We start from the raw sequence: 61013 nt of genomic DNA on the forward strand, positions 1-61013 counted from the left end.
TCCTGCCCTTGCCGTCCTTCTCGCGCGCCTTGACGTCCTGCACCTTGCCGCCCGTGGCGTCCCACTCCACGCTGAGCTCCTCCACCCGCAGGTTCTGGTGGCACGTGCTGGCGTCCAGCCGGAACATGAATGCTGGGGACGGCCACCGTCAGCGTGCCCCCCCAGGAGCCCTCCCGCCTGGCCCCAGGGGGCCGCAGAGCCCGGCACAACGGGGCAGAGGCAGCGCTGGGCGGGGGGCACAGAGGAGCGAGGGCACCCCCGCGCTCGGTGCCGCCGCCCAGCACCCACCTCTCGTCTCCAAAGTGACCGGCTCCGAGAACTCGCCCGCCACGGCCTTGTTACACGCCCGCACGCGGAAATTCATGTACTTCATGTCAAACTTCAGCCCTGCGGGCACGGCGGGCTTACAAACGGGGCACGGCGGCGGGCGACGCCGCGACCCCGTCCTCGGCACCGCCACCCAAACCTCCGGGACAGCCCCAGGCGCCTGCCACCCCCAGCACCCACCCAAGGACACCTTTGGGGCTGGATTTGGCCCCGTGCCCTCACCGGACAGGGTGTACTCGGTGCCCTTGATGCCCTCGACCACCATCCAGGGCTGGTCCTCCTTGGCGCGGGGCGGCCCCTCGAAGTTGGTCCTGCGGTACTCCAGCACGTAGTGGTCGATCTTGCTGTCCTCGTCGGGCATCCTCCAGGCCAGCGTCACGCAGTTGTCGGCCACCAGCGACTCCGCCAGGTCGATTTCGGGGGTGCTGGGCACTGCCCACGGGAGCAGCCGTGCCAGTTCCCCCCAGTGCAGCCCCGCTGCCAGCCGGGCTGTCCCCGGCGCCACCGGCACCGCGCCCGCGGGGCACCCGGCCAGGGCACCCCAGAGCCCCCCAGCAGGGCACGTATGGGGGGGGCTGGCACCCACCGGGTCCCTGGGAAAGCACCCCGAGACCTGTAAGCGCTGCGTCTGGGGGTTCCCAGGCACAGCACCTACAGAGATCCTATGGGAACGGCACCCCGAGGACCCCAGGCATGCACGCACACGGCCCTGGGGCACAGCACCCTCGGAGCCCCCAGAGACCCCGAGCGATGCACCCCAAGCCCCCAAACAGCACCCAGCACCCAGAGGTGCGGCATCCGGAGCTCCCTCCCCAAGCCCTCCCTCCCTAGCTCTTTCTCGCCTCGCTGGCTGGGACACCCCGGGCTCCCCAACCTCTCCCCCACCCCCTGGCACCCCGAAGCCCCCTAAATAAACCCTGCTCCACCATCCCTGCGCTCGCTCTGTCCCCCTGCCAGCCTGGCACAGTCCTCGGTGCCCCGTACACCCTGGCACTGCCCTCGCTTCGTCCCGGCCGTGCGCTGGGAGGAAAAAAAAAACCAAGCTGGCTGGCTGGCCGCCATGCCCTGTGTCCCCGCAGCCCCAGCACCTCCCTCGTGGCCCTGCACCCGCCGCCGGCGGGCGATACCTGGCAGGAAGGCGAGGGCCTGGAGCAGGCGGCGCTCCTGGGCAAATCCACCATCAGATGGCTCATGTTGTCGCTCACCTTGGCCTTGAGCGAGAGGCGGAAGGCGGGGGCCATCGTCACGCTGCACGGGGACATGGGGACACGGGTGTCAGCAGGGCCGGGAGCGGGACAAAACCCCAGCCCCGAGCGGCCTCCCCTACCCTGCGCGTCTGCGGGGAGAGGGGCGGGTGGGGGGTGGCCCCGGGACCACCTCCTGGGGCGAGGCGGTGGGGGTGACACCAATGTTATGGGTTAGTGGGGTCGGTGCGGCCGCGGGGGGGTTCCGTACCTATCCTTGATCTGTTTGGCAGCCTTGAGAGCGCAGAGGAAAAGAGGAGGAAAAAGAAGAGCAGGATGAAACAGCAGCGCCAGGAGCCGGCGAGGCGCGGCGTGCGCGAGTCCCTGCTGGCACCACCGCACGGCGTCCCCGCGGCCCCGCACGGCACCCCACGGCACGGCGTCCCACGTCCTGCCACGGCGCTCCTACGCCCCTCTGGCTCAGCAGAAAGGAGGCACCAAGCAGCACCCACGGCTCTGGGCAGGCGGGGGACGCAGGGGACCCAAGGGACGCAGGGGACCCAGCGCCCCGGTCCCCGCCGGGTGCCCGGCCCTAACCTAACCCCGCAGCGGGCGAAGCCAGCCCAGCGTTATCAAAGTGCCCAGCGCAGAAAAGAGAGGAGCGTGCCCCAAGCGCAGGCACGGGGAGGCGGCAGCTGGCAGGCAGGGGGGGGGGACGGGATGGCCCCTGTCCCCGGGGCAGCCGGGTGGAGACAGAGCCCGGCGCCCGCGGGTGCTGTGGGGCTCACCTGGGTGAAGTCGTGGTTGTTGGCTGTCTCCAGGGTCTGGTTGGCCGTCTCCAGCAGCTCCTCCGAGCTCTCCAGCGCCTTGGCGCAAGCCGCCAGCTGTGCCTGAAGGGGGACAGAGTGGCAGCGGGGTGACGGCGGCCCCGCTCGGCGGGCGCGGGGTGGGGGGGTGGGGACGGGGGCTCACCTGCAGCTCGTAGGTGCGGCTGGCGCGGTCCTGCTTGATCTTGGTCAGCATGCCGTCCTTCAGCTCGTCCAGCAGCGCGTACAGCGACTGGAACTCCCCCTCCAGGTCCTCCTGCACCCGCGCCGAGTTGTCCTGGGGGCAGCACCGGGTGTCAGCGGGTGACGGAGGTGACCGGGAGCACCCCCCCCCGCCGGACAGGACCCCCGCCGAGGCGGGCGCAGGGTCCCCGGGGAGCGCGGGGGCAGGGGGAGCGCTGTCGGTACCTCCACATTCTGCAGCATCTGCTTGAGGGAGTAGATGAAGTTCTGGATCTCCTCATTCTTCACGGCCAGCGTGGTGATGATCTTCCGCAGCGCCTCCTGCCCAGGCGCCAGCGCCGTCAGTGCCCAGCCCCCCCCCCTCGTTGGTGTCCCCCCCCCGTCCCCGTGCGGGTGGCCCTGCGGGTGGCCTTGTGGGCATGGCGGAGCTGCGCGATGACTTGGCGAGAGTGAGCACGGCGCGCGTGTGAGCACCGTGTGCGTGAGCATGGGGTGTGTGTGAGCACCGTGTGTGAGCACCCAGCTGGAGGGGCTCGGGGGGGGGCACCAGGACCCCCCCAGGCACAGCCCAGCGCTGCCCGGGAGGGGGCAGCCCCCGGCAGCCCCGGCTGGCTGCGTCCTCCCTCCCTCCCTCCTTCCCTCCCTCTCCCTCCGTCCTCCATCTCTCCGCTCCCTGCCCTTAACCCTTTCGTCCTGCTCCTTCCTCCCTGCCTCCTCTCTCCGGTTTCTGTTCCTCCACGCCGGTCCTTCCTTCCTCCAGACCTTTATTCCCTCCTCCCCTCCTTCCTCCTGCCCCTCTTCCTCCAGCCCTCCATCTCTCCTTCCTCCATCCCTCCTTCTCCTCTTCCTCCATCCCTCCTTCCCCCAGCCCTCCTTCCCATCTTCCCCCATCCCCCTATCCCCTCCCTCCTCCTTCTATCCCCTCTTCCTCCATCCTTCCTCCCTCCATCCCTCCACCACTCTTCCTCCGTCCCACCGCCCCTCCTCCCCCCATCCCTTCTTCTCCTCTTCCTCCCTCCCTCCCTCCCTCCCTCCCTCCCTCCCCCCTCCCTCTATCCCCCCCTCCCTCCACCACCCCTCCCCCCTCCCCTCTCCCCCCCCCGGTCCCGGTCCCGGTGCCCCCCCGCACCTGGTCGCCCATCCCGGGCCGGCCCCGCCGCTCGGCCCCGCCGCCGCCAACAAAGGGGGAGCGGCGCCCCCGCCCGGCCCCGCCCGCGGGGCACGACGGGAGCCGTAGTCCTGGGGGGGGCCGCGGGGCGTGCCGGGAAATGTAGTCCGGGGGGGGCCGCGGGGCATGCCGGGAAATGTAGTCCTGCGGGGGGGGGCGGTCCCCGGGTTTTGGGGGGGGGGGGCACCGCGGTAACGACCCCTCCCCCCGCAGCCTCCTCGACCCCCCCTTGGCGCCTCCAAGCCCCCAGGCGGGGGGGGTCCGGCAGGGTCCCGGGCTGGGAGACCCCCGGGGGTCCCCTCTGTGCTGGGAGGGGTGCTGAGACCCCCCCCAAAATGCTGAGACCCCCCCCCACGGCTCCCCCAGGGCAAGGGGGGGCCCTGAGCCCCCCCAGCAGGGCCCGCTGACATCCCCTGGGTGTCCCAAGGGTCCTCCTAGAGCCAGTGCTGAGACCCCCCCCCCCCCAGGAAAATGGGGACCCCCCTGGTCCCCTGGGGGAGGGCAGCCCCCCAAAGCCATCCCAAGCCAGCACCCCGACTGCCTTGGGGCAAGGGGGGGGCGTTGGGGTGGCCATGAGACCCCCCCACCCAGGGTCTGGGCACCCCCAGCACCCCCAGGGCAGGGGGACCCCGCAGGAGGGGGCTCAGGAACTCAGGATGTGGGTGCCAGGGGTGAGGGGGACAGGGGGCGTCCCCCAGGCTTTGGGGGGGAACACACCACAGGAGAGCAGCACGCGTTGGGGTGGGGGCGTTCTCCCAGTACGGGACCCCCCTGCCCTCCCGCTTCTCCCAGTGACCCACATGGCCCCCACAGCCACCTGCTCTGGGTCACGATGTGCCCCCCCACCGAGGGGGGGGTTAAAACAGGGGTCCCGGGTGGCACGTCCCCAAACGTGGGTCCGGGGGGGGGGGGTCACCCGGTCCCCAGGTGCCAGGTGCTGCCCCCGGGCCTGGTTCCTGTCGGCGTCCCCATCCCCGTCCCCGTCGCGGTGACAGGAAGCCGTGGCGTCACGGCGGGGCGATGGCAGGCCGGGACACCTCGGGGACAGCCGCGCGGCGGTGACAGGGACCCCGTGGGGACAGGGGCAGCCCCTCAGAGCCCCTCAGAGCCCCAGGGGCAGCCCGGCACCAGCACGGGGATGTGGGGGCTTGGGGTCCTCGTCCCCCTCCTCGGTGGTGAGTGGTGGGGACACGGTGGGGGGGGACAGGGACAGAGGGACGGCGTCTGGGTCCCTATGGCTTGGTGGCTTGGGGTGGGGGGCACTGAGGGGCTGTGGGGCTCGGCCTGGCCCCTGGGTGACACCTGGGGACAGGGGGGGACAGAAGGGGGACGGGGGGGACAGAAGGGGACGGGGGGGACAGAAGGGGGACGGGGGGGACAGAGGGTGCCACTAGGGACATCTTTCCTGAGGGGGAGCCGGGTGGGTTTGGGGCACAGACGTGGGGACGCGCTGGGGAGGGGGGACAGGGGTGGGTGACACGGCTGTGGCTGGGGGACAAGGTGGGGGGACAGGTGGAGGGGGGGGGCAGAACATGGTCAGCTAGAGCTGGTGGGGACAGGAAGGGGACAGCGGCAAGAGGACAGGCACATACAGAGTGGCGTGTGGTCACCGGCCACAAGCAGGACGCTGGGGCCCTGTGCCCGCCGTGCCTCAGCGTCCCCATCCGGCCATGGTGGCACCGGGGGGGACACCCCGGGAGCAGCCAGACCCCCCTGCTCCCGTCCCCGGGGGCCACCGCGCCGTGACCCGAGCGCCGTTCCCCGCAGTGGGCGCCCTGTGGGTGATCCAGGACCCGTCGGAGGTGCAGGTGACGGCGGGCGAAGGGGTGGCCCTGGGGTGCTGGGTGGTGGCGGCGGAGCCTCTGCAGCTGCTCCGCGTCGAGTGGCTGAAGGCCGCGGGGCACGGGGTGCTCTGCAGCGCCCGCATGGGCCCCGCCGCCACCCCGGCCCCCTGCAGCCCCGCCTGCGCCTCGCCTGGCAGCCCCCTCCCCCCACCCTCAGCATCCTGCGGGCACGGCCGGGCGACGCGGGGTGCTACGTCTGCCGGGTCACCCTCGAGATCCCCCGCTACGCCACCGCCACCGGCAACGGCACCGTGCTCACAGTCAGCGCAGGTACCCCCGGGGGGGGGGGGGACACACATGGGGACGGGGGGGTGCTGCCACCCTGCCGCGCGGCACGGGCGCCCCTTGCTCTGTGCCCTTCCTGGGCAGCCCCAGTGGTTTTTAATGGGGTGGCTGGGATGGGGCATCCCCAGGGGCTTTACTGGGGGATCTGGGACGTGGTGTGGTGGGGGGGGGTTAGTGGGGGTCCCTGGGATGTAGTGCTGTGGTGGAGGGTTACTGGGGGTCCCTGGGAGGTGGTGCTGTGGTTGGGGGTTACTGGGGGGTCCCTGGGAGGTGGCTTGTCCCCCAGTGTTAGCAGCTCTCTGGGTCACAGGCAGGGGAATTGCCCAGTCCGGTGCGGCCACGGTGCAGGAGGGACGGGGACAGGACGGGGACAGGGACGGGGACAGGGACAGCGCACAATGGGGCTGGCACAGCCCTGATTCTGCTTTCCCCCCGCCGGCAGCAGCTGACGCAGGACATGGGGCAGGTAAGTGCGTCCCCGCTGGCCCCCCCCCGGCCCAGCACCAGCGGTGCTGCGGTGGTGGCCCAGCTGCCGTGTGCTTGCAGGGCTGGCAGGGGGGCTGGCGGGGGCCCTGGGGGGCGCCTTCCTGCTCCTCGGGCTGGCCGTCCTTGGCTACCGGCACTGGCACAGGAGAACAGGTAACCCCCTGCCCACCCACCCTGTCCCCAAATACCCCCACGCCCGCCTGCTCCATCCGACCCCGTGCCCAAACACCCGCTGCCCACCTATCCCTGTCTCCGTCCCCACCCGTTCCCAAATGCCCCTGTGCCCAAATCCCCTGTGCCCCCATCGTCCCGTGCCCAAATACCCCGCACCCATCTCCCCCAGGGCATTTGCCCCGTTCTCGGACACCCCTGTCCCTGCCTGCCCCGCTCCCCTTCCCCTGCTGAACCCGGGCTGCTCCATCGGGGCTCACCCCATGCACCTCCGGGGACCGGGGGCACCCAAGGGACCCCCTGGGTGTCCTCAGGAGGTCCCCTGGCTGTGCCAGCCCCCGGTGGGCCGTGTTTTGGGGGCCAGGGCTGGCGGTGCCTGGCCCTGCTCCCCCAACGCCTGCCGCCCCTCAGACACAGCCATCTACCTGAACGTGCTGCCCCGCTCGGCGCGGACCCCCAAGAAGTGATTGCCCCCCGCCCCGGAAGGTGACAAAGAGCAGCGCGTACCAGGGGTGGGGGCACCCCACTGGCCCTGAGGGTGCCCCCCCCCGGAGAGGACCCCCAAACGCCCCACGCCCTGCCCCAGGGGCCCCGGTTGTCTGCGCTGGCCGGGGAGTGGAGGCGCCTGGGGCTGCTTTACACAGGAAAAGCCCCCAAAAAAGCTGTTGTGCAGCACCCTGCAACCCCGCTTCCTGTCTTCTGTGCAGCACCTGCGGCACCCACCCCTGGGGGGGGGCAACCGGTGCCAAATTCAGGGTGCCCCCGGCGCGGCCTCCCCAGCACGGGGGGGCTCAGGCCACACGGGGCAGGGGACGCACGTGGCTGGGGCTGGGGAGGGGGCACAGCGCGAGGCCAGCAGGCTCTGCAGCCCCCTGGCCCCCCCCTCCCCATTTCAGGGAAGCTGCTCTGCGGTCCCGCGGCCTCGTTTCAGTTCGCCGTCGGCACACAGGCACGCGGCGGCCGCAGCCACCGCTCCGGAAGCGCTCGCTCCATTCCTGGCACGGCCCCGCCGGGGTTGGGGGGGGCACCGCCGGCAGCTCCCCCCTTGCAGAGGGCACTTCTGCAGCCGGGGACCCCGGGCAGCCCTCCTGGGGGACCCCGGGCAGCCCTTTCCCGGGACGGGAAGGGTGCCAGGAGCCCGTCTCGTCCCCCGTGGGGGTGTCACCCCGCGCCCCCCACACCGTAGCCCCCGGCGCGTCTCATGCCTACGTGCCACGGAGCACACGGCCGGCAGCAGCTCGGGCACACGTCAGCCTTTAATGGGAACAACGGCTCGGCTGCGGGAGCCGCGGGGCTCACAGGGGCTGCGCGGCCACTGGGTAGAGCAGGGAGAGGTGGCGGGCGCCGCGGATGGGCAGCGCCCGCGCTGTGTAGTGCCTCACGGCCTCGGGCACCGAGGGGAAGGCGGCCCCCGCGCGCCCCAGCACGAAGTGTCGCTCCCGCGTCCTCGTGAGCTTCACGTGCACGAAGCCGTGGCTGCTCCTGTGGGGGGGCGGGGGGAAACTGAGGCACGCGGGGCACGGCCTCGGCGTAACCTCAGCGTAACACGCATGCACACGCCGAGCACAGGGATGCAAGCACGAAAACCGCCCCACGCGCACAGCCCCGTCCCGAAACAACCCCCCCAAGGCGCTCGGGTTCTCCCCGGGGGCGTTCCGGCCCCGCACTCACCTGAGCGAGAGCGAGTAGTCCTCGGGGCTGGTCTCGCAGTCCCGCACCAAGAAGCTGCCCTCGCGGCACAGCGCCAGCAGCGTCTCCGCGCCCGCCCGCCCGATGGGGCCGTGGTACCACCTGCACGGAGCCGCGGGTCACCCCGGCGGCCAGCACGTGGCACCTCGGCGTGTGGCACCCCCCCCGCACCCCGAAACGCAGCACCCGTGACCCCAGGACCCGTCTGTATCCCTCTGTCCTGTCCCTGCCACGGGGACCCACCCGTGCCACGGGGACACGTCCATGCCATGGGGACACCCTCTCCACCCAGGGCACCCTTCTGTGCCATGGGGACCCCCCCCACGCCGCAGGGGCCCATCTGTGGGGCACCCTCACTCGGTGCCTCCAACCGGGACGTTGGTGCCACCCCACAGAGGAGGGGACCCCCTCGGGGTGGGGGGTCTGCGTGTGTCCCCCCCCTGCCCCGACTCACGTCTGCTTCTCCAGCGGCAGCGAGGTGTCCACGTGCCCCGGGCTGGGCGGGCAGCCCGGTCTGCTGCCTGGGGGGGGCCGGGGGGGCCGCGGCGGCTGCCGGGACAGGCTGGGGGAGCGCTCGGGGCTCTCAAACTGCACTGCAGGGACAAAGGGGGCCGTCACCCACCGCGGGGGCCCGGCACCCCCACCTGATCCACGGGGACACCAGCAGCCGGGCCACCCCCCCCAGTGCCGGAGCATGAAGGGATGTCAGCGGGTGTCCACCCCCGAGGGCGTCCCCCCCCCCTTGGCTCTGCCTTGCCACGATGTCCCATTGCACCCCCCTGGGGGGAACCCATCGGTGTCGGGGCGCAGCGGGGCCAGGGGACCCCTGGGGTTGCTGGGGACAGCAGTGGTGTGGGGCGATTCCCGTGGGTGCCAAGGGATGCCGCGGCGGCACCTGTATTTAGCAGGGTCCCAAGGGTGCTACGCAGGAGCGCTGGAGGATGCCGGGGTGGGGAGTGGGGTTCCCAGAGGGGCTGGGGGACGTGGGGCCAGGGGACCCCCAGGCGGCACCCGCGGGTACGGGGGGGGGCCGGGGCAGGAGGGTGCTGGGGGCCGCGGGGTGGCGGCACCTGCGAACGCCCGCGAGATGTGGTCCTTCTTCCACTCCCAGGGCTGGTCGTACTCGTCGGCTGGGCGCTCGTCGTCGCGGGGCAGGCGGCTGTCCCGGGCTGCGCCCCCTCCCGCGCCCTCGGCCGCCTTCTCCCACCCCTCGTAGGGGGTGTCGTAGAGCTGGGGCCCCCGCCGGGCTCTCGGCCGCTTGCCCTCCTCGCCCTGCTGCGGGCACCCTGGGGACGGGCAGGGCTGGGAGACACAGCGGGGCCCGGACGCACATGGGGGGCACCCTTGGGTGTCAGCCCCCCCCCCCCAAGGGGATGGGTGAGTAAAGGGGGGGGGGTGTGGGGGGGTGCAGGGACACGGGCACCCAGCATCACCCACCTGCAGCCTCCCCGGGGTCCTCGGTGCCCCCCTCGGGCACCACGTCCTGCTCCCCCTCGAAGGGCTCCGAGTACTCGCTCTCGTTGGGGCACTGCACGGGGGGGGCCTGGGTGGGACGGGACCCCCCCCCCCACGGGACCCCCCCGACACTCCCCACAGGTCCCCAGCCCTGGGGGTCCCCTCCTCGGGACCCCGCAGGGCCCCCCCATTCCCTGCTGCGGGTGCCCCCGGGTCCTTCCCGGGTCCTTCCCACCCGGTTCCTTTGTGCCCTCTCCCCTTCCCCCCCCCCCCGATACCTCCCCCCCCCAGCCCCCTGCCCACTTTCCTCTCCCAGTAACCCCAGTCCCCCCCCCCAGTTCCCCCCACTGTCCCCAGTCCCCCGCTCCTCCCCCAGCCCCCCCAGCCCCCCGGTCCCCCCCGTTGCCCTCGGGTCCCCCCCAGCCCCCCCAGCCCCAGCTCTGCAGCCCCCCCCCCGGCACCCCACTGCCCCCCCAGCCCCTCACCCCCACCCTGCCCCCCCCGGGCCCCCTTCCCCACTCCCCGGTCCCTCGTCCCCGGTCCCCCCGGCTCCCCCCCCAAAAAAAAAGCATCCTCCCCGGTGCCCCCCCCCCAGTCCCTCGGCCTCCCTCCCAGGTGCCCCCCCCCCCCCGTCCCCCGGTTCCTACCTGCTCCGGTCGGCGGCGGCCCCCCCCCGGCCCCGCGCCCCCCACCCGCACCAAGCGGTGCCGGGGGGAAGCGGCGGCACCGGGGGGAGCCGCGGGGGGGGTCCCGGTGCCGGTACCGCTGTAATCGGGTTGGGGCGGCCGGGGGGGGGAGCGCCGGGCCCCCCGGCCCAGGTACTCCCGGAGCCACTTGGCCATAACGGGACCGGCACCGGGAGCGGCACCGGGGCCCCCCCGCAGCCGCCGCCGCCGCCGCCGGGAGCCGCTTTGTGTCGCCGCCGCGCTCGGCGAGGACCGGAGCCCCCGGCCCCCCCCCCCCCCCCCGCCCCCGCCTCGCCGGTAGGGAGGGGGGGGGGACACCGGCACCGGGGGGGAACCGGCACCGGGTGGGGGAACTGGAACCGGGGAGGGGAACCGGTACCGGGGGGGCAACGGGCACCAGGGGGGGCAGCGGCACCAGGGGGGAACCGGCACCGGGGGGGCAGCGGCACCGGGAGGGGGGGGTTAGGAGGGGAGGGGAAGGGGGTATGACCCGAGGGGGGGGGCACGGGGAACGGGGGGGACACCGAGACCCCCGCGGGGGAGGTGGTGGCAGGACGCCCCCCCCCCCCCCCGCGACCTGGGGGTAAGGGGGAGGTTAACAGGGACCCCCCCGGCAGGCAGCGGGAGCCCCCCCCCGGTCCCCTCCGCCCCCGTTCGTGGGTTGGGGGCACAGGGATGGGGTCGGGGGGCACAGGGGTGGGGGTGGGGGCACCTGAACCCCAGGGGACCCCCGCCTTGTGCCCCCCCCCCCCAGCTCCGGGAAGGATCTGTGGGGCAGCACCGGCATCTGCGGGGCTGCCTCAGCCTTGGGGGGGGGTGACAGGACCCCCCCCACCCCCCCATAGCAGCCTGGGGGGGAGACAGGAGCCCCCCCCCGTGCCACAAGGCCACCCGCAGCCCTCCAGCTTCATCAGCAGGGGCAGGAGGCCGCGCCTCCCCCCGTGCCCCTGGGGATTTGGAGGGGGGGGGGGGGCTAAGGCCTGTATGGGGTGGGGGTAAAGGGTCAGGGCCCCCCCCAGGCTGCCCCCCCCCCACCTCGGCCCTTCCCAGAACAAAGGTTTCCCTTCCTGGAAGCGCGGCGGGGCGTTGGGGGGGCACACACAGGAGCTGGGACGGGGGGGGTGCCGGGGGGGGGCTTCGGTGGTCCCCCAGAGCCCCCGCTGCCAGACCCCATCGAACAGAGCCCGGGGCTGGAGCCCCAAATCCGGCATTAATATTTGAGCAGGCTAATTACCGCGCGTGTGCGCGGAATGCTAATCAGCCCCGGCACCGCGGCTCGGGGGGGGGGGGGGGGGGGGGCTGCCTCTTCTCCCCGGCTCCCAGAACCACCCCACAAAGCCCCAGATCCCAAAACCACCCCACAAAGCCCCCCCCCCCCAGCCCAGCAGCCCACACCAGAGACCATTTGCGGGGCTCTAAGAGGCGGTTAATTAGCGAAGAGCAGCTCATCAATTAGAGGTGGGGGCCTTGACAAGGAGGAAATTAACACCGGGGTTAGGACAAGAGGAAGAACAGCCCCAGCCCAGCTCCTGGGGGGGGGGGCAGACACGGCTCAGGGTCCCCCCTTTTCGCACGGCAGCCCCCGGGACAGACGCGGGGACCCGAACACGCGCGCGCCTTGTGGATAAAGCTGCCCCCCCCCCGGTGAAGACGAAGGAACGAGCGGCTCTGACACATCCCATTTATTACCCGGCCGTGAGCAGAGCCCGCGAGAGAGGCACCTCCTCCACGGCAAGACAGCGGGGGGACCACAGCCACCCCCCCACGGAAGGATCCGAGCCCCCCCGTTGTGGGAGGGGGGGGCAGGAGAAACTCAGTGCTTGAGACGGGGGAGGTTGGGGGGGGGCCACAAAGGAGGGTGCTGAGCCCCCGCCTCCCCCTGCAGGGCCGTGGGGCAGGAGGGAGGCCCCGGGGCCCCTCCGTGGCAGTGGCGGGGCGCGGAGCTGGGCACCGGAGCAGCCGGAGGGGGGGGGCTGAGGACAGGGGGTGCCAGCAGGACGGAGAAACTCCCCCGGCCCTGGCGCCCTGGGGAAGCGAAGACGCCGGGACCCCAGGCAGGCTGGAAACCCCCCGGGGCCCCGCGGTCGCGGTGCCAGCTCTGCGCGGGGTGCTGGGGGGGCAGCAGCCCGCACTGCCCCGCTCCCCGGCCTGGCTCCGCTTCGTCAGTCACCGGCGCTGTCCTCGCTGTCCGAATACGCCCCCAACAAGCCAAGGGAGGACGACGTGGACGTGGTGCCCGTCGCTGGGGGAAACGAGCCTGGAAGGCGAAGGGAGAGGAGAGCAGGAGGCATCGGGTACAGCCCGCCGGCTCGGCACAGCCCGGCCGCGCAGAAACACGAGGCTGCCTCGCCGCCCCAGCCGCAGGCAGGAGCAGGAGCCAGAGCCCGAGCAGTGCCTTGGCCCCCGGCCTGAATATCGAACGAGGCCAAGGTTAAATCGGGCGGACGAGGAGCCCCCCCTGCTCCGTCAGCCGGGCTCCTGCCTCTGCCCCGCGGGAGCTGGAGGAAGCAGCGAGGTTGGCTCGGGGTCCGCGGAGCCCCCCCTCTGCCAGCTCCCAAGTGGTGCCGGGAGATGGGGGTGCTGGGCTGCCCGAGCGCCCGCCGTGCCCCCGGGGGGGCTTCAGGCACTGGGAGGGAGGAGAGGAGCCGGCCCCTGGCTCTGACCGCACGAGCTGCCAGCGCGAGGCAGCGTCACGGGCACAGAGCCCGCGGCAGCTCGGAGCCGGGTCCTCGGAGGGCGGCAGCCCCTCCACCCGGCCAGCAGCCACGGACTGGAGAAAGCGAATGAAAAAGGGGCAAATACGGGCCCCAAAAACCCCCTGAGGGCGCAGGGGCTTGCTCAGCCCGAAGCGTAGGAACAAGCAGCCCAGAACCGATCACCTCGCCCGCTCCTCCCCAAATCTACTTGGCGCCTGGGGCGGCGAACCACGAGCCCGACTGTTCTCAGCGCTTCTTTAACAGCTCCGAATTCCCAAACTTCGGGAGGCTTTGTAATCAGGCCCCAAACCGAAGCGACCTTCTCGCTACCGTGTCCCTATCTCGCTGTTGTGATGGTTTCCAGCGCCCTATCTGAGCACCGCGGCGCCGTTTGGAAGCTGCTGACCCTGCCCGTCTGCCTCCAAGGTCCCGGCTCGCTGCCAGGAAGGAATCTCTCCTCCCCGAGCGCATCGGGTACCAGAAACATCCCCTGGAAGCAGGGGCAACCCCCCCTGTCCTTACCCCATCGCAGTCCCATCTGTCTCCCAACAAAGACTCGACCTGGGAGCGTTCAGGCTCCAAAGACAGCAGAGTTGTTTTAGATAGCAGAGCTAAAACAATCACTCGGTGCTGCCACAACCCCCCCCCGGTCGTTCAGCTCCGAGGAGCCAGCCCCCGACCCCCCCACGTGCAGTTACCAGCGCTGGCCGTGGTGCTGCGGTTCTCTGTCCTGTTTGCCAGGCTGGCACTGGGCTTCTGCTTCCTCACCGTGACCAGCCCGGCCAGCTGGGACTTGCTGTTCAGTTTGCCCACGCTGCGCTCCCAGCTCTCGGTCTTCAGCTTCTTACTCTGGGGCTGGGGGTCCTGCAGAGCAAAGCTGGGGCGTTAGGGCTCTGGTCGGGGAGTGGAGGGAAAAGGAGGAGTAACACTAAAACCAGCAGCACAAAGAGCAAGAGACGTGAGGAGAGCTGCTTGGAGCAGCCGAGGGGGGCATTGGAGTGGTGTGTGCAGTTCTGGGCTCCCCGGCACAAAAAAGCCAGGGAGCTCCTGGGAAGAGGCCAGCGGAGGGCCACAGAGATGATACGGGGCCTGGAGCATCTCCCTGGGGAGGAGAGGCCGAGAGACCTGGGTCTGGTCAGCCTTGGGAAGAGAAGGCCGAGAGGGGATCTGATCGATGTCTGTAAATACCTGAGCTGTGGGAGGCAGAGGGACACGGCCGACCTCTTTTCAGTGCTCTGTGGGGACAGGACAAGGGGCAGCGGCCACAAAATGGAGCCCAGGCAGTTCCGCACCAACACGCGAAAGAACTTCTTCCCGGTGAGGGTGCCGGAGCGCTGGGACAGGCTGCCCAGGGAGGCTGTGGGGTCTCCTTCTCTGGAGATATTCGAGGCCCGTCCGGACGCCTCCCTGGGCAGCCTGCTCTAGGGAACTGCTTTGGCAGGGGGTTGGACCCGGTGCGCTCTGCAGGGCCCTGCCGACCCCTACAATGCTGTGATCCTCCCCGCAGAGCGGCTGGCACAAGCAGGACAAACAAGAACAGCCGACCCGGACCTGGACAGCTGCAGTACAGCCCTCAGACACGAGCACCCTGCTGCCCGTGGCTGTTAAACCAGCCTCGCGCATCCCCAGGCTGGCTGAGGGGCCAGATGCGTGCCGCGGGGCTGCGCGACCTCCGCCAGCCGGGCGCTGCGTGCCTGCAGGTGGTCCGGGCGCTGAATCCGACTCCCCCGGGCCCGCGGATTAGCGCTGGGCCAGGGCACACGGCTCGGATTAACCCCAGCAGGCTCAGAGGCGCGGCAGCTTCGATTCGCCCAAACGGGCAGAGGTCCCCGCGGGCACGGATCGACAGCAGGGAGCAGCGGCGCAGGGGGGCCTGTCTGCGGGGATAATCCCTCCCCTGCAAGCCGAGCACTGGAAAAGCCCTTTTGTCCCGCACGTCTCCGACACGGAGAGCAGAGAGGCAAAGGGGAGGCTGTCCCCGGCCGTTGTTTCGCTCCCGCTAACCTTCGGGGTCCTGGAATCGTAGCTGAGGTGGGCTCGAGGCACGGGGGAGCCTGTCCTTTTAGGGCTGAAAGGGAAGGGGAGCCACGTCCTGAGCGAGGACGGGGGCGGCCCCCCCCCCCAGCTGAGGGCATCCCCTTTGTCAGCAGGCAGGCCGAAATCCCCTCTGATCCCTGCCTCCGTTCAGCCCAGCGCACAGGGACACACGCTTTCTGAGCTGCTCGCGCGTGACGGACATCGGGGCTTGTGCTGGGTCTGCCCCTGAGTAAAACCGCCACAGGGCTCCGCCGTCTGCGCAGAGCAGGGCCAGGAAGAGAACTGCAGAGCCCCGGGCCAGCAGCTCTGGGCAGGGGGAGGAGGCACGGCGGGTGGAAGAGGCTCTGCCTCCTGCTCACCTCCTGCAGGATGTCCGTAGGTTTCGTTTTTGCCACGGGCTTTGCGGATGGCTTCGCAGCTTCTTCGTCAGAGTCCGAGTCGACCAGCAGGCGCCGGTTCTGCACCTCCTCCAGCATGGCCCTGCGCCGAGAGCGGGCACTCAGGGGGCCGCCGCTGGCTCTGCTCCGCCACCAGCAGCTGCGGCAGCGCCCGAGCTGCGAGGGGAGCTGGAACCCAGCAGCGACCCCGCCGCCCTGCCGCAGCACGAGCTGCCTCCCGTAGGTGTTTTATTTCTTTATTTATTTTGAAGAAGTCTCGTTAAAGCGGTGCCCGAGGGTTGAGAGCTCCGCAAGAGGCAGCCTGAGCACAGGGGCTCTCCCCCCACGCGAGGACCGTCCTCAGAGGGGGGCGAGGTCCTGGCAGCAGCCCAGCCCCCCCATCAGATCCGCCACCGGTGCCAAAGCCCCACCACCCCCAGCACACGCGGCTCCCTCCCCTCCCCAAGCACCTTCCCAAGCCAAATCAGCTCCCGTCTCCTCGCAGCCCGCTCTGGAATACGTCCCCCCCCCACGGCTCCCACAAACCCCTCGTTCCAGGGCCATCGGGGTGTAACTGCACACACGGGGCAACGCCTCCAGCCCACTCACTTCATCTCCTGCTCATCCTCCTCTTGCTCCCTGCGTTTCTGCTCCTCCTCGTACTCCTTGTACTGCCGCAGCATGGCCTCGAAGTCAACGTTGGCCTGGCGCTGGTTGAGCTCCTTCAGCTCCTGCAGGTTCTCCAGGACCTCCATCTCCAGCTTGGAGTCCTTGGTTCGGTTCTCCAGGACCTGGGGGGCCGGGAGGAAGCCGGGCTTAGACGAGGTACGGGGAAGGGCAAGCACGGCCTCCCCACCCGGTACGAGGACCAAGAAGCTCATCTTCATTTCTGAGCCTTAGGCACAGCAGGAAAAAATGGGGCAGGTCACAGCCTGCCACGAGTTCCAGCACGGGAGAAAACCTCCCGAGAGCAGAGGTGGCTCCAGCCTGGCCACGCCAGCCCCAAGGGCTGCTCTAGGGGGCAGCAGCATCTCAGGAGCCCGCAGAACCAAGGCAGCGGCTGCTAAAAGCCACCTGGGCTGCAGGGCAGAGCCAGACACGGCAGGAGAGGCGCGCTCTCCGCAGGGAAGGGCACAGGGCAGCACCTTCATGGGATTGTTCAGCTCTTCCTCTTCCCTCTCCTTCTGCAACCTCTTCTCCTCTTCCTCCAAGAGCTTCTCCGCCTGGAAGTTCCGCGTGGCGCCGTGCTCCATGGTGTAGTCGGTGTTCTCGGGGTCTGTCTAAGGAAGAAGCAAGGCAGCAGAATCATTACACCGGGACAATTCCATGGCCACTTCCAGAGCCGCAGGCAAAAAACTCCCGACTTCGTGCCCCCCAGGGGCAGCCAGCCGGCCTCAGCCCCTCGTCCTGCTCCCGAGGCCGTGCCCCTGCGCCCTGCTACGGGCGGCTGAGGCGCTGCACAGCCACCGACTGACACGAGGAGGGGAGAGACCAGCAGCATGCGCGCTGATTCGGCCTCTGCCGGATTTGGCAGCCCTTTCCCCAGGCCCCGAGCCCCCCGACCGCGTGGCCTCCCCAGACCGCCCGCAGGACACTTCACCTTGAAAGTGATCTCCGCCAGGCACCGCGTGCACTTGATGTAGAAGCGGAATATGGGGAGCCCCAGGTACACCTCGTTCTGAACGGTCTCCTTACGGGCGTTAAACTTCTTCCCCTTGTAGATGTATTCACCGCACGTCTTGCAACTAAAAAAAAAAAAAGAGCAAGAGAAGCCCGTAAAGTGTCGTTAGAAGAGAAGAAAAAGACCAAGGAAAGCCCAAGCGCCTGTCAGGCCATGCCAGCCCGGATCCTGAGCAAGTTTTCTGCTCTGGAAATTCAGTCCAAGCCCCGGATCCCCCCCAGCATCTCTTCCCTCTCCCTCCCTCACCCTTTTTATTCTGGTCCACCGGCAGCAGCTCCCCTGCAGCGAGTTAAAGGCTTCCCGTGCCGCCTCCCCCCTTCGCCCCCCGGTTCCTCCTGGGGCCCAGCCGCTCTCACCGCATGTTGAAGGGAGCCATGAGGCGCACCACATACTGCCGGTCCTTCGGGAGCTTGAGCTTTGGGATCTTAGCGGGGTCAAAGTCGGGCGGGTAGTATTTCTGCGGGGACAGAGCGGAGGTGGGCACAGGCCGGGCGCGGGCACCCCGTGGGGTACAGAGGGGGGTGGGCGGGCTGCAGCTGGTCAGGCACGGCTGGGCCATCTGTCTGTCTGTCTGTCCATCTGTCTGATTCCGAGCCCTCGCCCTCCGCACCCCCAATCCTTGGGGGATTTGGGGGCCTCCTGCCCTAAGCGGCCCCCCCAGGCGCAGCCAGGACTCCCACCTCACCCTGCCTGGGACTCCCCCTACACACACACCGGGGGCCAGCTGGTGACCCCACGAGGAAGCCCCCAAGCCCCCACCTCGGTCCCTAAACTCCCCCCTCAGCCCCCAAGCCCCCCCCAAGACCCTCCCTCAGCCCCTAACCCCCCACCTCTGCCCTTAATCCCCTGCCCTCAGCTCTTAAGCCCCCCGTCAGCCCCCAGGCCCCCTCCTCAGCCCCTAAGCCCTCCTCTAAGCCCCCCCCCAGCCCCTCAGCCCCCCCCAAGGCCCCCAAGCCCCTCGTCCAGCCCCTCAGCCCCCCTAAGGCCACTCCCCAACCCCTAAGCCCCCTCATAGTCCCCCCATAGCCCCTAAACCCCCCTGAGGCCTCCCCCTCAGCCTCCCCATGGCTCCTAAACCCCCCTAAGGCCCCCCCCTCAGTCCCTAAATCCCCCCTAAGGCCCCCCCGAGCCCTTAACCCCCCCCTCGGCCCCTAAGCCCCCCCTAAGACCCCCCCCCCAACCCCTAAGACCCCCCCCCAACCCCTATGGCCCCCCCTCGGCCCCTAAACCCCTCTGAGGTCCCCAAGCCCCCCCTAAGGCCCCTCCTCAGTCCCTAAGCCCCCCCCCAGCACGGGGCGCCCCCCACCATTGGGAGCCCCATTTCCCCCCCCTCCAGCCCGAGGAGCCCCCTAGCGACCGGGGACACCCCGGAGAACCCGGGGACCCCCCCCGCCCCCTCCTCACGTTCAAGACTTTCCGTTCCGACATGGCTGCGCTGAGTCCCCGGCTCCCCCCGCCCACCGGCAGCCGCCGCCGGGCCGACCACCGCTTCCTGGAAACAGCGCCCGCCCCCTCCCGCCGCTCATTGGCGCAGAGGGCTCCGCCTCAGAGCTCCGCGCCTGCCATTGGCTGGTTCCACTGCCCGTCAGCGAGCCGAAGCCTCGCGTGCAACCGCCTAAAGGGTCCGCCCGGCGCGGCGTCCCGGACACAAAGGTTCCGGGGGAGAAATGGTCCCTCGGTGGGGTGGGCGTTGGGGAAGGGCGAGGGGGGTTGGAACCTTCGGTCCTGCCCGGGTCAGGCCTCACCTGGAGCTGTGGGCCCAGTGCTGGACAGAAAGGACAGGGAGCGCCTGGGAAGAGGCCAGCGGAGGGCCACAAAGATGATACGGGGCCTGGAGCATCTCCCCTGGGAGGAGAGGCCGAGAGACCTGGGTCTGGTCAGCCTTGGGAAGAGAAGGCCGAGAGGGGATCTGATCGATGTCTGTAAATACCTGAGCTGTGGGAGACAGAGGGACACGGCCGACCTCTTTTCAGTGCTCTGTGGGGACAGGACAAGGGGCAGCAGCCACAAAATGGAGCCCAGGCAGTTCCGCACCAACACGCGAAAGAACTTCTTCCCGGTGAGGGTGACGGAGCGCTGGGACAGGCTGCCCAGGGAGGTTGTGGGGTCTCCTTCTCTGGAGATATTCGAGGCCTGTCCGGACGCCTCCCTGGGCAGCCTGCTCTAGGGAACTGCCCGCCTGGCAGCGTGGGTTCTGCCTGCAGCCCTCTCACGCAGCGGGGCCGTCCCCATCGTCCCCATCACTGCTCCTCCAGGACTCCCTCATGCCCCAGCTGCAGCCCTTTGGGCGCACGGGGCTGCCGGACAGCGCCCGGCGTGGACCCTGCTCCCCTGGACCCTACAGGAAGGGACTGCAACCACCGCCAGGAGTGCAAGGTATCAAGCAATCTCTTTATTAACTCACGCGTTTAACTCCCTCCCAGGAGGGAGGCTGCTGCAGGGCTCGGCCCCTTCCCCTGGGGCACCTCGGAGGTCAGGCCTGGAGCAGCTTTCGTTTGTGCATCCCGTGGGCAGCGGTCAGCTCCCAGGCCGCAGGAAGCAAAAAATAAGGAAAAGGGAGCGGGACACAAGCAGAGATGGGAAAGGGCAGAGCCGGCGGGACAGGGGTATAGCGGGAAACCATGGGGAAGGCAGCAGGACAGGGAGAGAAAGAGAGGGAGGAGGAGAGAGACAGCAAAAGGAAGAGCAGGGACGGGGAAGGGGAAAGAGAAAGGGGCAGAGGAGGACAGGGACCAGGACAGGGAAACAGAGACAGACGGGCAGGGAGCAGGACACCAGCAGGCCAGGCTTCGGCACCTTCACGGGATTGTTCAGCTCTTCCTCTTCCCTCTCCTTCTGCACCCTTTTCTCCTCTTCCCCCAAGAGCTTCTCAGCTCGGGAGCCGCGGGGTGTCCCTGCTCCGTGGCTGCGTTCTCAGGACCTAAGGGAACAGCAAGGCAGCAAAGTCACTGTAGCGGGGCAACTGCTCCCGTTATCCCGCGCCCTGTTCACTCGTGGCCACTTCCAGAGCCGCAGGCAAAAAACTCCCGACTTCGTCCCCCCCAAGGGCAGCCAGCCGGCCTCAGCCCCTCGTCCTGCTCCCGAGGCCGTGCCCCTGCGCCCTGCTACGGGCGGCTGAGGGGAGACCCCAGCAGCACGTGCGCTGATTCGGCCTCTGCCGGATTTGGCAGCCCTTTCCCCACGAGGCGCGGGTAGGCCCCGTGCCCCCCGACCGCGTGGCCTCCCCAGAACGCCCGCAGGACACTTCACCTTGAAAGTGATCTGCGCCAGGCCCCGCATGCATTTGACGTAGAAGAGGAATATGGGAAGTCCCGAGTACACCTCATTCTGAACGGTCTCCTTACGGGCCTCAAGCTTCTTCCCCTTAGAGATGCGCTCGCTGCACGTCCCGCGACTAAAAAAAGAGAAAGAGAAGTCCACGACGCATCATTAGCAGAGAACAAAAAGACCGAGAAAAGTCCAAGCGATTTTCAGGCTGTGTCAACCCCGATTCTGAGCAATGGTTATTTTCTCCGTTGGAAATTTAGTGCCTACCCTGCAAACAACCCCAGACTCACCCAGGGCCTCTCTTCCCCTCGTCCCCTTCCTCCCGGGCTGCGTCACCGCCCAGCAGCCGCCAGCAGCAGATCCCCTGCAGCGAGCGGAGGATAAGCGACCCCTGTGCACGCTCCTCTCTCGTCGCCGGCTGTTTCCTCCTCGCCGCACGCAGCACCACGTCCTGCTGGTCCTGCGGGGCTTCGAGCTGGGGGACGTTTAGGACGAAGCCCCCCGGGTGCCATCGTACGGGGACAGAGCAGCGCCCTGCGCACAACCACAGGAACGTGAACGCCCACCCGTCTGTCCCTCTGCTCGCCCTGCTGACCCCAAACACCCCGGCCCGGCACTCCCCGCACCCACCAGCCCCTGACCGAGCCCCCCAGGAACCCCCCGGCCCCCCAGACACCCCCGAGACCTCCCTGACCCCGCTGGGACCTTCCCCGGGCCCCCCAAACCCCCCTGAAACCTCCCCAAGACCCCCGGGACCCTCCTCAGGAACGCGCTGGGACCCCCAGAACACCCCAAGACCACCGAGGCCGCCCCAACCCCCCCCCAGGACCCCCAAACCCCCCCGAGGCCCCCCCCAAGACCTCCCCAACCTCCCTGGGACCCTCCCCTGGAACTCCCCGAGGCCCCCCAACCCCCCCGGGATTCCCTAGAACCCCCCCGGGACCCTCCCCAGGGCCCCCAGGAACCCCAAACCCCCCCGGGACCCCCCTGAGGCCCGCCCAAACCCCCCGGACCCACCTCAGGGCCCCCCAACCCCCCCGGTCTCCGCCGCCGCCCCCTCCGCGCCCGGTGCGCCGCCGCACTCGGCCCCCCATCGCCTCCCGCGACTTCCGGTTTTACAGCCCCGCCCCCCTCCTCGCCGCTCATTGGTTGCCGCGGCGAGATCTCGATTGTTATAGGCTGTCCCCGCCGCCTATCAGCGGGCCCCGCCCACGCCACCTCCTGGGCCCTGTGCAGCCGCTAAGAGTCCCCCCCCTGCACCCGCGGCCGTGAAAGAGGGTTCCGGGGCTGGAACGGGCCGGGCCCGGGGGCTTGCACCGGAGGGGGGGCGCTGGGGCCGGGGGGGGCGGCCTGGGGGCAGCCTGGGGCCCGGTTCAGGCCATGGAGAGCGGCCGCGGGGGCCCTCCGAGCTCTGGGGGGGGGCATACGGGCCCTGGAGGGGGGCATACGGGCCCTGGAGGGCTGTACAGACCAGTCTGGGCTATAGGGACCGGGCTCTGGGGGCCTGGGGACCAGTACAGGCCCTCCACAGGGACCAGTTCAGGCTCTACGGGGGGGCTGGGGACCAGTCTGGGCCCTCCACTGGGACCAGTCCGGGCTCTGGGGACCCATCCAGACCCTCCATAGGGACCAGTCCGGGCTCTGGGGACCCATCCAGACCCTCCATAGGGACCATTCCCTGCCATAGGAGCTCCTTGGAGCCCCCCCGGCCCCAGCAGATGCCCCCCTTTCTCCATGTGGTGCCAGCCCAGCCCAGCGCTCCACAGCGTTTGTCCCCTGTGGTTGGCACAAGGACCAGCAAAGAATGTCACGGGGCCGAGGCCAGAGCCTCAAGATGGTTTATTGCCTCTTCACGGCCAGCCAGGGGGCTCTGGTGGCTTCTGGGGGGCACGGGGAGAGAGCGAACGGGGTGTGTGGGGTCCCTGAGGAGGAGCAGGGGGGGACCCGACGCCGGCCCCGCTCTGCCTCTCACGGCTCCGTCCAGGGTGTCCCCGAGGCCGGCAGGCTCCAGGCGCTGAACTCCCCGTAGTCCGTGAAGTCCTTGGCAGCCACCTGGACACGGTGCAGGGTGCCGGGCCGCACCCCCGTCAGGGTGTAGGACGTCTGCTCGTAGGGCCCGATCTGGAAGCAGAGCAGAGTTAGGGGCAGCCACGTCCCGGCCCCGGGGAGGGCAGCACGGGACGCAGCCTTGCTCAGGGATCCGTCCCTGGGCTTTGCCGCGGTTTATCGCGGTTTGTGGAGGTACCGTTTTGGTGACAGAGCCCTCCTCCCGCGCGTAGCGGATGCGGTACTTGAGCGGGAAGTACTCCGGGAAGGGCCAAGACCCCGGCGGGCTCCACTCCAGCAGCAATTTCTTGGTCTCCCCGGGGATGGGCGAGACCCGCAGGTCCTCGGGAGGGTCCGGCTTTACTGAGGGTGCGGGGAGACAACAAATGGGTGAGATGCAGGCTGGGGGGGGACAGGGGACCAGCATGGGGCCACTGGGGTCAGGGACATGCATTCACCAGCCCAGAGAGGTAGCCTGAGCCCCAGCAACTTGTTGCACGGATGTTTTTGCATCAAATTCAAAGGAAAAGCCCCGAGACCCACAACCAAAGCAATCCCCGGGGCTGGATTGGCCCCAGCGGTGCTACTTGGGCAGCGGGGTTAAGCACGGGGGGCTGCAGGGGGCTGCGGGGGGGGCTGAGGTTTTGGGGTCGGCGCCGGCAGCACTCACTGATGTTCTCCACCAGGAAAGGCAGGAGGCTCGAGGCGGTGCCCAGCGCGTTGGTGGCCGTCACGTTCAGCACGTAGGGGGTGAGGGAGAACATCTGCAGGTCCCCGAAGGAGCAGCTCCGCGGCCCCGTGCGGACGCACTCGTTGCTCCCCGCGGCCCCCCACACGCCGTGCCTGGGGGGGGGGATGAAGGGGGCAGCTGGGCGAGGGGCTCTTGCCCTGCCTCGTAGCCCCCCCTCGGGGCTCCGGCACGGGTTTGGGGGGGTCTCAGCCGGGGCTTGGGGCTCACCTGTAGGTGGCCACGAAGTCGGTGTCCAGCAGCGGCTCGGGGGCAAGGAGCCAGGAGCAGTTGACAGCCTGCGGGTAGCTGATGGCCCAGCACTCCACAGTGGGCAGCGCGGGGGGATCTGGGGGGGGGGGGGGGCGGGGAGCCGGTGGTCACCCCGCTGCCGGTCTCCCCACCCTTGGGGTGGGGGTCCCCAGCCGGCAGCGGGGGTCCCAGGGGGTTGGGGTCACTCACGGCCCAGCCGCAGGCAGATTCTGGCCCAGGTCTCACCGGTGCCGGGGTGGTGGCAGCTGTAGTGGCCCTCGTGGGCCAGGCTGGCGTTGGGGAGGGCCAGCCCCGGGGCAGGATACGTCCCTAGGGCTGTCCCCCCCCGGCGCCACTCGGCGGGCCTCCCCGCGGCAGCCGGGCACCGCAGCAGCACCTCCGTGCCCAGGGCGCCGTACTGCAGGGCACAGGGGCCTGGGGGACATGGCAGTGGGCAGGGGCTGCGTCCCTTGTCACACCTCCCCCCCCCCCAAAAAAAATCCCCTGCCACCCCCCGTGGGCCCCAGCTGGGGCAGGGGATGGTCGGGGGGCTGTGGCATGAAGGGTCTGGAGCCCCCCAGCTCCATCCCAGCACCCCTCCTCAGTCGCTGTCCTCAGTCCCCCCTTGTCACCCCAATCCCCCCCGTGTCCCCATACCCCTGTCCCTGGCTGCCCCATAAATCTGCCCGTGGTCCCTTCTATGCCTCCACCCCGCTCGGTTCCCCTACATCTCCCCCCCACCGCTCCCAGTCTGCCCAGTCCCGCTGTCCCCGCTCCCCGCAGATCCCCCCATACTTCCAACCCCTGTCCCCCACGCCCCCAAGCCGCCGTCCCCGTCGTCCCCATCCCCTCGTACCTCCGTCCCCGGTGTCCCCTGCCGCGTAGGGAGCAGCGCAGGCGGGTGCCACAAAAGCCACCACCCAAAGCCACTTCATGTCGGGGCGCCGCAGCGAAGGGACCTGTGGGGGCAGCAGGACGGTGACCCCACGGCAGGCGGCAGCGGGGACAAACGGGGCCTGGGGTGTCCCTGGCACCCTCCCCGGGGACAGCATCCCACAGCTGGGGGTCCGAACCCGCCCGCAGGCCGCGCTATATGGCCGTGCCTCAGTTTCCCCTCCAGCCTCACCGCACGCCGGGGGGACGGGGGAAGCTTTCTCGCCGCAGTGGCCGGATCCTGCTGCCAGGAAGGAGGAGGGAGCGGAGGCGGGAGCGAAAGCGCCCTGTGTGACCGGGGTTTCCCACGGGGGCCCGCAGCCACCCCTGCGGTCCCGTGCCCGGAATCGGGGTTTCGGGCTGGGGAAGCGGACGGCGGTGCTTGGACGGCCGCCGCTTCCCGGGACGCCTGGGCAGGGGCTGTCCCCCAGAGAAACCCCAAAACCCTGCCGGGGGGGGACCAGCACCGGGCTCCCCACCTCGACCACTCACACCCACGCCACAGCACGTTGCCACCCGTGCCCCCAGCCCCACGGGGACCCCCCCAGCCCCCTGTCACGCTCACGGCCACAGGGCCAGAGGCTCCGTCAGCGCCCGGCGCGGGAAGCCGCAGCCCCGGCTGGCCTCAGCCCGCTTCCTCGCGCAGGAAACGCTGCTCCCGGGGGGGGACCCGCAGGCCAAGAGAGCCCCGCAGGCATCCCTGCCTGCCCCAGGACCTGGAGCAGTGGTTTTTTTTTTTTTGCCCTTGGCCACGAGGATTTCGACCCTTCCCACCCCACTCCTTCCTTTGCGCTGACCCGTTCCCGTTCTGGGGTGCCCACGGCATCGAATCTCCGGTGTCCCCAACTCCGCCGATGTCCCCTACATCCCGCAGCACCTGCGTCTCTGTGCCCATCCTCACCCCCCCCGAGACGAGCCATGATGTTAATGTGAATATAAATACTTTATTGCTACTGTGCTGGGGTGTGGGGGGGCTAGCACGGGGCCCCCCGGGGCCGGGTGAGTGTCGGGGTGCGTGTGCCAGCATCGGGGTGCTGCCCGGAGAAGCAAAAGGGCTGCGGGGGGTGTGAGCAGGGGCCCGGCCCCCCCGGCTGGGTCGCTGGCTGTCCCACGGGGTTTGTCGGCGGGGGCTCATCTGCCCTGCTCCTGCAGCCGCTGCATCTTCAGGATCTGGCACAGGAGCCTCTGCACGTCCTCGTCCATGTGGCCCTGGGACAGAGAGAAGGGACCTCGGGGTCCTGCCACCCGCGTGCGCGTCCCCGACCCCCCGCAGCCCCGTCCCCGACCCCCCGCAGCCCCGTCCCCGACCCCCCGCAGCCCCGTTCCCTGCCCACCTGCACGGCGTAGAGCAGGTGGCTCCGGTACAGCGCGACCACCTTGCTGTGCCGCTTCTCTGCCTCCTGCGGGAGAGGAGCGGGCGTGAGCAGGGGGCCGGGGCCGCGAGGGGCCCGCCGGACACGCGCGCCCCGCGCCCACCACCAGCTTCTCCTCCAGGGCGCGGATCCTGGACTGCATCGCCGCGGCGTCGGGGGGCGGCTGCGGCGCTCTTCGGGGCTCGGGGAGGGCGTTGAGGGCCTCCTTCAGCCTGAAGACCTCCTTGGAGAGCTCGGTGATCTGGGCAGCACGTGGGGGTTACGGGGAGGCAGGGGGCTCCCGGCCCCGTCTCCCCCGGGGTCCTCCTGTGGCCGTGCCTGCCGCCACCCCCGGGTGTCCCCCGCTGGGGCAGGGGCAGAGCCGGGGCTTTCCCACCTCGCCTCCCGCTTCTGCCCCTGGTTTCAGTCTCAGCTTTGGGAGGGGAAAAGGGGAAGAGCCAGGAGGGCAGCGAGCGTGCACCCAGCGCTGCAGTCTGCGTGTTTGCACGTCCGTGTGTCTGTGCACATCAGCGGGGGGCACGTGGGCGAGCCGCTGAGCTCAGAGCACTGCTCCCGTCCCCAGGAGACCCCCGCAACCCCCACCCCACCTCCTCCTCCCCATCCCCTACCTTCCTGTCCCTGTCCCTGACCAGCCGGGCCGAGTCCTCGGCGTGGCTGTGGAGGTCCTGCAGGCGCCGCGCCTCCTCCCGCGCCTCCGCCAGCTGCTGCTGCGCGGCCGCCAGGCGCTCCTCGGCCGCCTGCCGCTCGCTCTTCATGAACAGCGCCTGCCGCTGCACCCGGAAAACCTCCTCGCACGTCTTCTCGTGCCGCCGCGTCAGCTCGGCCAGCCGCTGGGCCAGCGCGGCCGCCTCGGCCTGCAGCTCGGCCCGCGCCGCCTCGTGCTCCCCGCGCGGCACCGCCGCCGCCAGCGCGGCCTCCAGCCTGGCCGCCTCGCGCCCCTTGGCCTCCGCCGCCGCCTCCAGCCGGGCCGCCCGCTCCCGCAGGGCTCGCGCCTGCTCCTCCAGCGCCGCCGTGGCCCGAGCGTGCTCCTCCGGCGGCACCCGGCCCTCGGCCTCCGCCTGCGCCCGCCGCAGCCTCGCCAGGACCTCCTCGTGCTCCCGGCGCCCCACGGGCCGGGCGGCCAGCTGCTCCCGCAGGGCCGTCAGCTCGGCCTCCCGGCGGCCCAGCGCCTCCCGCAGCTGCCCCAGCTGGGCCGTCACCTCCCCGTGCTGCCGCACCAGCTCCGCCACCCGCTGCTCCAGCACGCCCGGCTCCGGCTCGGGGCCGCCGGCCGCCCTCCAGTCCCGTGTCTTGGCCTCCAGCTCGCGCCGCAGGGCCTCCGCCGCCGCCTCCGCCCGGCTGCAGCGCTCCAGCAGGGCCGCCTTCTCCTGCGATGCCTCCTCCAGGGAGGCCCCCAGCGAGGCCGTGGCCTCCTCGGCTTTGGCATCGGCCTCCAGGCGGGCCTGCAGCTCCCGCAGCCGCTGCTCGCGCTCCTCCAGCGCTGCCTGCGCCTGCTGCAGGGCCGCCCGGGCCTCCGCCAGCTTGGCGCCATCCTGCTGGGCGGCAGCGGAGGGAGGCTGCTGGTGAGGCACCAGCGCCGCCTTGCACTTGCACTGGGGCTGGGGCAGCTCCTCGTTGAGCCCCTGCACCGTGCTCCCCTTGCTGCCAGGCTCCGAGGCTGGGGTTGGCCTCTCGTGCTCTGCCTCCTCCGTCCCGGCCAGGCCCTGCGGTGCCGCCGTGCCCTGCGCCCGCAGCCGCTCCAGCTCCCGTTTGAGGGAGTAGTAGAGGCTGGCGGGCACCAAGTCCCCCGGGGTGGACGGCTCGCTCTCATCCCGCTCGAAGTTCTCCAGGACCTGCCAAGGGGATGGTGAGGCCGCCAGGAGCCCGAGGGAGGCAGGGAGGCGGGGATGGGCAGGCGGCTGGGGACTTGCCTGTATTTTCTCCCTCAGCTCCTTGTTCTGCACGGTGAGGGACTGCACCTGGCCCTGCAGCGTGGCCAGCAGCTCCTCGGCCGAGGGGCTCAGGGTCTTCTTGGAGAGCAGCAGCTCTGCCCCTGCGCGGCACGCGGTGCTGGTGCCGTGCCCACCGCGTCCCCGCTCCTCCCCGCACGGGGCCACCCCCCCGGGGGGGGGTCTCAGGAGGCCACCGGGGTCCTACCTGGGAACTCGAGCAGCTCTCCCTCCTCATCCTGCAGCGTCTCGATGTCGTAGCTCGTGTTCTCCTTCTCATTCTGGGGGTGCGGAGCGGGGAGTGTCGGCTGCTGCCCACCCTGCCCCGGCCCCCCGGCGCTGCCGGCCGCTGCCCGTGCCCACCTCCAGCGAGGACAAGCGGCTCTGCAAAGCCTCCACCTCCTTGCCCAGCCGCTCCTTCTCGTTGTCCCGCGCCGCCAGCCGCTCCTCCAGCTCCTGGATCTGCAGGGCAGGACTCCCTTCGCTCCCACCAGAGTCCTAACGGCACCAGGACCCCTCGGATGAGGCCGCCCACGACCTCCGCGCTGGCCTCACCTGCTTCTCCATGGAGCGAAGGGAGCCCTTGTCCAGCTCTGCCTGCTAGCGGGACACGGAGAGACGACGGGGAGGGCTAAATGCTGCTCCCACCCCCCCCGCCCCTCCGCCCCCCAGCGATGCGGTTGCACCTACCTCCTGTCGCTGCTTCTCCTGCTGCTCCAAGCCCCGGATCTTCTGCAGGAACTGCGCCCGCTCCTGCCGCAGCCTCACGATCTCCTCGTAGGCATCCCGGTCCTCCTGCGGGCGAGCGGCAGCCAAGGCTCAGGGCACGACAGTGCCGGCCCCTTCCCCGTCACCGTCTCCCCCCCATGTCCCCGACGTGGCCCCGCTCCTGCCCATCCTCACCCCCCGGGCCTGAGACCACCTGGACGCGGTGGCAGCTCTCCGGGTGCCACCATGAGCAGACCACGCTCCGGGTCTCCTTGACCCCGGTGCTCTCCTGACCCGGTGCAGGGTGCTCCTTGTCCCCAGGGAGATAAGGAAAGGCTCCGGCAGGGCACAGGAACTCCCTCAAGGCCAGCACGGCCCCCTGGGCACGCTGCTCAGGGGTGTTTTGGGCCCCCAGGGAGCTGGTGGCCCCCGCACAGCCCCCAGGGAGGGCAAAACCAGAGGGGTTCCCCTCAATGGGCCACAGTTGAGGTGCCCTGCGCCCGCCGTGCTGGCTGCGGATGTGGAGCTAAGCCCTGCCGAGAGGGACCCGGTCTCTTACCGGGCTGGGGGTGCCCAGGGGAGGCAGGGGGGCCTTCCTCTTCCTCGGGGTGCTGCTCTTCTCTCTGCCCGCCGACTGGCTTGGCGAAGATGTCTGCAGAGACACCGTGGCGGAGGGGATGTCACTTCGAAGGTGGCCTCCCTCCTTTCTGACCCGTTGCCGTGCTGGAGAGCCCCGGGCCCCCTGGGGACCCCCGCCAGGAGCTGAGGGCCGGGGCCAGGCCAGCCAGGAGGGGGGGCAGCCCGGCGGGCCCTTACCCGCGACGTCTGCTTGGTGGTCTCCTCTTCCGCGGGGCAGAGCGGGAGGAAAGGGAAATCAGGGAGTTTTGGGGAGCGCGTAGCCACGGATACACACGAGAACAGTGTGCATGCACGGGGCACACGCAGACAGACGGGGCACACGCGTGTACAGGTACGGGGATGGGCACGGGTGTGCAGTGGCGGGGATGCACACGTGTGCAGACGGGGGACTCGTGCCCACAGGTATGCACATGCGGACACCAGGAGAAGCGCGCTTGCTGTACACACGCCCATGCTTGCACACGTGTGAACAAGCGTGCACAAACATGTGCAGACACCGCGACAGGCAACGGAGGCTCAGCACCACCTCCCAGCCTTCCGCTGGCGGCGCCATGGTCGAAACCACCCCCGGGGCATGGCAAAAAGGGGGAAAATGGGTGAAAACACCTCCGTGGGCCCATCCTCTGCGGACGTGGAGCACCAGGGCGGTACGGCAGCCTTACCGCTGGCCCAGGACCGGCGCTGAGCAGCCTCTTGCAGGAAGTGCTGGATGAGAGCATTGCCCGTGGCCAGCCCGTAGTGCGCGGCGTCGTGGCCCGTGGAGTCCACCGCAGCCACCCGCGCGCCGGCGTTGACCAGCACCTCCACCGTCTCCACGCTGCCGTTCTCGCAGGCCAGCATCAGGGCTGTCCTGAGCAGCGGGAGGAGAGGTGAGGGGCCCAGCCCCTCTTTCTCCCCTCCATTTCCACCCCCAGTCCCCCCAGCCCAGCACAGACTCACTTGCCCTGCAGGTCGCGGCTGTTGGCGGCCGCCCCGCGGTGCAGCAGGTAGCGGCACAGCTCCGAGTGGCTCATCTTGGCGGCGAGCAGCAGCGGCGTGGAGCCCTCCTGGGCAGGGCAAGGTTGGGTGAGGGGGGCTGCGGGGACAACGCCTGGATCCCCTCCAGCGTGGGGCATCCCCCTGCTGTTATCTCCTTGGTTTCTACCTCCCGCTTTTGCCGTGTGCGTGCACGGCACGCGGTTTTCCCCTGGGGACCCCGGGTGCTGCAACCCCAGGGGGCCAACCCCGGCCTGGAGTTTCGCTGCTCTGAAAAGCATCCCGGGGTGAGGAACAAGGCGATCTCACCTTGTCCTTGACGTTCAAAGGAGCCTTGAAGTCGCAGAGGATCTCTGAGCACGAGATGCAGCCGCTGACCGCTGGGGAGAAGGAAGGACGGAGGCTGAGCGCCGCCTCGCGCGGGGCCGCGAGCGGCACGGGGCTGGCACCGTCCCCGCTCACCTGCGTGGTGCAGCGCCGTCCGGCCGCTGCTGTCAGCCACGTCCACGGGGCAGGAGGCCTGAGGGAGAGAGCCTGCGTTACAGCGGGATCCGGGACAGGCAAAGGGGCTGCCCACAGGGATGCAGCTCCTTGGCGTGGTCGGAGGGCTGAGCAGGGTTGCCCCGAACCACAGGCAGAGCTGGGAACCACCACGCTGCCCAGCACCGCCACCGAGGGTGAGAGGGCAGAGAGGGCACCTCGCTGGGGCTGCCCTGGGGGCTGAGCGTGGCACGACCTCCTCCCTGCCTCCCTGCCTCCGTCGCGGCCCCGGTACCTGCAGCAGCTTGCTGACGCACTGCGGGTGGCCGTGCTTGGACGCCAGGTGCAGGGCGGTGTAACCTGGGGACGGGGGGGACGGGGGCGACGGGTCAGGAGACAGACACGGGGCGGGGGCAGAGGGGGGCGGCGGGGGGACAGACGGACAGGCACGCAGGAAGACCCACGGGGCTGGGGCTGAAGAGGAACGAGACGCCCCCGACAGCACCCGCAGTCACCGCTCGAGTCCCCGGAGAAAGCTGGGACAATTTGCACTCCGCGTGGCCGTCACCTCTGTCCCCCCGGCACCACGCAGAAGGGGGAGAAGGAGCAGAGGGCCCTGAGGGGGCCCTGGCGTTAGCCAGGGGTGCGTGGCGGCCGTGCCCTCACCCGAGCTGTCCTTGGTCATGGCATCCACGCCGTGAGCCAGCATGGCTTCGAGGCAGTCCACGTTCCCCCGCATGGCAGCCAGGTGGAACCTGCGGCAGGACCCGGGGCTGTCAGACCCCAATCGACCCAAATCCACGACCCCCGGCCCCAGCCCCCTGGTGCCCTGGGGACGCCGGCCGGCGCTTACGCAGATTTGCCCTCCGAGTCCAGCTTGGTGGGGACCAGGCCCTTGCGGACGAGGAGAGACGTCACCCTCCCGGCATCGTTGTAGTCCACGGCTTGCAGGAGCTTTTCATCGTTCTTGGTCCAGTCCTGACTCTGTAACGAAGCCGAGGCGAGGCTGTGATGCCCAGGGGCGGGCAGGACGGTGGGCTGGGGGGGTGTGTGCCTCCCCTCGCCCCCTCCCCTGCTGTCTCCCACCCCTCCCCATCCCTTGGGGTGCCTCTCTCTGGACTTCGCCGGGCGCTGCGGTGCCTGGTGTGCTGCGTGGAGGGTTTAGCTGGGAGAGCCGCCTGGGAGGGGGACCCCCTTCGGCCTCCCCAGTTTGCCGTTCACAGAATGGGGAATTAACAGAGCTGCCCCAGTTTGGCTCTGGATGGGCCAGGATTTGGGAACGACACGATGCTTCCTGATCGCCCCTGCCCCGGGGGCCATTTCTCCTGCCATCCCGCTAACCGCAGCCAGCACCCATGGGTGCCCGAGCCCCATCCCTGCCCGGGTCTCCCCGCTGGGCTCGCAGCCTCCTCCCAGCCCCGCTGTGCTCCCAGACGAAGAAGGGGGCAAGTCGGGGTGAGTGGGGCTGCCGGTGAGCGCAGGTCCCCTGGGATGGCCCCAGCTGCCGCTGCTGCCCCTGCTCCTCAGCAGAACCGGGGCAAGGTGGGGGTTTGTTGCCCCACAGGTCCTCTGTGTCTCCCCCCTGACCCAGAGAAGAGCCCACAGCGGGGCAGGACCAGCGTGGGAAGCCCCGGGCTCGCCCCGCAGCCTGTGACGACAGCCCAGGGCTCGGCTGCAGCAGGGGAGGCAGGAAATGGATGTCACCCCCGGGAGCCGCTCGCATCCTGCCCCTGGCCAGCACCAGGCAGGGACCCCGTGCCACTGCAAGCCCCCTCACCCTGTGCGGCCAGGGGACCCCGCCGTGGGGTGCGGAATAAAGCCGTCTCCCGGGGTTACTGGGCAAACTGGGAGCGTGGCGCCCTCCCCTTTGTCGTGCAAGGACAAAGCGGCTCGGAGAGGGCACAGCGGGGCCGTGGGGACGGGGCTGGGGACGGATGGGGTCCAGCTGGGGTGGGGGGGACGTGTCTTACCCCAAAGCACGGGACCGAAGGGGAGCGGGGACGGAGGGCAGGGACGTACCGCAAAGGAGGCAGCGGCACAGAGGCAGATCTGCTTCATGGTGCCGAGCAGGAGGCGGCGGGCGGCCATGCATCCCTCGCCCCCCGCCTGGGCGACGGCTGGACGGGGCTTCAGGATGGGGACCCCGGAGCCCAGCTCGGTCCAGCACCGCCGCCCGGGCGGGGGCCGGGTCCTGCCGCAGTGGGAGCCAGGGAACGCCTCCCCTCCGTCCCTCCTTCCCTCCTTCCTCCCTTCCCTCCTTCCCTCCCTCCTTCCCTCCCTCCGCAGCGCTCAGAGCTCGCAGCATCCCCGCATCCCTGCCAGGGAGCAGGTCCCAAGGTCCCACACCAGGGACCAGCACCCAGACTGGTCCCGGTTAGACGGGGAAGGTTGGGGGGGTTTGGGAGAGGGCAGTTCTCCCACCCTGTGCCCAAAGTGAGCCAAGGGTGCACCCCAAACCCAAGGGGTGAGCGTCCTCCCACTGCCCTAATCCTGCTCCCCAAGGACGTAGGACCCTCTCCCTGCCCTGGGGGGCACAGATTGACCTCCCAGCTCTGGGGCCAAGAGGGGTGGGCAGAACCCCCCCGTCTGCATCTCAGCGGACCCCCCCGCAAGGAGGGAACCCCAAAATACAAAGGGTTCCCAGGCACCTGTCCCAGAAAAGCCCTTTGGACGGCAGGACCGAAGGAGCCCCTCACCCCCCAACAGCAGCGCCCAGGGCAGCGTGGGGAAACTGAGGCACGGAGCACCCAGAGCACAGCACCGCCACCCCGGCACGGAGGACGGTGCCAGCCTGGTGCTGAATAATTCAGGGGCATCGGCTCGCTGCCTCCAAGGTGGGAACCCAATCCGTCCGTGGCAGCCACCCCCACATCCCTGGGGACAGGAACGGGGACAGGACCCGGGACCCGCTTCCCTCTCCCTGGTGCTGTCCCCATCCCCTCCTCTGCTCCGTGGGTGCTGGGGGCACCCGTGGGTGCAGCGGGACACCGGCTTCACCAGCCACGGTGGCGCTGCTGACCTCCGTGGGGCTGCTGTCCCCGTGTCTCAGGGCAGGTCTCCGTGTTCCCCGACCCCCTGGAGACTTGGAATACCCCGGGGCAGGTCCCTGTTTCCTTCCCCTCGGACATCCCGGGGCAAGTCCTCATTTCCCCATGAAATTTGGGACATCCCGGGGCAGGTCCCTGTCTGTGTGCCCCATGAAATTTGGGACATCCCAGGGCAGACCCCTCTGTGCCCGTGTCCCCATGAAATTTGGGACATCCCGGGGCAGGTCCCCACGTCCCTGTGGATGTCCCGGGGCGGGTCCCCACGTCCCCTCGCCCCTCGGGGACAGCACTTACGTCTGCCTTCTTGAACTTGGCCTTCAGGCTCTTCATGGCAGCTCCACCCTCAGCCCCGTGGCAGCGTCCGGGGGCTTCGGCTGCCCCTCGGGGACAAGCCTTGGGGACGTGCCCGTCACGGAGGGCAGTGGCAGCTTTTGGGGGCCTTTTCCCAGCAAGTTCTGGCCCTGAAGCCCCAGCTCCCGGTGACTCCTGCCCGTCCCCTGCCTCCCCGCAGGCCCACAGCGCGGCACGGGGGGGCCACGGGGCGGCATTGGGTTACGGCTGCGGTTACAGCCGGCGGCTGGGGGGGGCCTGGCAGTGCCCAGCCCCAGGCGGGTTGGGGGGCACGGCCATCCCCAAATCCCCGTGCATGGGCACGGGGTGGCTGCAGAAGGGATTGTGGCAGGGATGGGCCGGCCCTGGGGTGCGGGGCTGAGGGGCTGGGACCACCGGGGCCTTGGCCCCCCGGGGTCTCTCTGGGGGGGTCTGTGGGTGCAGGCAGAGGGGGGCATGGCTGGGCCCAGCAGGGCTGGCACCCCCTGACCTTGTGTGGCACCCCCTTGTGTGACACCCACCTTGTGTGACACCCCCTTCATGGCACCCGCTGCCCTTGTCTGGCACCCCCTTGCCTGGCAGCCCTTGTGTGACACCCTGATGTGTGACACCCTGATGTGTGACACCCCCTTTGCATGGCACTGCTTGTGTGACACCCCCTGCCCTTGCCTGACACCCCCTTGTCTGGCACCCCCTTCATGGCACCCCCTTGTGTGACACCCCCTTGTGTGACACCCCCTTGGGTGACACCCCCTCCATGGCACCCCCCGCCTGCCCCCCCCCCGCCCTTCCCCCTGTGATTTGGGGCCCAAGAGCAGGACCGAGTGAGGGCAGCCGCGCCCCGCTGCCAGGCACCAAGATGGCGGCGACGCCTTCCCCCTGGCGGCTGCCCGCGCATATGCACCCGCCCCGCGGCCTCCCTCCGCGCTTCCGCCCGCCCGGGGACCGACAACAATGAGCGCTCCGGTGCCCGGGGCGGGCCATGGCGGTGAACTACGCGGCCGGGCTCTCGCCCTACTCGGATAAAGGCAAATGCGGCCTCCCCGAGGTGAGCGCGGCCTAGCGGGGGCGGCCCGCTGCGGCCTAGCGGGTCTCCATGGCAACCGAGCCTGTGCGCGCCCCCCCCTCCCCCCGTCGGGGCCTTTCGTGTCCCCCCCCCCCGTGGGGTCTTTGGGGACCCCCCTCGGGGCTCCCCCTTTTTGCCCAGACCCCCCCTCAGCGTGTCCTGCCCCTTGGGGTCCCCCTTGGTTCTTGGGGTGGCTGCAGGGGTGTGAGGGGCCTGGCCCTGGGGGGGTTTGGGGTGACCCCGTCCCCACGTCCCTAGGGATGCTCGGGAAGCTTAAGAAAGCCTGGAAGGGAGAAAAGTGAGGGGAAAGCTCGTTAATGTGTGAATATCAGAGGGGAGGGTGCAAGGGGATGGAGCTGGTGGCTTTTCGGCCGTGCCCAGCGACAGGACGAGAGGCAGCGGGCACAAACCGAGCCCAGGAGGAGTTTGAGGAATATGAGGGGGCACTTCTGTGCTGGGGGGTGACAGAGCACTGGGACAGGCTGCCCGGAGAGGCTGTGGGGTCTCCTGCTCTGGAGATACCCAAAACCCGCCTGGATGTGACCCTGCACAATGCGCTCTGGGTGATCCTGCTCGGCAGGGGGTTGGACCAGGTGATTTCCAGAAGTCCCCTCCAACCCCGGCCATTCTGGGGTTCTGTGAAGGGCTCTGGGGAGAGGGGATGGGGTCATGCAGGGGCCTGTCCCCAGCCCTGGTCCCCAGGAGGCTGGCCTGGAGAAACAGCCCACAGAAAAGAAATTCTGTGCCTGCACCAAAAAGCAGGGTGTGCCCAGGACTCCGTCCGCCAGTGCCCACCGTCCTGCTTTTGTTAATCCCTTATCCTCTGTGGGGATGAGCATATAAAGTGCTGTTCCTCTCCAGTTACATGTGTTTGTTGTTCAGCAATGCAAAATCTCCTGCCTGGAGTTTTCGTCGCGGCTTTGTGGTGCGCTGGGTCTCTGTGCCTGCTGGGAGGCACGCGGGGCCTGTCGCTGCGTCCCTCCATTCCCCTCGTGGTTTCTCTCCCGCTCAGATCTTTGACCCACCGGAGGAGCTGGAGAGGAAGGTGCGCGAGCTGGCCGACTTGATACGGAGCTCCTCCAACGTGGTGTTCCACACCGGGGCCGGGATCAGCACCGCCTCGGGGATCCCCGACTTCAGGTAACGACGGTGGGCAGCAGGCGCGGGCCGGGAGGGCAGCACCACTGCCGAGTCCAGCTCACACCTCGTAAAGCTCTGCCCGGTGCTTCCCGCCCCCCATCCCGCCTGCAGGGCGACCTGCTCCATCCCTCCCGTCCGGTCCCGTATCCGGCTGAAACCTTTTACGTCTTGCATGCTGGTTTGGTGTTAAATTGTGCCCACGGAAGCCCCGCGCATGCCCTGCTTGCATCAAGGACGTTAATCGGTAACGCACGACCCTCGTTTAGCAGTGCCTTGCTCGTCCTCCGCTGATAGGGCCTGTGATGCGTTTGCAAGCGTCCTCCTAGAGCCCGAGACCTCAGCTGTTGCTTCTTCTGTCCCCGCTGCTGCAGGGGGCCCAATGGCGTCTGGACTATGGAAGAGAAGGGGCTCTCCCCAAAATTCGACACCACCTTTGAGAACGCCAGGCCCTCCAAGACTCACATGGCGCTGCTGGGGCTGCAGAGGGTCGGCATCCTGAAATTCCTGGTCAGCCAGAACGTGGACGGCCTTCACGTGCGCTCGGGATTCCCACGGTACTGCCTCCTCCGCCCTGCCTCCAGGTCCCTCGTGTCTGTCCCCGCTGCGCGCGGTTCGTGCTGCCTGGTTAGCACGGCCTCACGTGCGAACCTTTGCAACCGAAAAGCGCCAGCTATTTGTTAATTCCCTCCCTGTGCTGGGGCTTAAGTTTCGAAGCTGGTTTGGGAGCTGGCTGCTCGCTGACGGTGGGAGCAGAAATTGGAACGCACCGGTGAGGGAAGAGGTAGAGAAAGCAGCCTGAATTTAGAGAAGAGACGTGATGGTCGCAATGTGGAGGGTGCTGAAACGAAGTCAGCCTCAGCTGATGCTCTCAGAAGCGCACCCAGAAGCTGCTGAGGGTGCTGGCAGGTGGAACGGGCCGCGGCGCTGGGCTGTCGCGTGTTGTCCCCTGTCGGCTGAGCGGCTGCAGCATGCGACCGGCCGGGGGACGCGAGGCGTCGGCTTCGAGGAGAGCAGGCAGGGCTCAGAGCCCAGCTCAGGGCACGCGATCCTTTCCTGCACCCAGCCGCAGGGCTGAGCGGGCGGGAGGGAGGGCGAGAGCGCCCGAACCTGCCGCTGCTGCTCGCGGAGACGCAGCTGTTTTACCGGCACTGCCGGGGCAATCCGGAGCACCAGGCATTGTGCTGCTCTGGGGTCTGCTTAAGCCAAATTTCTCAAGAGCAAACAGTTCATGGCAGTGCTGCCCCATTGAGGAGACGATGCCTGGGCCCAGGATTGCCTCCGAAGGTTACTTTGCTTCTCAGTAACTGTGTGGAAGTGCAGGAGGGGCAGGGCAGGGAGAGTTCTGCGGCTGGAACTGGTCTGGCTTACCGGCTGCGGTCTCTGATTTCTTCAGCAGCTGCGGCGGGGCCGGGGATAGCGGCGTTCCCTCTGCGGGGAGCTGCGACGTGCAGGAGCTGAGGGGGAGAGCTCTCCGCTCCCCGCCTGGGCGGGGGCCGAGGCACAGCTCAGCTCCGTGCCTGTTTCAAAGTTGTCCTCAGATGAACCCGCTGCTCCGTGAGCGCTTGCAGCAACTAGAAACTTCGGCCTGTGACTGAAAAAACAAAACGTTTCCAGCACTTAAGAGACCACCAGGCGATTATTATCTTGTGAGCCAAGCTGCTCAGAGCTGCCTGGAGGAGGAGCAGCTGCATTCGAGTAAGGGAATAAAGTGAAGGAAGTTGGGGTGAGAATAAGGAGCAGGAGGGGGACCTCGGTAAAGACGCGTCTCACAAATGGCCTCAGCCGTCGTTGGTGGGGCGGAGAGCTGCCTCGGGGGGCTGTTCCCTATTATTGAAGGCCCCGAGTCCTGGTTCCTGCTCCTGGCACCGCGTTTGCCTTTTTAAATCAAACAGCCACGGGGAAAAAAGGATAGGAAATAATCACCGGGGCTCAGCTGGGCTCCCCCCAGCCCGGTGCCACCGGCTCGCCTTCTGGTTTAGCGCCGCTCTTCCCCTCGAGCGCAGCACGTGCTTGAGAAAGGGTTGCCGAGCTGGCGCCAGGTGGCTCGGCGCTGTGGAAATCAGGTCGGTCCCGTCTCCGTCCTCCCTGGAGGAGGTTTCCAGCCGTTGTGGGGCTCGCGGGAACGCGGGGAGAGCGTGGCTTCGTTTGCCACTAGCTTCAGCACTTCGAGGCTGGTGCTGAGCTCGCGGGGAGTTTTGGTCAAAAGGAGCGGAAAGGGTTGGGACCGTGCGAGGCCGGGGAGAAAACCGCGGAGTGCTGAGGAGGGCAAAGACCTGGGTGGTCGCAGGGCGACAGAGGTGGTGTGAGACTAGGTCGGAGCAGGTGGAGAACTGGTGCCGTGGCTGGAAGCTTTCGAAATCGAAAAGCGTTTCAAATCAAAAAGCTTTTAAAATGGAAAAGCTTTTAAAATGGAAAAGCCAGGGCGCGCGGCCCTTCCCCTCAGCCCCAGCTGTGGCGGACGCAGCACGGTGCTCTCGTGCTGGAAGTGAAGCCGCGCAGCAGGAGCTCTCTTCCCGGGCCCTGAACACGTCCCCTGGGTCCTCCCTGCCCGGCAAGCGGCGCGGCTCTGCCCGGATTGCCTTTGCGAAGTTATTTCTTGAGCTAAACGCACAAGCGCTGCTCCGTGTGCTGCAGTCCTGCCAGCTCCTGCCTGCCCCGCGTGCTCCGGCCGCCCTCGGGGCAGGGACCCCCCCCCCCCCCCCCCCCCGTGCCCAGCCAGCTGTCCTTTCTGTCAGACCCGCTGCAGCGAGGTGGGCGGCCTCGTGGCACCCGGAGCCTTGCTCTGACGCTGCCACCTCTTTCTTAGCGTGTAACTAGAGCAATTCCCCTCGGTGCTGACCTCGTGGAAGGTGGGGGAGCCCTTGAGGTGCAGGTCCCTAAAAGGGCGTGGGGGGGGTCGGGCAGCTTTTCCTGGGCTTTCACCTCTGCCATTTCTCCTGCAGGGACAAGCTGGCCGAGCTCCACGGGAACATGTTTGTGGAGGAGTGCGTGAAATGCGGCAAGTACGTGAGCTGCGAGCCCGGGGGGGGGGCGGCAGCGGGTGGGGGCTTCGTCGCTGTCCCCAGGGGACGGCGGAGGCCCTGCACGTGCTGGGGGGACTCTGTCTGGCAGGCCCCCAGCACGGCGTGCGGGGCTTCGTGTGCAGATCTGTCCTGTCCCAGTCCTAAACCCCACCAAACAGCGGGGGCTGAACGTTTTGAGACACCTCCGCGGGGGGTTGCGAGAGGAGGTTGCTCCACGCTAGGTTTTCCGCCCCGGTTGGCAGCAAACCTCTGTGGCTCTGGAGCTGTTGGGGGAGCCGTGGCTCTAGGGGGGTCTACAGAATCAATGGGGGGGTCAATAGAATCAATTGTAGGGTCAATAGAGGCTCTGTGGGGTCTGTAGGGCTGGGGGGGCTTCCCCTGAAAGGGAAGGAGCTGTCGGCAGCACCTGGGGGAAGGTGCGGGCTGAGGTTTGGTGCTCAGCTCATCGCTCCCAGCCGCCACCTCCCTTCGGTCCCGGCTGTGCCGTGAGATGCGCCGCGCCGCGGGGACGCCTCGCGGCGGTGCCACCACCTCGCCTGAGCAGCACCCTGCGTGTCGTGTGTGCAGGCAGTACGTGCGGGACGCCGTCGTGGGCAGCATGGGGCTGAAGCCAACGGGCAGGCTGTGCAGCGTCACCAAAGCCCGAGGGCTGCGGGCCTGCAGGTAACGGCGGGGGGTGGGGGGGCTCCGGGAGGGGACAGCGTGCTGGGGAGGGGGCACAGCCCGGCACCGGGGTGGCAGGAGGTGATCGTGGTGCTTGGATTTGGCGTGGAGGGCTGTGCCGGCAATCCCTCCAGGTCAGGGAGGAGATCTGAGCTCTCTGAGCTGAATGGGGCAGGACCCAGGGCAGCTGCTTCTCCCTTTCTGCAGCCAGAGAGGGAGCTGGCGCAGGAGGGCGGGGGGCTCCAGGCCAGCTCTGAGGCTGGGGAGCTAAATAAAGGCACGTCCCGGCTCCGAATAAGAACAGTGATTGTGACTTTTGGTGGCGTCTCAGCGCCAGCCACAAAATAACCTCGTGCAGGTGAATTCTCGATGTGCCCTTCCTCGCTGGGGAGTCCTCGGAGCTGCTCAGAGACCTGTCGCTCTGCAGCGCTGGGCCGAGCGGGGTGTAACGGGTCTGCGTCACCGGGGCTGTCCCCGCTGTCCCAGGGCAGCTCTGCCGGCCGGTCCTGCCTGGCAGGGGTAACCCCGGTCCCCGCGTGTCTTCTAGGGGGAAGTTACGAGACACTATTCTGGACTGGGAGGATTCCCTTCCTGACCGGGACCTCACGCTGGCGGACGAAGCCTGCAGGTACGTGTTACTGCGCTCAGGCTTTTGAAGCCGCCGCAGCTGCTGACACCCGCAGCTCGCAGCGCCCGGGGAGGCTGCCCCAGCCCCTGCCCTCCGCCAGCCCCGCAGCCGCCCCCCCTCAGGCTGCCCCTGCCTGGCTTTGCTCGTGGGTTTTGTGCCTTGCAGCCCTGAGGCTGTACCAGCAGGGCAGCGGCGCCCAGCTCTTCACCCAGAAAGTGGCCGAGGAAAAAAAACGGCAAATCCTGGCCGCAGCGTCGCTTTCCGGCTCAGGAGCTCGTCGAGTCCAGGCTGGAGCAGGGTGGAAGCAGCAGTCTGGGTATGGCTGGGGATTTGTATTTATTTATTTTCCCTGCCCTGGGTGTTTTTTGCTCCTCCCCGCAGGAAAGCTGATCTCTCTGTCACGCTGGGGACCTCTCTGCAGATCAAACCCAGTGGCAACCTCCCGCTAATCACGAAGAAGAGAGGAGGGAAGCTCGTCATAGTCAACCTGCAAGCAACCAAGCATGTGAGTGGGGGCGTCCTTGCTGCTCTGCGCTCGGGGCGATTCGCTCTGTCCTGCTCTGCTCCTTTCCCCGCGCGTTTTTAGCCCCATCGTGGGTTGGTCCCCGCGCGTTGCCCCCTCCCAAGCAGAAGGGTGGAAGGCTGCGCCTCCGCTGTTGCGGGGTTTAAGTCGGCAACCTCTGATAAACACACAGAACTGGAAGGTACATCTTCCATCTTCAGGGCATAATAAAAGCCCGTCCCAAAGCCTGGTGGATCCTCTGGTGAGTTATCTCCAGTGAAATAACTGCACACGCGTAAGCCGTGTCAGGAGGAGTCTGTTCCGTAATCAGCACTGCTTTTGGTGCCCTAATTGTCAGCTGCCTTCTGAATAACCGCAGCTGAGGGGTTTCCGGGTTGTTATTGGAGCTCCCTTGTCCCTGTCCCGCTCTGCCCTGTCCGCGCCTGCCTCTCAGGCTGCGTTTAAAGGTGCAAGCAGCCTGCCTGCACCTGGGCGCAGCCCTGTCAGCCTGCAGGGGAGCCGGGGGGGGTCAGGGGCTCAGTCCGTGCTCCTCCACGGGCGGTGTCCCGGGGACAGGGGCCCTGGAGTCTGCGCGCGGCCGAGCCGTCGCCCAGTCCCTGTCCCCAGGCGCTCCCTGGGAGCAGACGCCCGTCCCCGCACACGGTGTCCGTCCCCTAACGCCACGCTTGCCCTTGCTCGCCCCAGGACAAACAGGCCGACCTGCGCATCCACGCCTACGTCGACGATGTCATGACGAAGCTGATGAAGCACCTGGGGCTCGAAGTCCCGGAGTGGACGGGGCCGGTGGTGGTGGAGAGCGCCGAGCCCGCCGAGCCCCAACAGCTCTTCAAATTTGAGCCTGAGGCTCGCGGGCTGCTCAAGGAGGAATCCTTCGCCCAGTGCAACGGCACGGCCGGGCTGTGCCCCGACCTCGGGACCGCGCTGGCGGAGCACGGTGACAGTCTGAAGCAGGAGTGTCCCAGCCCGGACACGGGGCCGCCGCCGACGAAGAAGATGAAGGTGGAGCCTCTCCTCACCTGACCCGGACTGTTCCCCGGCTGTCTAGACGCTCGTCTGTGCCACTTTTCCTACCGACTTTTTTTTATACCCTCCAACATTGTCCCTTTTTTTATGTAAGTATTAAATACACTCGAATTGTGTGCGTCTGGGCAGCTTGCACCTGCCAGCCGGGGAGGAACGTCCTCTGCTTGAAAACGGCGCGGCCCCGCTCGGTGCAATTCCCTCTCCGTGAGGAGGGGGTTGCGGAGCCCAGCTGTGCCCTGCAGACCTCGGAGGGGCCAGAGCCAAGGGTGCTGGGCCAGTAACGCTGCGGGGCTGACACGACGGGGTCCCTGGGGCAGGTGTTGCAGTCCCAAATAGAGCGGGGGCTGCTCTGCTGGTGGCTCACAGCAAAATCCCAGCTCTGCTGGGTCCTGTCGCCTCACGGCAGCTGGATCGGAGAGGTCCCCTGCCCAAGGGGCCTTGGAACCCTGTGGATCACCCTGTTAAACGCCTATAAAACCCGATCGTATTAAACAAAGGCAGGTGATTTTTTTTTCCAAAATACCTTTATTTAGTGATGAAAATGAAGTTAAAAAAAAAAAAAAGTGAACAAAACCACCAAGTTGCGGTGTCGATAACCAGCCAGACCGGGGCCTTTTGGGTCCCCTCCTCCCCACCTTGACCAACCCCCTGTCCCTTCTGCAACCCCCGCTGCACCCAGGGGGCGGGAGCAGCCCCTTCCTTCCCTCCCAGTAAGGCCAATGGGAACCAGTCTTCTCTTCCCAGTTCACAGATAGAAGCAAAGCCAAGTGGGTCCGGCATCTGTCCACGCCTGGAGGGGGACCCCGGGGGGCCGCCCCGAGGGCTTGTCCCAGAGGGGATGGGGTGCTGAGCCACCCCGGCGCATCCCCTGTGGTCCCTGGGTGCTGCTTAAAGCTCCTCGGCCGGCTCCAGCACCGCGGGCCGGCTGCTGTGGTCGCCCTTGGTCCACGCAAGCGATGCCAGGCCGTCCCCCGACGTGCTGCCACCCCCCGACGTGGCTCCGTCTCGCTCCCTGTCCCCGTGGCTCAGGCTGTCGGAGGTGAGCGGCTGGCTGCCGTTGCGGGGCGAAGCCTCGTCCGGGCGCGGAGAGAAGGAGCGGCCGCCGAAAGCTTCGTGCAGCGTCTCGAGGCTTTCGCCTGCGTGCTCCGACCACAGCGGCTCCGGGGGCTTCTCGTCCCTGGCTCGGGGCTGTGCGTAAGCCACGCGGGAGGCAGCGGCGTTGTGCAGGGACCTGGAGAAAACTGAGCGCGAAGGAGGGTCGGGGTCAGCACCGGCGCCCCCGGCGCAGCGCTGGCAGAGAGCCCCTGGCCCCCTCCTCACCTCGCACCGGTCCGAAGTCCCCGTCTGCCTCGGCCTTGCTCGGGGCGAACGGGCTGATGGAGGGGAAGACGATGAGCGCGAAGGAGAGCAGCAGGACCTGGGGGCAGAGGAGGGGACGTCACGGCGGGCGGTGCTGGAGGGGGCTGTGGCTCATGGAGAGGGGGCTGGGGGCAGACCCAGGGCTGCGTCCCCCCGTTTCTCCCTGCCCATGCACCCCTGCCAGCACTCCATCTGTCCTTATCCCTCCATCCTCACGCGCGTCCATCCCTCCTTCCTTCCATTCAACCCCGGAGCATCTCTCCCCCACCTCAGCCCGTGCCCACCCTTGTACCCATCCCTCCACCCGCCCCCGCCAGCACAACCCCGCCGGTTCCTCGCCCCCCGGTGCTGTTTGGGGCAGGGCACGGGGGCGAGGGGCCGGGGGCTCCACGCACCGCGATGCAGGTCCCCGTCTGTGCTGCCTTGTTGCTCGACTGCACCACGAGGGCCTGGAGTTTCTTCAGCTGCTCCAGGAGGGACCTGGGGGCAAGGAGGACCCGTCAGCACCCCGGCTGCTCTGGGATTCGCCTCCCGGCAGGGTCCCAACCACCCCGTCCAGCCCCATCCTGCCCCGCTTCGTCCCGGGGGACACCTACGAGTTCTGCTTCTCCAGGTGCAGGACTTTCCTCTGCAGCTCTTGGTTCTGGGCCGTGCACGCTGACATCCTGGGGGACAGGGAGAAATGCGTGAGCTCGGGGCAAGCTGCAGGGTGGTGGGAGCAGCGCGCCCAGTGTGGCCAGCCCGGGGCAGGGCTGTCGGCCCCCAGCTGGGCGCAGGGGCTCGGGGCTGTACCGGCTCTCCAGCCCGTCGATGTACTCCTTCTTCTTCTTGCGGCTCTCCTGCGCTGACTGCTTGTTCCTGATCTTCCGGCGGATCTTCTTCAGCACCCGCTCCTCGTACTGGGGGCACAGGGAGGGTGAGGGCAGCCCTGGACCAGGACCCCCGCGCCCGGTGCCCACGCGCCCCCGGGGAGCACGGAGCGTGTCCCAGGCCCCCCGGGACCCACCTTGGTGAGGGGCAGCTGCGTGGGCAGGGACACCCCCTCCTTCGCCAGCAGCTTCTTCTCGTCCTCCGTCAGCACCAGCTCCTGGAACTGGCCCTGGCTCTGCCTCAGCAGGGAGCTGGGCGCCTGCGGCTGCTGCGGGACCGCGGGCAGGTGAAAATCCCGGGCTGCAGGCTCACCCCGCGCCTGCCCCGGGGGACCACGGGTGGGCACCGCGCTCCCAGGGTGAGGGTGGCACCCAGGAAGGGACAGGAATAGGAACACGGTGCGGGGAAGGGGACAAATGTGGGGGGGGGGAAAGGAAGGGATGGGCACAGGAATGGGATGGCGGTCACCTGGAGGTGGCAGGGATAAGGAGGAAAGGACGGGGACCACGGTCCAAGGGAGGGGACAAGGACAGGGGCAGGGAAGGATGGTGAAAGGGACAGGGATGGGGGTGGCAGGCGGGGAGGGACAGGGCTGGGGACAAGGAGCGATGGGGACACGGTGATGGGGACTCACAGCGTCAGAGCTGCCTGAGAGCAGCAGGTCCTTGACGGTGAGGGTGCAGGACGCGGGTGCGGAGACCACGGGCAGGTCCCGGCCCTCCTCCATGAAGAAGCCGGGGTGCCACATGTCTGGGCAAGGGGCGCGCGGGGGGGCTGTCAGCTCTGCTGTGTCCTTGTGTCCCCCCCCCCCCCATCCCCTGGCTCCCCCTCAGCCCCCAGCCCTCTCCATTTCTCCCCACTCTGCCCAAATCCCTCCAGTCCCCCCAGCTCCCCTCATTTCCTCACCACCCCTGACAGACCCCACCTCTCCCACCCCCCCCAGCCTCCCAGTGTCCCCAGTATCCCCCCCCACAGCCTCCCAGTGTCCCCAGCCCAGTCTCTCCCCATGGCTCACCCAGGTCGATGGAGACCTCGGGGCGCGGGGCCCCGGTGCCCCCGGGGAGTGGCAGCACCTGGCAGGGGTTGGCATAGGGGTACGGGGCCTCGCCGAGCCCCCCGTCGCAGCACCCCGGGGGGCTGTCGAGGTGGTCAGAGGAGGGGTCCTCGGAGACCCCGCTGTCGCTGGCGGCTGGGGACCAGCTGGGAGAGTCGGATGCTGAGTCCCCAGAGCCCAGGATGGAGCTGAGGAAGTTGTCGCCGTCCCGGGCGCACTGTGGGGATACGGGCATCCGTCACCGCAGGGTGCCCATTGCCATGGGGTGCCCGCAGGAGCCTCCCCGTGCTGTGGGATGACCCCACAAGCGGCCCCAGCTCACCCACAAATCGTGCCCCCCCCCCCGCCCTGAGGGCTCACCCCATCCTCGTGCCAGGTGCCCGGGGATGTCCCCAGCTCCACGCCACGGAGGATCCCGTCCTGGCGGTCGAAGAGGAGGTCCAGCAGGTCGAGGCTGTCGAGGCTACCCACAGTGGAGGCCATGGCTGCAAAGAGGCAGGGTCAGGCCCCCAGCCCTGTCCCCACAGCTGCCCCCTGCCTCTCACCCCCATCACAAGGCTCTACAGGACGCCCCGGCTCACGGGGCGGGCGAGAGGGGAGCGAGGAGCACGGGGACGTGCGTGGGACCAGGAGGAGGTGTACGTGCACAGTGAGCGTGCAAACGTGCGTGTGAGCCTGTGGATGCAATCCCAGGAGTTTGTGTCGCCATTCAGACACGTGTGTGCAGGATAGGACCCTGCAATCTGTGTGAGCACCCACGCAGACACGGGCGTGTAAACGTGTGCACGTGTTGGCACCTGTATTTAAGCACGAGCACACCCGGACAAGCCCCAAGTGCCTGCGTGCGGGAGGCAGCGCACACGTACGGTCTGTGCTCCTGCAGGGGCTCGGGGCATGGCAGCAGCCCTCCCCGCCCCCCTCCAGCTGCTGAAACTCCCAAATCCTGCGTTTTTTTCCCCAAAGAGATCTGCGCAGCAGGGGGCTCCCCGCAGAACCCCAGCTGCCCCAGCCCCACCACGTCCCGGGGCAGAGGAGCAGGATGAGGCCCCAGAGCTCAGCACTCCTCAGTTCCCCTGTCCGGCCCCGTCCGGCCCTGGGGAGATCGGGTTAATCATTTGGGGCAGCGAAGGGAGGAGGGGAGGAGGCCCCAAGGGGGGGACTCGGCCTCGTTCTGCCCCTGCCACAACACTTCCAGGCCCTGGACCCCGAGGGACCCAACCGGCCGACCGGGCGCGACGGCCCGACCAGCCGAGCAGCAAAACCAACAAAATCGGCCAAGAAAGAGGTCGAACGGCCAACCCGTTGGCCAACCGAGCAGCTGTTTGACCAAATAACCAACCCGCTGGCTGCCCAGCCAACTAACGCCCTCCCAACCTGCTCCCCGGCCACTCAGCCCACCGCCCGGCCCTACAACCGACCCTCCCAAACCTCCACTGACCCAAGGGTCCTTCGAGCTGGGCCCGGGGACGGCTGTCATTAAAGTTTTCTTTAATTCGTTAAAATTTGGCCAGCCGGCCCAGAAAGGGGGTTTCTTGCCCCCCATCCTTTATCCCCGCTCCTTTCGGTGAGCCCTGTGGTGACTGCGGGGCCCCGCTGAGCGCCGGCAGCCTCGTACGTCCTGTACCTGCGTGAGATCCCAAAACCGGCGGATCCGTCCTGGCTTCTGAACCCCCTCGGCGCACGGCAGCGGGGCGGATGCCGAGTCCAGCCGCCTCCTCCTCCTCCTCGCCCTGACCCGAGTGGCAAAGTTTAAACTCCAACGGCACAGAAATAGCGGCCGGGATTGCAAAATCGCCCGGGTGCTGATTGGGGCCGGCGGTGTGCGACGGCAGGGCAGCCCCGGGGAAGGCCCACTGCGCCCCGTAACTCATTAGCCAAATGTTTTTGTCCTCCTCCGCCGAGCAGGGCAGGAGGGGCCCGTGGGCGAAGTCCAGGCTCCGCGGCTGCCCATGAACTTTCACCCATTTCGGGGACAATTTCCCTTTTTTTTTTTTTCAGACGAACGTATCAGCATTAATCACTTTTTATAGGTGTCGAGAACATCCGGGGAAGACGTTGGCTTGGACTCTACCACTCGTCACCTCCCCACGTCACGTCGGTCCCTGCCGGGCCTCGTGCCCGGGGCTGGGCTGGCCCCCGGGGGGCTGCCTGTGCCCTCCACCCCTCCGGGTCCCTGCTGTCCCCCGGGGGACAAAGGCATGAAGGGCCGGGGCTCGCTGACCAACACGTCCATCCGTGCATCCCTAGTGCCCTGCGGCGAGGGCAGGAGGCTGATGTGCCACCCATGGGTGAGGCCGGGCCCTGCTGCGGGTGCTAGACCCCAAAATGTTGGTAGTGGGGTGGTGGTGAGGAGGGGAACGTGGTGCTGGATGGGTTTGACCAGACCCCGCCATGCAGGGAAGGGACGAGTTCGACCCCCTCCCTCCCTCGTATGCGGTGAGCGCGGTGGTGCGTGACAGAGGCGCGAGGCGGCGGGGGCAAGGCCGCGCGGTGCGGTTATCTCCGCCGCGACGCCCTCTGCCCAGGCGGGACGGGGCAGGCGCCGCCTTCACGCCCCGCTCTATGGCCCCGCCGCGGAGACGGGAGCTGCTGGCACCGAGCAAAGGGCACCCGCTGCCCCAGCCTCCACCCTGGCACCACCCCGGGGCCACCGACAGCCTCGCTCCATCCCCACCCTCATCCCGTTGGTGCTGGGGGCTCGGCGGTGGGGCCAGCACAGGGCTGCCCTGGTACCCAGAGGCCGCGTCCTCCAGGCTTGGCCTCGCCTCTACGTGAGCCTTGCCCACCAGCAAGGGGCTGCCCCGGTACCCAGAGGACACAGCCTCCGGGTTTGGCATCGCCTCTACAAGAGCCTCGCCTCTACGTGAGCCTTACTCCTGAGCAAGGGGCTGCCCTGGTACACAGAGGCCGCAGCCTCCGGGCATGGCCTCACCTCTCTGTGAGCCTTGCCTCTGCGTGAGCATGGCTCCTGAGCAAGAGGCTGCCCGGGTACCCAGAGGCTGCATCCTCCATGTTTGGCCTCACCTCTGTGTGAGCCTTACCCACCAGCAAGGGGCTGCCCTGGTACTGGAGGCTGCGGCCTCTGGGCATGGCCTCACCTCTATGTGAGCCTCGCCTCTATGTGAACATGGCTCCTGAGCAAGGGGCTGCCCCGGTACCCTGAGGCTGGCAGCCTGCTGGCTTGGCCTCACCTCTAGGTGAGCCTCCCCCACCAACAAGGGGCTGCCCTGGTACCTCGAGGCCGCAGCCCCTGGGCTTGGCCTCGCCTCTACAAGAGCCTCACCTCTACACGAGACTTGCTTCCAAGCAAGGGGGTGCCCTGGTACCCAGAGGCTGCGTCCTCCAGGCACGGCCTCACCTCTACGTGAGCCTCCCCCACCAGCAAGGGGCTGCCCTGGTACCCAGAGGCTGCAGCCTCCGGGTTTGGCATCGCCTCTACAGGAGGCTCGCTGCCTGAACCTCGCTCCTTCGGCCTCGCTCCTTCGGCCTCGCTCCTTGGGCCTCGCTCCTTCGGCCTCGCTCCTTCGGCCTCCCTTCCCCAGCCTCCCTCCCTGAGCCTCCCCCACCCTCGCTCTCGCGAACCTCCCCCCCACGCCCCTCCCCCTGCTCCACCCCGCCCCCTCAAGCCCCGCCCCCTCAAGCCCCGCCCCTTCAGACCCCGCCCAATCAGACCCCGCCCCCTCAAACCACGCCCCCTCAAGGCCCCGCCCCCTCAAACCCCGCCCCCTTCAGACCCCGCCCAATCAGACCCCGCCCCCTCAAACCACGCCCCCTCCAGGCCCCGCCCCCTCAAGCCCCGCCCCCCTCCCCGAGGCCCCGCCCCCGGCCCCGCCCCGCTCGGCCCGCAGGCGCGCCGCGGCCCGGCCATGCCGGCCAAGAGGAAGCCGGTGCTGCCGGCCCTCACCATCACCCCCAGCGCCGCCGAGGGGCCCGGGCCCGCCGGCTCCGCCGAGTGAGTCGGGGCGGGGGGCGGGGGGGGGGCAGGGGCCGTGGCGAGGCCCGCACGGCCTCCGCGAGGCCGGGAACGACCGGGCCCGGGCCGGGGGGGGGAGGCTGGGGGACAGGGGGGAGGCTGGAGGAGGCTGGAGGTTGGGGGGGGAGGCTGGAGGGAGAGGCTGGAGGGAGACTGGAGGAAGGCTGGAGGAGGATAGGGGGGAGGCTGGGGGCTGGAGGCTGGGGGCTGGGGGCTGGGGGCTGGGGACTGGGGGCTGGAGGCTGGGGACTGGGATGGGCCCGGCCTCGGGGGTGTCCCAGTGAGGAAGGGGTCGGGGAGAGGTGGGGCAGGGTAGAGGCTGGCCTCGCCCGCAGCTTGGTTGGGGTAAGGGGGGAGGCTGGGGTAAGGGGGGAGGCTGGGGTAAGGGGGGAGGCTGGGGTAAGGGGGGAGGCTGGGGGGGGTGTAAGGAGAGAGGCTGGGGGGGGTGGGGGGGGAGGCTGGGGGTGTAGGGGGGAGGCTGGGGGCAGCTGAGGCCCGGAGGAGGCTTGGGGGGGGGGGGGGGTGCAGAGCCCCCTGTGCTGGGTCTGGGGGTGGCGGCGGTTGGGGTGAGCCCTTCCAGCCTCCTCCCCCCTGCCTCTGGTGCAGGTTCGGGGGGAGGGCAGCAGATGGCGGGGGGAGGCTGGAGGCCAGGCAGGAGGCCGACGGCAGGTGCCGGGGAGCACAGGCACCGCTTTGTGCCCGGCCGCTGGGGCTGGGGGCGGCGAGGAGGGGTGGGACGGGGCAGGGGGGGCCACCGACGAGTTGTGTCCTTCTCGTGTTTCGCAGCGGAGACCGAGCTTTGGGCCTCTGGCGTCGGGGGGAGGCCGCTGCTGCTGCCCCTCTCGCTGCTGAGCAGCTGCATCAGGGGCTCGGGGCATGGAGGACGGGGGCTTTTCGGTCATTCCTTCCATTTCCCTGAAGCTCCCCCCAAAAAAGTTGTTGGGTCTCTGTTCCCTCTGCCACCGCTGGTCCCCGCGGAGGGAGGAAGGGACAAATCCTCCTCTCCTGGCCCTGCCCTCGCAGCCCCCTGACCGTTGCCCTCCCGTCTCTCTCTCTCCAGGGCCAACCTGGTGGACCTCCAGAAGAAGCTGGAGGAGCTGGAGCTGGACGAGCAGCAGAAGAAGCGCCTGGAAGCCTTCCTCACGCAGAAAGCCAAGGTGGGCGAGCTGAAGGACGATGACTTCGAGCGCATCTCCGAGCTGGGCGCCGGCAACGGCGGCGTGGTCACCAAGGTGCAGCACAAACCCTCCGGGCTCGTCATGGCACGGAAGGTAAGGGGGGAGCAGGACCGGGGTCCAGCCGGGGGGGTCTGCTCCATGCAAAGCCCCCAGGCCAGGCCAGCACCAGTGCCCCGAGCTGGATGGGACCCGTCCGGGAGCTTTGCCGACCCCTGGGTCCTCTCCTGGGAGTCGCAGCGCGCCGCGACGGGTCCCTGGGTCTTGCAACGCCTTGCGAGAAAATGCTGGTTTGTTCTTCTTCCAGTGAAGCTGTTTTTAATGAATTCGGCAAAAAAAAAAAAGGGGTCGAAGCACTAGGATGCGGGTCTTGTGGTGATCGTAGGCAGTGGCTAGCGAGGGCTGGAGGTGGCAGGTGGAGGGGTGGGTGCCTGGTCGTGCCAGACGCGGGTTTGGCACGCACGCGTTCCTCGCTGCCCGCTTAATCTGCAGCTTCCTGAAGCTGTCACAGCAGCAGCTCCTGAAGATCACCTCGTGGGGTGCCTTTCTGCGGTGTCCTGTGGTAGAAAAACAGGAGTTGCTTCACCTATTAGAAAAGGCGAGAATCTTGGCGAACGATCTGCGGGACGCCTTCCCTCAAAGCCTCTGTTCCCCGCCGCTGTGGGGGCGGCTCAGCGGGTCTTAGGAACGAAGCTGTTCTCCCGTGGCTGCCCTGGCAGCCCTGGGTCTTCTGCTGGCGTTCGGTTCGGGAGCGTTAGGCGTGTTCAGGTGGTTTTGGGATCGTTGGGAGCTCCGCGTTCAGAAACAAGGCAAAGCAAGCTGCCGCGCCGGGCAGCACCGCTGCGCGTCCTGCAGTGCCCAGCCCTTGTGGCCCCGCAGGGAGGACTCAAGTCCCAGGGCTCGGGCGTCCTACAGCTTATAGGAACAGCGGCTGCTGCTCCAACCTGCCCTGACACCTCCTAGCCTTCACCGCTTTCCTTCCCTCAGCTCTGTTAGCTGACTGCATGGAGCCCTAGGGATAACACAACTGCTCTTTCACACGCATAAGCTTCATTTTTTTTTTACTTTCTGTGGTTTCCTTGATATCAGAACAGCTCTTACAACACCTACAAAGCTTGTGAAAATGTTCGTATGTGCTGAGTCAGATCTGCATCAAACTTCTGACTTGTCTTTCTACTCCGAATCCTGCGTGATCTCTCGGCGTGTTACATGGGCTGGCAGTTGCTTCAGCTGCTCACAGGCTGCACAGCGCTTTACTTATCCCTTTATCCTTAATTTTAGCTTGCAAACAGTTAATTAATAAAAAAGGCAAAGCAGAGCTTTCCTTGAAGACAGTTTTGTTTCTTTCCAACGCTCGGGACTTGCTTACATGGTTCTTGTAAGGCTTTTATTTGTTGTTTTTTTTTTTGAAGGCACTACATCTTTTTTTTTCCCTTTCTTGGCAGCTGATTCATTTAGAAATCAAACCAGCCATCAGGAATCAGATCATCCGAGAGCTGCAGGTGCTGCACGAGTGTAACTCCCCATATATCGTGGGTTTCTATGGAGCCTTCTACAGCGACGGAGAGATTTCCATCTGCATGGAGCACATGGTGAGTCCACAGCCCTCCTCTGCCCCGTGCTGCTCCCGGCGCCGGGCTCAGCATCGGGTCTCCACGAGCCTGAAATCCTGGGTGGAGTGGGTTTTAGGGTGCTGCCGCTCGGCCCCACGAGCCTGAAATCCCGGGCGGGCTGGGTTGTAGGGCGCTGCCACTCGCTGCTGGCAGCCCTGGTGGCTCCTCGCTCCGGCTGCTCGGCACGCGGCGAGGCCACCGAGCCCTGGTAGGAGCTGCGTGCTCCTGCTCAGGCGTCGAAGCGACCGAAATCGACTTTTTGGAAAGCGGAAGCAGAGGTTTGGGGGTTGGCCAAACGGAAATGTTGTAAACCTGCCGCTCTGCAGAGCGCACTGCGCGTTTTCTCTCCGGCAGAGAAGTGTGGTCGCTCCTCCGAATCGGTGCTGACAGCATCATCTCTGCGCTTACCGCCGAGAGGGAAAGGAAGCGAAAAACTAATAGCAAGAAATAGAGCTGAGAGCGTTAAAATAGCTTTCAGGGAGAAGCTCTGATCGCTGGAGATCTTTGCTGTAGAGGGAGTGTGCTTGGTGCTGACTTGCTGCGGCCGGCTGAGCTGGGATGCTGCGTGCCCGCTCCTATATCGCTTGTTTTCCTGGGCATGCTCGTCTGTGTGGCCAGCAGCTCTGCTTTCCTGCTGGCGTCAGCGCGTTGATGATTTTGTTCTTTATTTTAGGATGGTGGCTCTCTGGATCAAGTGCTGAAAGAAGCCAAAAGAATTCCCGAGGAGATCCTGGGGAAAGTCAGTATAGCGGTGAGTTCCGGGGGCTCTTCGGGCTGCCAAAAATCCTCGCTGGGCACGCGCTGGGGGAAATGTTCGTGCTGCCTTGTGAAGCTTTCTTCATTTCCCTGGGTGCATTTTCCCATCCTGAGCTCAAGCAGGAGGCGGCGGGGTGTGGGCTGGGAGCAGGGAAGCAGATTCCTGAGCGCTCTTTGTGGCTTTGTCCCCTGGCGCCGTGCTGGTCTCTGCTGGGACTGCTTTGGGAGAAGCTTTCTTGAGCAGTAAAGCCACGATTTGTGGTGGCTGTGCCGGGGGTTGTTTTGCTCTTCAGCTGAACCTGGACACCAGCCGCTGCCTGTCCCCATCCACGGTGATCAAACCCGAAACTTTTAGTCACCCCGGGGAGGCTGTCCTCGCGTCGCACCCGCCGTTCGTGCAACTTCTCCTGCCGAAGGGAGAGCACTTCCCCTCCCAGCCCTTATCTCATCCTGTCTTTGGTTTCCTTCTAGGTTCTGAGAGGTTTGGCGTATCTGAGAGAGAAGCACCAAATCATGCACAGAGGTGAGAGGAGGAACCTAAAAATAGCCGCCCGTGGTGGAGGAGCCCCGTGTTTCGCCTCGCGCCGTGTTTACACTCTTCTCTCTCACTGTTGTCAGATGTGAAGCCTTCTAACATCCTGGTTAACTCTCGAGGAGAGATTAAGCTGTGTGATTTCGGGGTCAGTGGTCAGCTCATTGACTCCATGGCAAACTCTTTTGTGGGAACTCGGTCCTACATGTCTGTAAGTTCCTTTCAACTTTCGGGTGGGTTTTTTGCAACTTGGGTTCAGCACAGGTGGGGCTCACTGCTCTGGCAGAACCGGCGGCGTGCCCGAGCCGCTCGCGGTTTTTCTGTGTCCACGCTCACCGGGATCGTGCTCTCTTTGGGCACCGCCACACCACGCGTGCCTCTCACCATCCCACGTGAGGGATCAGGCTGTGGGGTGTGCGGCACCCCGTGGATAGAAGCAAGCACCCTCGGGTCTCTTCGTGGCTTTTGATGCACTTGGCATTGGCTGAGCCGCTCCTTGCTGCACTTCCACCAGCTTGGGGCTGGCGGGATGGAGCTGCCCCTGCAGGGGAAGACATTCACATCCTACAAGTGCTCCCATTACGTTTCAGCAAGTGCTCCTGGGTTCAGAAGTGTCTTTTTGTGTGCAAAGCTCTGAGAAATTAAGTGTGGCGGTGCAGAGGGGACGCTGGTGCTGACGCAGACCCCCTGCCCGTTGGCTGTGCGTGCTTGCTGGCAGAGTGGGCGCAGACCACCCCGGTGCAGGCAGGTTTTGGTGCAGGCAGCGGGAAACCAGAGGCGAGCTGCCCAAGGAGCTGATCGTGCCCCCTTTAAACGGGAGCTGCGATCAGCGTTAGCCCAGCCGCGGGACGGGGCGGTGGTGCAGTGAAGCACAGGTTATGTGCCGCTGCCTGCTGCTTCCCGTCCAGCCTGGCGCGGTGACAGTGCAGCGGGTGGCACCGTGCAGCCTCCTCTGCCTCCTGTGGCTCTGTCCCGTGTCCTCAGCCGTCCCTGATACAACTGCTGCGAGGATGAAATCGCCTCCCGGCTGCCTCTGGTCCCCGGGTCCCGTGGGTTGGATGGCGGAGAGGAGGTGGGTGCCTGCTGCCCACACCGCGTGTGGTTGTGGCTTGGGAGCAAGCAGCAGGTTTCTGTAGGGAAGCTGTCAGTGCTCCTGTGCTGCTCCTGTATTTTGGGAACGGTTATTAAGGCACAGTTATAGTTAGACACTATCTATTTAAAAATGTCCCTTCTGCACTCAGCCCCTGGATCCGCACAGCTGACACAAAGCTGCCAGTAAGGATAGCTTGCACTGATTTTTTTTAATTTTTTTTTTTCTTTGCCACAGTAGGAGCCTTAGACTGCATCTTCTGCTCCTCTTAGTACAGGAAAGAGCAGAAAGTAATTTTTTGGCTAATAAATTGAGGTTTTAGATCTCAGGTCAGTGAGAAGTAGACTCCTACTGCGTGCTCTGGGTCTCTGAGTGTGAGCAGCTGCACGTGCCGCTGGGCTGTAGCTGTTGGTTAGACGCACACAAGCGCTTTGGGTTTGCGCTTGGGACCCCCCCACGCACCTTCCTCTGCAGACTTTGGTGCTTCTGGCAGACTTCGGGAGCCTCGGATGCTGGGAGGCTGATTTATAGATGGGGTGCTTCATGGTTTCATACAAGCTGTCCGTGGTATACGAGGCCCTGTGGGGGAATTAGAGGGCTTGGAAGAGCCCGACCTTTCCCTGAAGGAGCGGAGAGGTGGTCAGGACGTAGACTCTGCTCTATTTAATTTCGTTGCAGTGTTGTCGTTGCTTGCCTTGCTGAAATCCTGCCTCTCAGCCGCGTGCCTGTGCTTTCTCCTTCCAGCCCGAGCGGTTGCAGGGCACCCATTACTCGGTGCAGTCCGACATCTGGAGCATGGGCCTGTCGCTAGTGGAGCTGTCTATCGGAAGGTACCCAATCCCCCCGCCAGACTCCAAGGAACTGGAAGCAATATTTGGCCGTCCTGTGGTGGACGGGGCAGAGGGAGAGCCTCACAGCATCTCGCCGCGGGCCAGGCCCCCAGGACGCCCCGTCAGTGGTAGGGGCTGTCGGATGCATCGGACGCAACACGCAGGCGTGGGGGCAGAGCGGGTGGATTCTGTTGGCGTGGCTGGGTTGGCGAAAGCCCTTCTGGCTGAGGCGGTGGTGGGGAGGCGAAGCGCTTCGAGGGGGGGCTCTCCTCCCTGCCTGCGGAGAGGACAGAGATCTGTGCGTGCTCCAGCAGAATCCACCCCTGCCGCAGAGGTTTGTGGCCCGCAGGGAGAACCCGGGGGGTTTTGGGGAGCCGAGGAGGTGGCTTTCAGGGTGCTGCGGAGCGCCCTGGGGCGGCCCAAAAAAAAAGCCAAGCGTTAAAGAACCATGTGCTGGGGACAGCACGGGTTTGGCAGGGTGACCCCCCAGGGACACAGACCGGGCTGAGGAAATCTGTCACTGCCCGTGTGGCCCCGCAGGCTCTGCCCACGCTGCCGTGAGCTCCCTCTCCAGCTCTTCGGGAGCAGCTTTGCTGGGAGCTCTCAGCAAACAGGCGCGGGTCCTGGTGCAGCCGCGCCGGGGCCGCGTTTGGAGCAGGCTCCGTCTGAGCCACTTGTTTGGAAGCAGAAGGCTCTAGAACGGCTGCCAGCCTGCCAAAGCATATGGTCTGGTGCTCTCCAAATGCTCCAAGCTGGGAGATAAATCTGGGCTAGAGGAGTCTAGAAAGTCTAAATTTCAGAACGTTGTTTTTTTTTCCCTGTTATTTTTAACCATGAGTCGGTTCCCAAGTCGGTGTCCTCTGCGTCTCCCAGCAGCAGTCCCGCAGTGGGGCTGTGCGAATGAAGCCCCTCGCTGTCCGGGCAGCTTCTCACCAGTGTTTCTCTCATCTTACCCACGCAGGCCACGGGATGGACAGCCGGCCTGCCATGGCCATCTTTGAACTGCTGGACTATATAGTTAACGAGGTGGGTGTTGCTTCACTGCCTCTGCCAGGCTGCCCCGAGGCGGTGCCGTGCTCGCCCTGCTAGGTCGGGGTAGGCTCAGAAACCTTTGCTTGGCAGGGCTTTTGTGAGCCCCTTTAGCTGCACCAAAATCCTTTTTTTCGATCCCGTTTCCCGCTTCCTCCTCCTGCCTTCTGGCATCACAAACCCGTCTCTCCTTCCAGAGTAATGTTCTGCAGGTACCCATGAAAGCAGCATCCCTAGAGCAACGAGGGAGGGGAGCTCTGGGGTGTAGTGCCCTGTTCCTTCTGCAATCGGCCATTTCAAACGTGCTCCTCCCTAAATCAGCAGCAGATGAGCGCTCCCGCTGATGCTGAGGTCGCACGCAGACCTTTGTCTTCTTGGATGAAAACATTTGAGGGTGACCCAAAAGCTGACCACAGCTAAAATCCAGGCTGAAATGTCCTACCAGCCTTGTGAGGCAGGGTCTGTCCCACCTGCAAGTCAGTGAGTCTGGGGGAAAAAGCAGCGGAGAGGAGTTGGCACCTAATTAGCTCTTCTGGAACGGCTTCGTCTGCAATAGGTGTTGACAGAGCTGGGGTTTGCAAGGTTGGATCCAGAACTGGGATGCTGCAATTCCGGTCTCCCGGCCCTGGCAGTAATTCAGGAGGGGGTCTGTCCCCCCCCCCATGCTGGGGCAGCGCTTTGCTGCCAGCCCTGCAGCAGGAGGGAGCAGCTCCCCGGCCCTAAGGGGCAGCTTGGAGAACGATGCCTTCAGAGCACAGCTTCTTATTTTATGGCTCATTTAAGACTAGGTGACACTGTGGTTTTTTGACCCATTAATGCGCAGTGATGCAGAAAACCCTTTTCCTTCTCTGTGCAGCCACCTCCCAAGCTACCGAATGGAGTTTTCACGCAAGATTTCCAGGCGTTTGTAAATAAATGGTAAGGATTGCTGCTTGTCACTGAACGCGGAGGCCTGTACCTGCTCGCGGGCAGCTCAGCAGGCTGCCTCCACCCGAAACGTTCAGCATAAGGCAGCATTGTCCGTGTGCTGCCGGGAACCTTTCCCTGCTCTGGCTTGGCTGCAGTGCATTGTGCTGGGAGCTCCTGCCTTGGGAAGGGCTGGAATAAAAGCAGCGTGCGCGTGGTTACGCTTTGCAGTACGGTGTACCTCCTAAATACAGCTGTGAGACCCCCTGACGCTGGAGGTGCTGCCCTGGTCCCATTATAGCAGAGACTGGACGTTACCAAATCACTGATCCCTGCAAACCATTAGGTCCTCGTGTGCAGGGTGCAGTCCAGAAGGGATGGATATTGCATCTCTCCTAGAACCTGGGGTGCTGGGGACGTTTTCTGAGCTGTTTCCATGCTGCTGGTCTCCTGGGGAAGGCAGAGAGGAAGCCAAGTGGTTTTCGTTGGAGCTGGAAACGTCTCCAGGCAGCTGAGCACCTTCTTACACGAAGTATCTCAGGGCTGGTTTTGCTCTCTTCTTCTTCTCATTTCAGCTTAATTAAGAATCCAGCAGAACGGGCAGATTTGAAGATGCTGATGGTAAGTGGGGAAGAGCAATTTTCTTGCTGCAGTGGGTGGCACCAGATCTGCAAGCCGCTGTGCCCCATCCCATCCCTCGCTGCCTCCCTTGCTCAAAAGGCTGGAAACTCCCCCGGCTGAGCCTGGGAGCCAAATCGAGCCCCGGTGAGGGAGTGACTCACTCGCCTTTGAATCAAAGGCAGCGATGTTATCAGCCCGTGGAGCCTGCTGCCCCTCCCCAGCGGAGCCCAGGATGGGAACCCGATGGCTCCAGCACCGCCCCGTGTCTGCCAAGGTGCCTGGGACCAACCTTTGCCTCCCGAGCGAGGCGGAAGAGCCCACTTTGTCCCCGTGAACGGCAGCTTTTCCTCCCTCGGCGTGGTGCTGAGCTGCAGCTGGCTGCCCCTCCACGCGCCCCTTGCAGAGGCGGTGGCCGTGTCCTTGTGTCCCCGCTCCGTGCCCTCCTCCGTGCTCTGCCTCCGCTCCTCCCTGCCCTGGGGCCGTTGGCCTTGGGGGGAGTAGGATTTAGCTCTCCAGGACCAGGGTGAGCACCCAGAGCCACGGCTCGGAGCCCGCACCAGGCTCTGCCCACCTTCCGTAGCGCTTTTTAGGTTCACTCCGGGGGTGCAGCTTCGTTCGTTTAACTCTTCTGTGCCTCCTCTGCCCAGCTGCTGGATGCGCCCGTTTTAAAAACACAGCCACGGGGCTGCAAGTAGCAAAAAATCTTGAAACTGCCCACCAAATCTGCTGTCCTGGCAGGAGAGCAGCCCAACCCTCCAGCCCCACGGCACGGACCCCGCTGGGTCGGGGCTTTGAGGAGGGGCTGGGGATGGGTCTCGGTGTCCTGCCCGCGCCCGTCGCGGTGGGGAACGCACGGCCGTGCCTCCACGAGGCGCCTTGCTAACCCCGCGCCGCTTCCCTTGCAGAATCACACCTTCATCAAGCGCTCCGAGGTGGAGGAGGTGGATTTCGCCGGCTGGCTCTGCAAAACGCTGAGGTTGAACCAGCCCAGCACGCCCACCCGCGCTGCCATGTGACGGCCGAGCCGACCGCCTGGTGTCAGTACATCTGCCTCTGTCACCATTTCCTGTCCTTCAGTAAATGACAGAACCGCCCTTCTTCCTTCTCCCCGGCCCCTTCTCGCCTCGCGTCCCACCGGCAAAGCACCGTCCCTCCGACATGGCCATCGGCTGCCCCCCGCCCCGAGCAAACATGGGCTTGGTTTCTGTTGGCCTGGGGGCGTCCTGGGCTTCTGCTCCGGCTCTGGAGCTCCTGACACTGGGGAAACGTGGTGCTGCTTGTGTTAATTTTTCTCTTTTTTTTGGAAACATGTTCACTTGGGTTAAAAAAGAAAAAAAAAATCAAAAATCGTGTGTGCACGCTCGCGTGTGTGTGTGAGGCGGGTGGGGGGGGGGGGCTGCGGGGCGGGTGCTTCGCCTGCTCCTGGGGCTTCTTGGGTGGGCTGCGGGGGGTGGGAAGGGGAAATGGGCGCTGCAGGGGAGGGAGAAGCCCCTCGGAGGGGCGCCCAGCCCCGGGGCCGTGCCTCCGAGCAGCGGATGTGGCGGGTGCTGTGCCACGAGGCTGCGGCGGTGTTCGGAGAGCAGCGTGGTGCCGGGCTGCCCCTGGGCCCGGCGGGCGGAGGGGAGGAGAGGCTCGTGCCTGGGTTTTGTCGTTGTTCGTTCGGTTGAGTTCTTCAATGGTTGTTTTGAGGCCTGTGCTGGTCGTGTGCTGGGCGTTTGGTGGGTTGTACTGGTACGATGGGCGCAGCTCCCAGCCCGTGAGGGGTGGGAAATGGAGTCGCCCGGTGAGGGCCGCGTGGCTCCCTCAGGCCCTGCACCACAGGGAGACCTCACGGCCTCCTCCTGCTGTTCTCAGCCTCTTCTAGAGCGAGGTGCTGGGGCAGGGTCTGTCCCGGAGCCCACCCTGCCCTGGTGCCTCGGGCAGAGCCGCCCTGGGGCCAGGAGGGTGAAACTCGGAGCCGCAGCCTTCCCCCTCCGCGTGTCCCTCACCTTGCCCCAGCCATCACGGCTTGGGCACGGCCCGGGGGCCAGGCTGGGTCTCTCCAGGTGGGCTGAATCCCCCCCTGCTTCATCCCCCAGGGCTTTGGGGTTTTCCAAGGATCTCGCTGAACCCTCCAGAGCCACCACGGAGCGGGGCCGGACCCGTCCCCTCGGGGCTGGCAGCGTCCCGTGGCGCTGTCCCCTTCCTGGGTTTGTCCCGCAGCCAGATAATTTGGATTTATCGGTTTGTTTTTCCTCTCCGGAGCCTGCCAAGTGATCCTGGTGGATGCTTCTCTCGCGGGGCAGATCTGGTGCTCGCTCTCCTACGGCAGGGTCATCGAAGCTCTGCACAAACCGGTGCTGCCGTGGGGCAGCCGCGGGGGGGCTTGGGGCTCCTCGGAGCCCCCCTGTGCTCTGCAGGGTTTGTGTTCGCTTTTATTTCGCGTCCTGTAGGATGAGAAGGTGTGAGCCGTGGGGACGGCTCGGTCCCCAAGCCCCACTTGTTGGGGGGGCTCCCTGATCCCCAAACCCCCAGTGTGCAGGAACAGGACAAGTTGCTTTTGGTCCCTTTGACCCTTTTCGGGCTGCTTTTTCCCCCGGGGCCGTCCCCAAAAGGAAGCCTGTCCACCTCGCTGCCCCCAAATTCCTCTTGTCCCCTTCCCTATCCCTCCCTCCTTGCAGGGGCTGAGTACGGGGGGGCGCGGGGCAGGCTGGGCACTCGTCACCCTGGTTTTGTCCCTTATTTAAGCACAGGGACAACCCACAAATCTTTGGGATATCTTTGGGACATTTTCAGGTTGTTTCGTTTCGGCGTTGGGTTTTGGAAGGAGAAAGCGTATCAAGAACCCGTCGGTGCAATTAAAAAAAAAAAACAAAAAATCGATATTTTCATCGTGGAAGAAAAATAATGAATAAACGGCGCTTTACACTTACGGTATTTTTTTTTTCTCCTTGCATGTTTTTGAAGGATTTTAACCCCTGCGTGGCCGAGCTCCTGGCGGGGCCGGGAGCGGTGTGGCCGGGGCTGGCTCCTGCCCGTCGGCTGCCTCCAGCGGGAGCAGGAGATCGCGGAGTTATCCCGGCACCGGCCCCGAAGGCTGCGGGTGCCGACGAAGCGTAAATCCCGCTCCGGGGGTGCTGGATGTTTTTTTTTGGGGGGGGGGGGATTTTATTTTATTTTTTAATTATTATATATATATTTTTTAAGTTTTAGGGTGAGAAGAAGTAGGGGGGGGGGGGAGCCCTGGGTTCTGCCGTGGTTTAAATCTGACCCTGATCTGAGCACCTGCGGAACAACCCCGCTCTGCAAAACTTCTGGGGGGGGTCATGCTGGGGGGGGGCGACACCGGTTGCCCATTT

General features: G+C 67.0%; 9 protein-coding genes across 22 annotated transcripts in view; 3 read left to right on the forward strand and 6 right to left on the reverse strand.

Annotated features, from left to right (window-relative positions):
* FSD1 (fibronectin type III and SPRY domain containing 1) overlaps window positions 1–2842 on the reverse strand; it is a 4390-nt gene extending 1548 nt beyond the window's left edge. Inside the window, 9 exon segments of the mRNA XM_083810646.1 lie at window positions 1–132; window positions 289–387; window positions 550–759; window positions 1455–1502; window positions 1505–1575; window positions 1783–1805; window positions 2300–2401; window positions 2484–2615; window positions 2747–2842. The exon segment at window positions 1–132 is cut by the window's left edge and continues 28 nt beyond it. Of these exon segments, the coding sequence (XP_083666772.1) occupies window positions 1–132; window positions 289–387; window positions 550–759; window positions 1455–1502; window positions 1505–1575; window positions 1783–1805; window positions 2300–2401; window positions 2484–2615; window positions 2747–2764 (835 nt within the window). The 5' untranslated portion in view covers window positions 2765–2842.
* Window positions 2843–2880: 38 nt separating this feature from the next.
* Window positions 2881–7158, forward strand: LOC310886277 (uncharacterized protein). 9 transcript variants are annotated; one of them, XM_083810642.1, is made up of 6 exons: window positions 2928–2987; window positions 4685–4864; window positions 5457–5803; window positions 6129–6284; window positions 6365–6457; window positions 6887–7158. In XM_083810642.1, exons 2-6 carry the CDS (start codon window positions 4828–4830, stop codon window positions 6902–6904), a joined length of 651 nt encoding a protein of 216 aa, XP_083666768.1. In that variant the 5' UTR covers window positions 2928–2987; window positions 4685–4827; the 3' UTR covers window positions 6905–7158. The 9 variants fall into 9 exon arrangements, 8 of the variants coding, with proteins under 8 accessions (XP_083666766.1, XP_083666769.1, XP_083666770.1 ...); XR_014575260.1 differs by lacking the exon at window positions 4685–4864 and having other exon boundaries at window positions 2881–2998; XM_083810640.1 differs by lacking the exon at window positions 4685–4864 and having other exon boundaries at window positions 2918–2987.
* Window positions 7159–7713: 555 nt separating this feature from the next.
* Window positions 7714–10562, reverse strand: SHD (Src homology 2 domain containing transforming protein D). The gene is made up of 6 exons (XM_083810645.1): window positions 10267–10562; window positions 9602–9692; window positions 9235–9450; window positions 8619–8757; window positions 8147–8266; window positions 7714–7957 (listed from the first exon to the last, which is right to left on the reverse strand). Exons 1-6 carry the CDS (start codon window positions 10459–10461, stop codon window positions 7771–7773), a joined length of 948 nt encoding a protein of 315 aa, XP_083666771.1. The 5' UTR covers window positions 10462–10562; the 3' UTR covers window positions 7714–7770.
* A 1412-nt stretch (window positions 10563–11974) lies between these two features.
* YJU2 (YJU2 splicing factor homolog) lies at window positions 11975–18635 on the reverse strand. The gene is made up of 8 exons (XM_083811433.1): window positions 18501–18635; window positions 17453–17553; window positions 17016–17160; window positions 16561–16695; window positions 16025–16206; window positions 15398–15518; window positions 13700–13865; window positions 11975–12562 (listed from the first exon to the last, which is right to left on the reverse strand). The coding sequence occupies exons 1-8, from the start codon at window positions 18522–18524 to the stop codon at window positions 12468–12470; spliced, it is 969 nt and encodes a 322-aa protein (XP_083667559.1). The 5' UTR covers window positions 18525–18635; the 3' UTR covers window positions 11975–12467.
* Window positions 18636–19466: 831 nt separating this feature from the next.
* Window positions 19467–24980, reverse strand: EBI3 (Epstein-Barr virus induced 3). Of its 3 annotated transcripts, none has more exons than XM_083811436.1 (10): window positions 24887–24980; window positions 24245–24347; window positions 23599–23823; window positions 23368–23485; window positions 23080–23252; window positions 22609–22772; window positions 21381–22484; window positions 20654–20897; window positions 20346–20490; window positions 19467–20016 (listed from the first exon to the last, which is right to left on the reverse strand). In XM_083811436.1, the coding sequence occupies exons 2-7, from the start codon at window positions 24321–24323 to the stop codon at window positions 22332–22334; spliced, it is 912 nt and encodes a 303-aa protein (XP_083667562.1). In that variant the 5' UTR covers window positions 24324–24347; window positions 24887–24980; the 3' UTR covers window positions 19467–20016; window positions 20346–20490; window positions 20654–20897; window positions 21381–22331. The 3 variants fall into 3 exon arrangements, with proteins under 3 accessions (XP_083667562.1, XP_083667560.1, XP_083667561.1); XM_083811434.1 differs by lacking the exon at window positions 24887–24980 and adding an exon at window positions 24515–24849; XM_083811435.1 differs by lacking the exon at window positions 24887–24980 and adding an exon at window positions 24492–24849.
* Window positions 24981–25235: 255 nt separating this feature from the next.
* Window positions 25236–34314, reverse strand: ANKRD24 (ankyrin repeat domain 24). Of its 2 annotated transcripts, none has more exons than XM_083811431.1 (19): window positions 33766–34314; window positions 31278–31408; window positions 31091–31179; window positions 30720–30784; window positions 30407–30464; window positions 30254–30324; window positions 29909–30015; window positions 29632–29819; window positions 29147–29172; window positions 28890–28982; window positions 28313–28417; window positions 28178–28222; window positions 27986–28084; window positions 27831–27903; window positions 27605–27726; window positions 26303–27526; window positions 25798–25935; window positions 25656–25721; window positions 25236–25530 (listed from the first exon to the last, which is right to left on the reverse strand). In XM_083811431.1, the coding sequence occupies exons 1-19, from the start codon at window positions 33799–33801 to the stop codon at window positions 25453–25455; spliced, it is 2814 nt and encodes a 937-aa protein (XP_083667557.1). In that variant the 5' UTR covers window positions 33802–34314; the 3' UTR covers window positions 25236–25452. The 2 variants fall into 2 exon arrangements, with proteins under 2 accessions (XP_083667557.1, XP_083667556.1); XM_083811430.1 differs by lacking the exon at window positions 33766–34314 and adding an exon at window positions 32444–33715.
* Window positions 34315–34691: 377 nt separating this feature from the next.
* SIRT6 (sirtuin 6) lies at window positions 34692–41981 on the forward strand. Of its 2 annotated transcripts, XM_083810709.1 has the most exons (9): window positions 34692–34849; window positions 35880–36007; window positions 36379–36561; window positions 38950–39009; window positions 39598–39693; window positions 40241–40321; window positions 40487–40637; window positions 40743–40826; window positions 41529–41981. In XM_083810709.1, exons 1-9 carry the CDS (start codon window positions 34784–34786, stop codon window positions 41862–41864), a joined length of 1185 nt encoding a protein of 394 aa, XP_083666835.1. In that variant the 5' UTR covers window positions 34692–34783; the 3' UTR covers window positions 41865–41981. The 2 variants fall into 2 exon arrangements, with proteins under 2 accessions (XP_083666835.1, XP_083666836.1); XM_083810710.1 differs by lacking the exon at window positions 40487–40637 and having other exon boundaries at window positions 40703–40826.
* Window positions 41982–42372: 391 nt separating this feature from the next.
* CREB3L3 (cAMP responsive element binding protein 3 like 3) lies at window positions 42373–47139 on the reverse strand. Of its 2 annotated transcripts, none has more exons than XM_083810708.1 (10): window positions 46775–47139; window positions 45511–45635; window positions 45112–45367; window positions 44731–44846; window positions 44233–44361; window positions 44019–44125; window positions 43823–43891; window positions 43622–43706; window positions 43188–43284; window positions 42373–43108 (listed from the first exon to the last, which is right to left on the reverse strand). In XM_083810708.1, exons 1-10 carry the CDS (start codon window positions 47019–47021, stop codon window positions 42756–42758), a joined length of 1584 nt encoding a protein of 527 aa, XP_083666834.1. In that variant the 5' UTR covers window positions 47022–47139; the 3' UTR covers window positions 42373–42755. The 2 variants fall into 2 exon arrangements, with proteins under 2 accessions (XP_083666834.1, XP_083666833.1); XM_083810707.1 differs by having other exon boundaries at window positions 44233–44364; window positions 46775–47138.
* A 1824-nt stretch (window positions 47140–48963) lies between these two features.
* On the forward strand, window positions 48964–59022 carry MAP2K2 (mitogen-activated protein kinase kinase 2). The gene is made up of 11 exons (XM_083811437.1): window positions 48964–49102; window positions 50184–50394; window positions 51744–51890; window positions 52585–52662; window positions 53139–53190; window positions 53286–53410; window positions 55034–55247; window positions 56081–56145; window positions 57005–57066; window positions 57630–57675; window positions 58581–59022. The coding sequence occupies exons 1-11, from the start codon at window positions 49017–49019 to the stop codon at window positions 58689–58691; spliced, it is 1197 nt and encodes a 398-aa protein (XP_083667563.1). The 5' UTR covers window positions 48964–49016; the 3' UTR covers window positions 58692–59022.
* Window positions 59023–61013: the final 1991 nt, after the last annotated feature.

Source organism: Anser anser (genome assembly GCF_964211835.1).
Source record: "Anser anser genome assembly, chromosome: 25".
Lineage (NCBI taxonomy): Eukaryota > Metazoa > Chordata > Aves > Anseriformes > Anatidae > Anser > Anser anser.

Bases quoted from the DNA above. Each gene is read 5' to 3' on its own strand.
- LOC310886277 (XM_083810637.1), top strand. From the start codon at position 4,522: ATGTGCCCCCCCACCGAGGGGGGGGTTAAAACAGGGGTCCCGGGTGGC. The intron at 4,865-5,456 runs GTGAGTGGTGGG...CGTTCCCCGCAG, and splicing joins CCTCGTCCCCCTCCTCGGTG to TGGGCGCCCTGTGGGTGATC. The intron at 5,804-6,128 runs GTACCCCCGGGG...TCTGGGTCACAG, and splicing joins CGTGCTCACAGTCAGCGCAG to GCAGGGGAATTGCCCAGTCC.
- SHD (XM_083810645.1), bottom strand. From the start codon at position 10,461: ATGGCCAAGTGGCTCCGGGAGTACCTGGGCCGGGGGGCCCGGCGCTCC. The intron at 9,693-10,266 runs GTAGGAACCGGG...CCCCCCGTGCAG, and splicing joins GCCGCCGCCGACCGGAGCAG to TGCCCCAACGAGAGCGAGTA. The intron at 8,267-8,618 runs GTGAGTCGGGGC...GGCTCCGTGCAG, and splicing joins CTGCCGCTGGAGAAGCAGAC to GTGGTACCACGGCCCCATCG.
- YJU2 (XM_083811433.1), bottom strand. From the start codon at position 18,524: ATGTCGGAACGGAAAGTCTTGAAC. The intron at 17,161-17,452 runs GTGAGAGCGGCT...TTTTTTTTTTAG, and splicing joins ATGGCTCCCTTCAACATGCG to TTGCAAGACGTGCGGTGAAT. The intron at 13,866-15,397 runs GTGAGCAGGAGG...TTTGCTCTGCAG, and splicing joins CTACGGACATCCTGCAGGAG to GACCCCCAGCCCCAGAGTAA.
- EBI3 (XM_083811436.1), bottom strand. From the start codon at position 24,323: ATGAAGTGGCTTTGGGTGGTGGCTTTTGTGGCACCCGCCTGCGCTGCT. The intron at 23,486-23,598 runs GTGAGTGACCCC...CCCCCCCCCCAG, and splicing joins AATCTGCCTGCGGCTGGGCC to ATCCCCCCGCGCTGCCCACT. The intron at 22,773-23,079 runs GTGAGTGCTGCC...CCGCACCCTCAG, and splicing joins TTTCCTGGTGGAGAACATCA to TAAAGCCGGACCCTCCCGAG.
- ANKRD24 (XM_083811430.1), bottom strand. From the start codon at position 32,512: ATGGCCGCCCGCCGCCTCCTGCTCGGCACCATGAAGCAGATCTGCCTC. The intron at 30,465-30,719 runs GTACCGGGGCCG...TCTCTCCCTCAG, and splicing joins GCGTCAGCAAGCTGCTGCAG to GCCTCCTGCCCCGTGGACGT. The intron at 27,727-27,830 runs GTAGGACCCCGG...CGTGCCGCGCAG, and splicing joins AGAGCTGCTCGAGTTCCCAG to GGGCAGAGCTGCTGCTCTCC.
- SIRT6 (XM_083810709.1), top strand. From the start codon at position 34,784: ATGGCGGTGAACTACGCGGCCGGGCTCTCGCCCTACTCGGATAAAGGC. The intron at 39,694-40,240 runs GTAACGGCGGGG...CGTGTCTTCTAG, and splicing joins CGAGGGCTGCGGGCCTGCAG to GGGGAAGTTACGAGACACTA. The intron at 40,827-41,528 runs GTGAGTGGGGGC...TGCTCGCCCCAG, and splicing joins ACCTGCAAGCAACCAAGCAT to GACAAACAGGCCGACCTGCG.
- CREB3L3 (XM_083810707.1), bottom strand. From the start codon at position 47,021: ATGAGTTACGGGGCGCAGTGGGCCTTCCCCGGGGCTGCCCTGCCGTCG. The intron at 44,126-44,232 runs GTGGGTCCCGGG...CTGTGCCCCCAG, and splicing joins CGCAGCTGCCCCTCACCAAG to TACGAGGAGCGGGTGCTGAA. The intron at 43,707-43,822 runs GTAGGTGTCCCC...CCTTGCCCCCAG, and splicing joins CACCTGGAGAAGCAGAACTC to GTCCCTCCTGGAGCAGCTGA.
- MAP2K2 (XM_083811437.1), top strand. From the start codon at position 49,017: ATGCCGGCCAAGAGGAAGCCGGTGCTGCCGGCCCTCACCATCACCCCC. The intron at 51,891-52,584 runs GTGAGTCCACAG...TCTTTATTTTAG, and splicing joins CCATCTGCATGGAGCACATG to GATGGTGGCTCTCTGGATCA. The intron at 57,676-58,580 runs GTAAGTGGGGAA...CTTCCCTTGCAG, and splicing joins CAGATTTGAAGATGCTGATG to AATCACACCTTCATCAAGCG.